Here is a 72089-nt window from a genome sequence, read left to right on the forward strand (position 1 = left end):
ACACCCATTGTATCTAGGAAGCAACTAACTTGCTTTTGATTTTGAAGGCTCATAGGCGGAAGGGACTTGCCTTGTCTCAGATGAAACTCTGGACTGCAGACTTTTGAGTAAATGCTGAACTGAGTAAAGATTTTGGGGGACTGTTAGGAAGGCATGATTGGTTTAAAAATGTGAGAACATGAGATTTAGGAAGGGCCAGGGGTGGAATGATATGGTTTGGCTGTGTCCCCACCCAAATTTCATCTTGAATTTCTATGTGTTGTGGGAGGGACCCAGTGGGAGGTGATTGAATCATGGGCGTGGGTCTTTCCCATGCTGTTCTCACTGATAGTGAATGAGTCTCGTGAAATCTGGTGGTTTCATAAGAGGGAGTTTTCCTGCATAAGCTTTTTTCCTACTGACAACCATGTAAGATGTGACTTACTCCTTCTGCCTTCTGCCATGATTGTGAGACCTCCCCAACCAATGTGAAACTATAAGTCCATTAAACCTCTTTCTTCCGTAGATTTCCCAGTCTCAGGTATGTCTTTATCAGCTGTGTGAAAGCAGACCAGTGCAACCATCTACATGCAAAAATTAATAAATCTAAGTACAGGTCTTTTATCTTTCACAATAATTAACTCAAAATGGATTAATTACCTAAATATAAAGAGCAAAACTGTAAATCTCCTAGAATATAATATAGAAGAAAAACAAAAATCTAGTTGACCTTTGGTATAAAACTTTTTTCCACACAGAAATCACCATATGAGTGTTTATTACAGCTTTATTCATAACTGCCAAAACTTGGAAGTAATCAAGATGTCCCTCAGTAGTTGAATAGATTTCTAAAAACCTGTGGTACATCCAGACAATAGAGGATTATTCAGTATTAAAAATATATGAGCAGCTAGGTGCGGTGGCTCACGCCTGTATTCCAAGCACTTTGGGAGGCCAAGGCTGACAGATCACCTGAGGTCAGGAGTTCAGCCTGGCCAACATGATGAATCCCCATCTCTACTAAAAGTGCAAAATTAGCCTGGCATTGTGGCAGGCACCTGTAATCCCAGCTACTCAGGAGGCTGAGGCAGGAGAATCACTTGAACCCAGTAGTTAGAGGTTGCAGTGAGCTGAGATTGTGCCATTGCACTCCAGCCTGAGGAACAAGAACGAGACTTCATCTCAAAAAAAAAAAAAAAAAAAAAAGATACGAGCATTCAAGCCATGAAAAATGATGGAAATTTGAATAAATATTACTAAGTGAAAGAAGCTGATCTGAAAAGATTACATACTGCATAATTCCAACTATAAGACATTCTAGAAAAGGCAAAACTATAGAGATAATTTAAAAAGCAATGATTTCCAGCAGTTAGAGGGAAGGGGAAGATAAGTGAGTGGAGCACAGGATTTGGGTGCAGTGAAAGTATTCTGTATGATATTGTAGTGATATATACATGTCATTATACATTTGTCAAAACACATAGAATGAAACTTAATATGAACTATGGACTTCAGATGATTAAGATTTGTCAGTGTTGGTTCATCAGTTGTAACAAATGTTCCACTGTGATGTGAGATGTTGGTAGTAAGGGAAGCTTGCATATACAGGTACAGAGGGTATATAGAAAATCTGTACCTTCTAATCAATTATTCTGTGACCATACACCTGCTTTGAAAGTAAAGTATATCTTTAAAAATAAGTTTTAAATTGCCTAACTCTTCACGGTAAAGAGAACAGGAAAGAAAAAAGCAGCAACACCACTCTGAAAACTGAAAAATAGAGAGACAGTGGCTATTGATGTAGCTGACTAGAGAAAGGGGATTTTATTCAAGTAGCAGCAAGAACAGAAATAGAATTTGGCAAACTCACAATACGATTAAAACAATTTACTTTTCACAGAAGGTTTGGAAGATAAATTTGAGAACAACTACTTATGGGCAAAACTAAAACAAAAGAGGTAAGATAAAATACAAAATAATACTAATGAGGTAGGATATTTTAAAAGACAACTTCAAAGAAGAAAGAGAGGAAAAGGAACTGACTCAATTTGTGAATAAAATTTAAAGACTAATATCCTAAACATTTTCTTTTTATATTTTTTATCTTATGGGTACATAATAGCTGTATAGAGTTATGGGATACTATGAGATGTTTTGATACAAGCATGCGATGTGAAATAGGCACATCATGAGAAAGTGATATCCATCCCCCTCAAGCATTTATGTGTTGAGTTTCAAGCAATTCAATTACACTCTTTAAGTTATGTTAACATGTACAGTTGTTATTGACTACACTCACCTTTTTGTGCTATCAAATAGTAGAAGTTATTCATTCATCTGACTATTTTTAACCTATTAATAGTCTCACCTTTCTCCCAGTCCCCATTACTCTTCCCAGCCTCTGATAACCATCCTTCTACTCTCTATATCCATGAGTTCAACTATTTTGATTTTTATATCCCATAAATAATTCACGTGATAGAATTCTGAATTCCTTGTCTGTGTTATCTTGAATTTATTTGTGTTTCTTCAACCAGCTATTTTGAATTATCTGTCTGAAAAGTCACATATCTCTGTTTTTCCAGGGTTAGTCCCTGGTGCCTTATTGAGTTCATTTGGTAAGGTCATGTTTTCCTGGATGGTGTTGATGTTTGTAGATGTTCTTTGGTATCTGTGCATTGAAGAGTTAGGTATCTATTATAGTCTTTCCTGTCTGGGTTTGTTTGTACCTGTCCTTTTTGGAAAGACTTTTCAGATATTTGCAAAGACTTGGTATTGAGATCTAAGCTATTTCTCTTTAAGGGACACCCCAAGCCCAGTAATGCTGCAATTTTTGCAGATTCATAGAGGTATTGCCTTGAGGGTCTTGGACATGATCTGAGAGAATTCTCTAGATTACCAGGCAGAAACTTTTGTTCTCTTCCTTTACTTCTTCAGAATATAGAGAGTCTCTCTCTTTCTCTCTCTCTCTCTCTCTCTCTCTCTCTCTCTCTCTCTCTCTCTCTCTCTCTCTCTCTCTCTGTGTGTGTGTGTGTGTGTGTCTGTGTGTGTGTGTGTCTTTGTTCTAAGCCTCTTAAAGGTTGGGGTGGAGAGACACAAGCACCCCTATAGCCACCACCACCACTATGACGTGCTTGGTCAGACCTAAAGTCAGCACAACACTAAGTTCCCACCAAGGCCTGCCGTAACAACTCCCTGGCTACTACTTATTTTTGCTCAAGGCCCTGGGGCTTTACAATCAACCAGTCTCAAAGCCAGTCAGGTCTGTGTCCTGCTCTTCAAGGTGGTGAGGTCCCCTAGGCCCCAGGTTGGTCCTGAGGTGCCATCCAGGAGTCAAGGATTAGAATCAAAAGCCAAAGAACTCTAACTGGTATTCTATTGTCCTGTAGCTGAGTTGGCATTGAAACCACAAGCTGCAGTCCTTCCCACACTTCCTTCCCCTTTCCAAAGGCAGAGGAGCTACTGGAGTCATTTTGGGTGAAAAAACTAACACATGGTCCATTACGTTACTGCCTATTGAACTGATGAAGACTTCATCCAAATAATCCAGCTACAATGGGTTTTTATTAATGAAGACTCACATCCTATATCTGCTTTTTAATTTTAGATCTCATAGAAATTACTAAACCCATAAAGTAATTTCAAAATTCCAGACAGCCACTGCCCTGAATTTAAACCAGCACTTTACTTGTCAGGTACCATGCAGGTCATTGGAAATGAAAGAATACATCAGGAAAAAAAATACATATATACCTTAAAATATACAGTATTAAAATATACAGTAGTCCACTCTTATATGTAGTGGATATGTTCCAAGACTCCCAGTGGATGTCTGAAACCACAGATAGTACTGAGTCCTATATACGCTATGATTTTGCCTATATATGCTACATTTTTGCCTATATATACACATACATATAAATAATTTTCATTATAAATTAGACATAGTAAGATATTAAAAATAATAACATGATAATTATGACAATATGCTGTTCATAATTTCATATAGACGGTTTGTTCTTACCTTAGATCTTAGAAACCTCAGCATATGTAGTTTTCTTTTCTCTCCTTATTAAGTCAGGAACTTTCATCATTTTACTTAAAGGAAGAACTGTATGACTTCTCTTTGGCATATCCAAATTGCCAGAATCACTACTCTTACACTTAGGACAATTATTAAGTAAAAAAGAGTTACTTGAACGCAGGCACTTCAATCCTAAGACAGTCAATCTCATAACTAAGATGGCTACAGAGTAACTAGCAGGTGGGCAGGATATACAGAATAGCTCCTCCAGAAAAGGGGATAATTCACATCATAGTGAGATGAAGTAGGACAGCTAGAGATTTCATCACACTACTCAAAACAGCACACAATTTAAAAATTATTGTTTATTTCTGGAATTTCCCACTTTAACATTTTTGGTCAGAGAGTAACCGGAACTGCAGAAAACAAAACCACAGATGGACGACTACTGTGGAAACAACTGAACTTATCACTTACAGGAGCAATTTTAAATATTTATCACTAATTTCTACATCCATATATTAATCTTACAAAGTAATTTATTTTTTAACCTAAAAATAATTAAACAACATATTTTAATAAAAATTCCTGGGTTAAATATAAGATCAGTGAAAATAATAAATTTAATACAACATTTTATTGCAGATACAGGCTTTAAATGTTCCAATGACAGAAAACAGGGGTGTCCAACAACTACTTTAGTTTTTAGTTAGATATTTTACAATAATCATGGATGATCTGGACAACCTGAGCAAGAGGGAAAGCAAGATGTTGAAAGGTATGGAAATATTCTCTTTTAAAAAGTTGAAGAAATGGTTTGTGTTTGGCTTTAAGAGGAAGTAAGTCTAGGGGGACTCCTGAGTGATGTATTGAAACGGCTCACAGGTTCCCATGAAAATGAACGAAGAGACAGGATGTACATTATCTGGGAAGCTGAACTTGGTCAAATGGTGACAGAAGCAGAATTTGCAAAGAATTTTACAATTCTGCAAAATTTTTCCACATAGTAGGCAAGAAAAGTCAAAAGCAGTTGTTCTCAGCCAAGGTTGATTTTGTGTCCCATGGAACACCGGTAAGTCTGGAGACATGTTCTCACAATTCTGGATGGGAGAAGACAGCATTACTGGCACCTAGCATGTAGATGCTCCAGATGCTAGTAAATATCCAACAATGTATACAGTCAACAGCCCAAAACAATTATCCAGCCCCAAAAGACCACAGCACGACGATTGAAAAATTTCTTGTAAATTATGGCAATGTACTGAAGGAGACCAGCTGCCCAACAGGTTCTGAGGTTTTTTCAGTCTCATTAATCTAGCAGAAACTCAGCAACTCCTTCAGTATCATTACAGGATTCTTTCCTGTGTCCTTGTATTCAAGAAATGTGCACTCTACTCCCTTAAGTAAGAGATAATTGTATGAAAAAGATAAATAACAGCAGAAAATAAAAAAGAATAGAACTTTAAAATAGATAGGCACCCTAAGACTTCAAAGAAAAAGATGGAATGTAAACATAAGGATTAAGTGTACTCATTCTGGATACTCTGTGAATTCCAACCCCAACTTTAACGGTTTCTAGTTTTGAAGCTAAGGGTCAAATCCTTGCCTTCCAGAAACTTCCACACCCTCATCTGTAAAATGGAAACCTAATTTTTAGGTTAGATATGAGAATTCAGTAAAGTATCACTTTGAAAATGCTTGTAAAAATGCCTGGCACATCAGGTCAGAGGTAAATATTACTATGATGATACCAATATCATATGATATGGATAGCGAGGCATCCAGACATTTTTATGGAGAAGATGAGATTTGATCTGGAATTGCAGAAGAAGATTTTAGATAGGTAAAAAAGAAAAATGGCATTTTATGTAAAGAGAGCATCATGCTAGTGCTGAATGAAATGAACAGCCTTCTCCTCCCCTGTCTCTTTAGTGCCTTCCTGGCAGCTTTTCCTTCTTTAGGTTCTCCCCAGAACTTCCTCAGTAGTCATTTCCTATCTGAGCCAAGATGCTACGTAAGGTGGCTTCATTAAGTAGGATAGGACTAAAACAAGACAAAAACTCTCTTTCTGTACTCTCAATTTTTTTTTTCTGCATTTCACAAATAAATTTACTTATTTAAAAAAACTGTTTTTCATGTTTTTGATCGATTTTTTTTTTTTTTTTTTTTTTTTTTGAGATGGAGTCTCGCTTTGTCGCCCAGGCTGGAGTGTGGTGGCCAGATCTCGGCTCACTGCAAGCTCCGTCTCCCAGGTTCACGCCATTCTCCTACCTCAGCCTCCCGAGTAGCTGGGACTACAGGCGCCGCCACCTCGCCAGGCTAGTTTTTTTTTTGTATTTTTTAGTAGAGACGGGGTTTCACCGTGTTAGCCAGGATGGTCTCGATCTCCTGACCTCGTGATCCGCCCGCCTCGGCCTCCCAAAGTGCTGGGATTACAGGATTGAGCCACCGCGCCCGGCGATCGATTTTTTAAATTAGCTTACATGTCAATTATTCATTTCACAAGCATTAAAGAAGAAGGACTAAGTTATATAAAAGGCATTCTGATTTTCATATGCATTAGAAGTTTGTACCAGAAACAAAAAAATTGGTTCGTTGTTTCCAATGTTATGGCAAGCTGCGTGATGTCCTTGGTATGAGTTTCAGTCTATTTTGGAAGAGTAATAAGTCATATGTTAAACTGAAATACAAAATAAAGCTGTCTGTGTCTCATTCAAACATCACATAAACATCATAATACATTTTCATCTGGAAAAAAGAAAAAATTTCTGTACATATCCTAAATTGAGACAACATCATAAATAACAAAATGAAATGCCAGTGCATTCACCTCTATACAGGCAATTTTTAAAATGATCTAGTTGCAATAACATATATTGTTTTCCTAGAAAATAGATAAGACTGGAGAACATAAGCAATTTCCTCCAAGGTCATTCAGCGTAGTATTTTTAAGGGTAGAATCAGAAATGCAATCTGAGCTTACAACAAGATTTTCAAACTTGTTGGTTCTAGAAAGCATAAAGATTGCTTTTGGGGTCAGAGACTATAGCCCCTGTTGTAAAATGATAACATAGATAAATCAATGCCTGTCACAGGCCATACTCTATTTTATGGAACGAATGCTTCCAAAAATCCACAATCTCTAGAGCATATTGCTTTGTTTCTTCTGTATAGTTTCTGTCTACTTATTATCTACATGAGTGAAAATTGTAAAATCTCTCAAATGCCATTAATACCTGACAACTTTAAACATTCTCAAAAATATATTTGACAAAAAGTTTGTAATCTAAACAACAACATCACTGGATTGAACATAAAGTAAATAAATATGGTACAAATGGAGGGTTTTAGGAGATAAATAACTTGGATTTAAGAAAGCCTAGGAAGGAGAGCATTATACTATGCATGTATGTATGTAGGCATCTTTTATGTTTTAATTTTGTGGGAAACTGCCAACATTTCCTCTTTTAGCTCTACAGAATAGTTGAATCACTAGAGTCTTTCTACTTTAAATGGTCTCAGGTTATTTTGAGAAAACACTTTAAATTCATTTTACTGCTCTGCCAACATAGCTAGAGTTGAGAAATAGAGTAGAAAATGCATATAAATTAGGTTATTTTGCAAATTGGTAACATCTTCAATATTATCTTCCCCTTCTTAATGGATTTAAATTAGAGACACTAATGACTATATTAGCATATTTTGTGCTCAGTGGGAGACGCCAATGGAAGGGTTCTTTGGGTACATTTGGAGAGAGATAAACAGTTGAGTATCATTAACACCAAACTCAAAATAATGTTGCACTAAAAATATAAAGTTTTAAAGAATTATCAAATGCATCTCAGAGCATTCAAAATAAATTTATAGGGTAGTTTTAAACCATACTGAGAGGAAGAACTTACTAAAAAGTACAGTTTTCTTTATTCAAACTTAAAGCTTAAAATAATTCTAATCCTTTGTGAATCATGCTCAGATGAGCTCTGCTGTGTCCTTTGTTATAAAAATATAATCCTAGACATATTTATTCAACAAGACTATGGCACCAGGTCTTTAAAATTTTTATAGTTGAAATAATTTGCTTATATTTATTCCTTTGCTTTATTTTACATAGTCATTTTTTATTTAAATTAAAATATGAACTGGTGGAGTGAAGGCATATTAGACTACTCAAACAGATTTATCCTAAATTGGAAGTTCACGGCATGCACAACTAAGAGAATTTTGCACAACACCAATGCAGCAAACACAGCTTAAGGGCATGGGAGCTGGGAATAGAAAAACTAGAAACCAAAGCTTTTCTTTGTTTCTCAGTGACCATGTCATCTGAATCTCTGTTTCTTTTGAAGGCCTATTGCTCATTCCTTCCTTCCTTCTCTCCTTGTTGCTTCCTTTCTTTCTTTCTCCTGCAGACTAGTTTCCTCTGCCTGAACACTATGAACACTATAGTCCGTAGGTATTCAGGAATATAACCAGAATGACTTGACCAGTTCAGCTCAAAGCGAACTGCTCCAGAGTTCTAGTATACCACAGGTTTCTAATGCCCAGGACAGAAAGTGTTGATCCAGGTCAGCTCTTTGTTTTCCTTGCTGCTGTGCGCCTAAACTTGGCCCACACTGTGATCACAAATAGTGTCATGGAGTGAAATCCTTTGTTCATCCAACAAATATGTACATTTACTAATTGATAAACACTATGCCTAAGGCAGAAATTAAGGGCACAGTCTTTAATCTCATAAAGTACACAATTTCATGGAACAAAGAATGTGTTTCAAATAATCACATTGATTAAGGTATAATTTCCTAACTGAGAAAAACTCAGAAGGAAAGGAAGATATTTTTGTGGAAGATCAGGGAAAGCTTTTCTGAGGAAGTGAGGTTACAGATGTGATTGGAAGGATTAATCAAAGTTCTCCAATTTAAGGAAGGAAGAGAAGTTGAGAACAGCATTTCTGGGAAATAAAAATGCATACAATGACCCTGTGGTAGATTGTACACCCAACATATTATGAGAAGGCCTCAGTAGCTGATGAAAAGACAGCAAGAATATGACTATTTTCAGTAGAATATGACTGAGGAGGCAGGTAGGCAGGAACCAATTCACTTAGTCTTACTAGAAAAGATAAGATTTTGTTCTGTAGCCTTAGAACAACGGGAGTCTTAGAAGAATTTTGAACAAGTGGGTAAGTTGATGTGACTTGTTTGAAAGACACTGCTGATCGCAGTGGGGGAAAAAAAGATTGCATGAAGTCAAGAGTGAATGTAAGACCAGTTACAATGTAATAGTGTAAGTTAGAGATGATAAAAGTTAAGTGCAGACATAGTAGTAGCAGTGAAAAAAATGTTAAGGATTGAGAGATATTTAAGAATAAATTTGATATGACAAGATTGTGTTGCACCTGAGGACTGTGACACCATGCTAGAGGAATGGACATGGACACAGCATATAAACTCAGTGAACATTTGCAGTACCTAAACAGCTAAGATTAATGATGATCATGATATGGGTTGACTTTTGTCTCCCAAAAAAGATACACTGATGTTCTGGCCCTTAGTACTTCAGAATTTGGCTGCATTTTGAAATAAAATCTTTACAGAGATTATCAAATTAAAATGGGGTCACTAGAATGGACCCTAATCCAGTATGACTAGTGCCCTTATAAAAAGGAGGAAGTTGGACACAGAGACAAACATGCACATAGGGACGATAATGTAAAGACACACAGGAAGAAGACAGCTGTGTGACTGGAATGACTCACTTACAAGCCAAAGAATGCTGAAATTTGGCAACCCACCACCAGAACCTAGAAAAGCACAATGAAAAAGTATTACCCTACAGGTTTCAGAAGGAGCACAGTCCTGCAGACACATTGATTTTAGACTTCCATTCTCCAGAACTGTGAGACAAATTTCTGTTGTTCTAAGCTACACAGTGTGTGGCACTTAGTTATGGCAGCTTTAGGACCCTAATGCAGCTCATAACTTGGAGAGGATTTATGCAATTCTCCTGAAGCTTCAGCTTATAACTTCGATGTTACTATTAGTATATTTCAAACATCTGAGGCAATATGACATATTCGATTTTACACTGGAGAAATTACAGATTTTGTACCTTATGCAGGTCTTTGATTTTACACATCTTATTATAGTTTCAGTTAAGATATCATGCATGAAAGGTCTAATTCTCTTACATCTGCCTTCATTTTTAGTAAATGCATTAATTTAAAGTCAACTTGAAGGACATGTAAAAGATTTTTAGGCCAAATAGTACATACTGGACTTCTAGTTAAAGGTGATTGGTTGGTAAAATTCTAAGATGGTTCCTAAAATCTCCACTACATGGTAAGCACACTTGAATAATCCCCTTTCCTTGTTAGGACTCCTGACTATGTTGAGATTTCACTCCTGTGCTGAGGTTACATTATATGGCAAACATAAAGAGATTTTGCATATGTAATTATGGTTCATAATCAGTTAATTTAAGTTCATCAAAAGAGAGATTGTCATCGGTCAGACCTAATCATGTGAGCTCTATAAAAGAGGGTCCAGGCCTTGCCTAAAGGGTGAGATTTGAATCTGGAGTCTCCCGCTGACATTGAAAAAGCAGTCATGCTTTTTCACCATAAGTGAGCTGCTTATGGTGGAAATCAATTTGCAAGGATCTGAGGATGACCTTTAAAAGCTGAAAGCAGTACTCAGCTGACAGCGAACAAGAAATTAGGGACTATGATCCTAAAGCCTCCAAAAAGCTGAATGTGCCAACAATCAAATGGGCTTGGAAAGAGATTTCTTCCTATTAAGCCTCTAGAGAAAAGCATAACCCATCTAACATAATGATGGCAGCCATCTGAAACACTTAATCAAGAACCCAATCAAAAAATACCTAAATTTCTGTCCTGCAGAATCTGTGAGACGATAATCACATGTTTTAAGCCACTAAAACATGGCAATTTAATATGCATCCATAGAAAACTAAAACACTTTTTACATTGTTATATTTTTATTTGTTTTTCTGAATTTTCTAAATAAACTTATTTTGTCATCTTTGTAAAACTGTTCTATTATTTTAATTTCATCTTGAAAATGTTTATCATAAACTTGATTTTTATGGGTGGTTCTTGATAGCACTTGTATTCATCACTAGTTTTGAAATTTTAACATATAGATTTATTTTGATTCTCTCCCTATCTCTCTTTTCATCTCTATCTCTATTTCTCTTCTACCCCCACAACTAGCAAACTATTTTGTTCTTTTCTTCAGCCAAACTACTGGACATCATTCCAAATCCAAGACATATATATGTACTTACAAGCTTTTGGAACAATAACGACAACAACAAGAAGAATAAATTGCCAAATCAAACTTGAGACAGGAGGGAAACATTTCATCTCTGGTGACTGTTCTGTGTACTCTTCCCTTTTTAGATCTGCAGCTTTATAGATTTCAGATCCTCATGTAGTGTTTAGATCAATCCCAACACATGATTTGCAGCAGTGGGATCAGTCCCAGTACTTCACCTTCTGTAGGGCAAATATTCATCCCTGCTTCCCAGCAGTCCATATGCCTGAAGACACATCTCTCTCATTACTTTACATTCCTTCCCTACATGGCAAGCTCACTTCTATGTTTGGAGCAGAGGGGATGAATCGAAGTGTGAATAGTTCATCCTGTTTAAACTGGAGGTCTACAAATAAATTTTAAGCTACTGTTTTTCAGTAAATTCTTCATGCTGCTCTTCAGAAAGAAAACATAAAATACGTAAAGAGGATTGAAGGGGGAAAGGGATAAGGGAATTTAGTGTGAGAGAGATTTACTCAAAATGAACTCCCAAACTAAATTTGCAATTATTTACTAAAAAATTTGTTCTTGAATTTGAGAGAGAGAACTTATTTTTATATTTTCTAACATCTCCCGGGAAGGAGTGGGACACAAATCAATCATTTTTTAGACACTCTCACCATGCTTTATCTCATACTTAACTATTTAGGAAAACAAGAAGTGTTAAATGGTCATAGCATTTTAATGTTCTGTTATCTTGGAAAATTAACTTTAAGAGATAGATGGAGGGATATGTTTGTATGTTATAATATTTTGCTTCTTTCAAGTTGTTTTTATTTCGACAACTCATCCATAAATAATGTTCATGAATCAATATTCTGGATTATGATTATCTCAAACTTTTTAGACGTTATCAGCAATTGCAAACAGCTCAGCTTTTGTTGCATATCAACAAATGGCACTCAATATTTTAACTTCCTACTTACCAGTGGTCCATAAAGATTGTAGTGAGAACAGTATGAACATTTTCAAATAGGGTCATGGCCCAATTCCACTTTCCTTTTAACTACCACTTTATTATTTTGTATGTTATTGCTATCTTTTACCTGCATTTGTGTTATATAAATTGACTTAACCAAAATACCAGGACTTCATTTTATTTTCCTGAAAAAAATGCATAGTATATAAAAAGATGCTTAACATCATATATTATTAAGAATCTGCAAATTAAAATAACAATGAGATACCACTACATGCACACTAGAATGGCCAAAACACTGATACCACCAAATGCTGGCAAAGATGTGAAACAACAGGAACTTTCATTCATTGCTGGTGGAAATATAAAATCATACAGCAACTTTCAAAGGCATTTTAACAATTTTTTATAGTCAAAGAAACAAAATACGTTTTATGACTCAATCTGTAATTTGAAATCATCTCCATGTGAGAATACATTTATTTATAATGTCTCAAGTACCCTTTTTGAACTGTATTAATATTTTCATTAAATATCTTCCTCATTTCCTGAGACATACATCCTGAGGACTGTAGGAATGATTTTTCCAGAGACCACCAAGTATACCCCAAGGAGAGCAAGTAACTATTTGACTTTTGGAACCTATGTCTACCATAATAACCTGTCTGCTTCAAAACGTACTCATTCTCAAAATTCCTGAACCCATATTGAGTTGCATATTTGAAATCATGATATTGTAGGGAATTGTCCTAATCCATCCTTTTTATTTCACAGAATCCTCTGAAATCTATATAAAATAGAAAGAGATGGAGAAATTACTGCAAAGGTTTTATGTCTCAAAGCCCCTCACCACAAGTGGAATAATGAGTTTTTCTTGGCTATTTACTCTTTGGCATAGGCTCAGACATTTTTCTTCCAGCACAGCACAGCCCTTCCCCCATTATCAAGGATCCAACTGAATGAAGACCAATGCAGTGAGGACTATCTCTAGCCCCGTTACCACATACCTGAGTGACAAGAGCCTGGCAATCATTGTTCCTTCTGCATAGAGGTCAGCATGCTAGTTTTAAAACAGATGCCTAAAGCTGGCATGGGCTTAGGGGGAGAAATCAGGGTAGTCACTATGCCAAGCATCTTCTTACTCTAGCTCCTCTTCCTCTGTCTGAGCTGAAGCCTAGTATCAGGCCCCTAATCCTTCCTTTCTCTTATTCACTGATTATGTATATGTATGGATTTGAAAATATTGATCTAAGATGGCAACAGAACATATAGGAAGCCAGAATTATAATGTCACTATTCTAGACTTGTACTCGGTAGTTTTGTTATCGCTACTGTTCTTCTCATATACTCTTACTGTGTTTATACTTGTCCTTATATACCTATTTGATTTAATAGATGGTACTCATCACTCTTATCAGCTTGAAATACCTTAAAAACTTTCATGAATAATGTGTTTTATTGTGTCTCAGTTGTATCCTTAGATTCTGGTAACTTTAACTTGCTTTTGAACAGTGAAATTGGCAAATATCTGGTTGTTCTAACTCCCTAGTCTCCATACCCAACTTTTCTGGTCTTACTCGTCTTTGGTGTCTAATTGTTAAGGGTAACTATAATAGAACTTCTGGAGTCTGCACAGGCTTCAGAGTATAAAGTCAAGTCTTTGGTTAATTATTATTTCTTTGTTTCAAAAAAAAATAGTTTATAAGATAATTATCTCTTACTCTTTATTTCCTTATGAATATAAAGCAAAAATCCAGTTACAGTCTATTTTTCTGCTTTGAATGTGTCCATTGTTTTAATAATGTATGCATTCTTTCTTATAGAGACTACACCATATAATTGTGACAAAGAATGGACAAAATGGAAATGGTTCTTTCTGTATAAAATAAACACTTTGAGCTGGAAGACTATAATTTATCTCTCCCTCATAATCTCTCTGTCATTTCTCTCTCTCTCTCTCTCTCTCTCTCTCTCTCTCTCTCTCTCTCTCTCTCCATGAAACATCTTCATGTATCTATCTTGTGTTACCTTATATAGTGTCTGGATCGTAAGTATGATAATTTTAAAAAAACACAGCATGTCCCAATACGTGTGTTCTTGGAATATCTTTACACTGACACGAAATCGTCAATAAAACTAATAAATGGTAGAAATTAGTATTTTCAATATTTAAGCAAAACATTCATTCAGGATAAAATCCCATATTTCAGTTGTTTATCATTATTCTTTATCTGGATGTAGCCATCTCTATACATTTAAATATTTATCCCCTCTACATTTTTAATGTAAGGTTTAGTATAAAGTTTTCTTATTTTAGATAATGTACATTTTTAAAAATGTTGCAAATAATTTTCATATTATAAATATTAATGATGCAGCAAGCTAATGTATGTTGAAAAATGTAAAAGTCTACCTCTGCTTCCTCTCAGAGAAAATATAATAAATTTGTTTCTATCTTAATTTTCCATATGCTCATAGTACAACTTACTGGGTTTTAATTTCTTATGAAGCTTCATAAAATAAAACTTCCCATGCCACTGAAACACACACAATTTTATGCCAACAACTTAGAAGCTCCTTTAAGTAGAGAAATGATCTGAGTATCAAAACTGATGTGCACAAATAGCGCATCATTTTAAATTAATGACACAGCTAGCTACAAGATAAAATTTTAAAAAAGATATTACAAGTTTGAGACACATTTTAAGTGACGCATGATAGTGGTGCTAAGAAGCAATGCAATTTCATATTTGAATCAAATAACATTTCTATAGCATGTTGATGGAAAGAAAAATTCCCACATAAGTTCACAGAGTAAAATAGTTTCAAACGTTTTTAACATGTGACCTACCTTCTTTGTTATAATTGCAAGAGTTTTATGCCAGAAAATAGAAATCTATCTTTTGTTTCAAACAAATTATTTTCTTCCTGTCAGCCTGTGTTTAAAAATCAAAGTTTTAAATGATCAAAAATTCACTTTCTTATTAATTAAAAAAAAATTGACCAGATTTAGTGGAAAACTTTAATGGGTAATCAGTAAATCATTTATAAAATAAATCTGTTATTGATTCAATCAATTGATTAGTTCTCTATTATTTGCCTTGTCAAATTTGAATGGTATTATTAGTCAGAAAGTTAAGCTGAGGCATTAAAATAGCCCCACGTGTTTTGTCATTCTCTGTTATGTTAGGGTAAACTCTTAGAATAAAAATTCAAAAAAGACAAAACCATAAATGTACTACTTTGATGAATGTGTATAAGATATACATAGCCATGTAAAAATCAGCCAGATCAAGTAGAATGCTTCCAGAAACAAAGTCTCCCTCATTCCTACATTCATTTATTAATGTTCTTTGATAAAGTTAAACAATTTTCTAAGCCTTCATCATAGATTTTTTGCCTACTGCAGAAAACTATATATTCTATTGTGATTGATTTTTTGTACTTTAAAATATGCTTGTAAAATTCATTCATGTTGTTGTATGTTCTGGTAGTTCATTCATTTTCATTTTCATGTAGCACTCCATGTATAAGAGATCCGATTTTATGTATTTATTATACTGTTGATGGGCATTTGGGTTGTTTCTAATTTGGAACTCAAATAATGGTGTTTGTTGGTAACATTATTATTAATGCCATTTGCTGCAAATAAGCTCACGCAAATCAGAAAGAAAAGGAGCTAAGCCAAATTCAAAATGTGAAAAAAAATATTGAGTATTTACAAAGTAGGATTTCCATATGGTCAATAGACATGTAAAAATACGTTCAAAATAATTATTCATTAATAACATGTAAATTAAAACCCAATGAGATACCACAACACACTATACAGAATGGCAGAAAATAGAAAGTAATGCCAAATATTGGTAAGGAGGTTAAAAAACAAGAATTTTCACATATTGCTGCTGATTCTGTAAACTGATATAACAGCTAACTTGTATTGTTTAACAGTATCTAAAAAAGCTAAACAAATGTTTCTTTCTGATGTAAATTTTCCAAAAAAGTTCAACAAGACGTATAGTAATATGTTTATAGTCCACTATTCATAATGGTCACCTTCATTTTCTAGGATATTTCAACTGGCTGTAATATTCTAGGTGGATACATTTTCTCTCAGCCTGTCACAAATACCATTAAATGCCATCTGTTTTCATAATTTACGTTGAAAGATGAATAGTTATTAATATCGTTGTTCCATTTAAGTTAATCTGTTTTCTGTCTCTGTTATTGAATTTGTTCATTTTGTTTTAATAACATTATTAGCTCTACCTATGCAGAGTTTCCAAGGAAATATTTCTTTAAATGCCGTTTCATTATTTTTCCTCTCTTGTACTTCATATACATGCATAGTAGAAACTTACACTGTGTCTCATCTGTTCCTTTCTCTTTCTCTCTTAAATAATACATGCTACGTTATCCTCTGCTCCATAATATATGCACATATATATATATATATTACACTGTCTATATTACATTGTCTGCACAAGTTCATGTGCTTCACACCCCTATAAACCTCAGTTTAAATATATTAACTCTCCTATCTTTAGTTTACTAACCCCTCTTCTGCTGGATCTGATCTAATTTTTAAAACAGATTTATTCAAGTCTTATTTACATAAAAATAAATCTATCAATTGTATTAATTGGCAATACATTTATAGAATTGTACAATCACAACAATCCATCTCTAAAACATTTGCATCACTCCAAACTGTTTCTTTATACCTTTTCACACTTAAACCATGCCTTTCCCAGACATGGCAGCAACTAATCTAGTTTCTGTATCTGTACATCTGCCTTTTCAGGTCATTCCAATAAATGTATATCATATAGTACATGGTATTTTGTAATTGCCTTCTTTCACGTAGCATACTGTTTTTGAGGTTTATCAATGTTGTACTATGTAATTATGCTTTTTTTCCCCTTTTTATTGCTGTATAGTATTTCATTGTGTTGATAAACAATGTTCATAGATCCATTTACCAGCTAATGGACATTTGAATTGTTTCCACTTTTTGGCCGTTATGAAAGTTACTGCTATGAACATTCACATCATGTCTTTGTGTGGAAATATTTTTTGTTGCTTTTATTTTTCTAGGTTGATACCTAGGATTGGAATTTCTGAGTTTTATGATAAATTCATGTTTACCTTTTTTTTTTTTTTTTTTGAGACAGGGTCTTTCTCTGTTGCCCAAACTGGAGTACAGTGGTATGATCACAGCTCACTGAAGCCTCGAACTCCTGTGCTCAAATAAACCTCCTTCCTCAGCCTCCCAAGTAGCTAGGACTGAAGACACACGTCACCATGGCAGCCCATGTTTAACTTTTTAAGGGACAACCAAACTGTTTTCCAAAATGCCTGTACCATTTCACATTCATACCAGCAATGCATGAAAATTTCAATTTTTTCATATTCCTGTCAACGGTTGTTATTGTCCATCTTCTCAATTGTAGCCATTCTAATAGTATATAGTTGGAAATTAATGAATACCAAATACAAATATATATATATGCATGAGTAAATTCCATTAGGTGAATTTTTCCAAGAAAAATTTATAAGAAAGATTACTTTTATCTTGACCCTACTTGTAAAAATTTCAAATATATTGTGAGCAAATAATCAGGCATAAAAAGCATAACATTATAATCAAGGATGATTATACCAGTAATTCAGTAATTCAAAGGTGATCCAATATTTTAAAATGTTCTTTAGCTACTCTGTGTAACATGTGAATAGCATTGTAAAGTGTCCAATACCACCTTGATTAAAAATTTATGATAAACTAGATGAAACTTTATTTTTAACATAGAAATATAACAATTTTTATGTTATTGTATTTTCCAAAATAAAAGTAATGACAGTGATCTGTGTGTTCTTTAATCCTAAATAAATCTCCACCCTTCCTTCAAACTCTTTCATTCCAACTCTGATAAACCTAACTTGCAAACTGAAAGTAAATGTCCTATTCAAAAATTAGTCAATTTTGGTTGTATCCATATCTGGCAAATTTTATACAGCTATTGTTTGGGAAACCAAAGTTATTAGACTATATGCAATAACTTGAAGCACAGCTTTCCCATGACGATATTTTTCACAACTACATTTTAAAATATATACAGGAATACACTATAATTGACATTTTGACAAAACTTTGGAATGTTCATACATAAATGTCTAAGAAGTCCACAAGATAACCTCAGACTCAAACACTCACTAGAAGGGGCCACAAGACAGTCAATAAAAACCTGTTATATAAAAGGTTATGGTTAGCTACCATAAAAGGACACAGACTTAAATCAGCAAACAAAGATGAATGGGGTGAAGTCCAGAAGCCGAGTATGAGATTCCAGGTGTCTTATACTAGCCCAGTGGAGTCACACAGGGACACAACTCTTCCAGCAACATTGTGTGAAAACACATGCAGAGTCTTGCCACCAGGAAGCTCATCTGAACTTTGATGTTCAGAGTTTTTAATGGTAGTCAGTCCTGTAGATGTGCAGGGCCCACATCACAGATCTCAGCTTCTCAGACTCCAGGTCTCTCACCCTAAAGGAAAAACAGACATTCAACATATATCACAAGGCTAGGAAAAACACATCTAGTCAAATTGGTACAACATGTCCCAAGGCCTCAAGGATATAAAAACACTGTTTTCAGGCAGAATATTGTAAGGGATCAGAGGTTATCTGCAAATAGCTGGCTAAGGGCCAATCCTGAAGATAGATCTTTCTTTAGAATGTGCAGGATGTGAGTCAAACAAGCCTGCTGAGTTAACTCTTTCCTGTCCAATAAACTACATACATGTTTGGTTTCATGAATACAAAATATCATTAATTTTAATGTTGCAGCACAATGGATTGCAATCCTTCCCTTTAAATTTCCCAGTTTTCATTAGAATCACCAAATTTTATGTAACACATTCTTGCATATTACATGCTGCTTAGTAAATATTAAATCAAAAAGATTTTGGCAATATCAACACTAAGGGTTTGTCATTTTGTATATTTTTAAATTACAAATAATAATTTTATATATTCATTGGGTAGAATGTATAATATTTTGATACATGTACACCTTGTGAAATGATAAAATCAGGCTGATAACATATCTACCACTTCACATAGCTATCATGTGTTTGTGGTGAAAACATTTAAAATGCCCTCTTTTAGCAATTTTTAAATATGCAATACATTATTATTACTATAGTCACCATGCTTTATAGTAGATCATCAGCAGCTATTCCTCCTAACTAAAATTTTGTACCTTTTAACCAATATCTCTCCTTTTCCAATCCACACCTCCCCTCTACCCTCTGGTAAACATCATTTTATTCTCTACTTCTGAGAGTTAGGCTTTTAAGATTCCACATACAAGTGAGATTATCTAGTATTTTTTCCTTCCATGCCTGGATTATGTCACTTAGCATAATGCTCAACATCATTAATCACATGGAAATGGAAATTAAAATCACAAAAAAATCACTTTGTAGTTATTAGAGTGGCTATTATCAAAAAGATAAAAGATAACAAGTGTTAATGAGAATATAGAAAAACAGGAACCCTTATATATCGTTGGTTGGAATATAAATTAGTACAGCCATTATGGAAAACAGTATGAAGTTTCCTCAAAAAACTAACAGTATTACTACCATATACTATACCATATACTGACTACCATATACTAACATATATGTATATAACTATCACATACATATACCATATACTAACAGTATAACTACCAGTAATCCCACTACTGGAGAGATATATATAGTAATTGAATTAAGTATATCAAAGAGTTATGTGTATTGTCATGTTTATTGCAGCGTTATTTACAATAGCCAAGAAAAAATTGAAGTGCATATAAATGAATGTATAAATAAAAAGAAAATGTGGCAGATATAAACAATAGAATGCTATCCAGCCTTAAAAAATAAAAATGAATAAATCTAAGTGCATGTTATTTTTGATAGAGATTCTAATGAGCTCAAACGCTCTAACAATGACAAATCATGGATAAACAAGCCGTCCTTTTATTGTAAGCTTCTTCAAATTTTAATAACCTTTAAAAAAAACAATAAAAATAATGACAGAAGCTATGAGAACATTCTTAACTATCTACTAGAAGCTAAAAAGCAAGCATCATAAACATTATTCTTATACAGAAATATTCTAAATACAGTCTAGAAAAAAAGACAAGTCTGTTTGCCATCACTACTGAAATTCTGTCTTTTTTACACACTTTAATAATTAGAGTATTTTTAAGGCTCACAGTAAATTTAATTAGAAAACATAGAGAGGTTCTGTATATGCCACTTCCTCATATATGCAAAGCCTCCTCCACTACAACATCTCCCCACAGAGGGTAACATTTACTACAGCTGATGGACTTGCACTGACACGTCATTATCACCCAAAGTCCGTAGCTTACACCAAGGCTCTTTCTTGGTTTGTGCATTCTACAGGTTTTGACAAATGTTTACTATATTATCAATCATTATAGTATCATACAGAATAGCTTCACTGCCCTAAAAAACCTCTCTGCTCTGACTTTTCATCCCTCACTCCCCGCACAAGCCCTAGCAACCAATGATTTTTTCATTGTCTCCACAGTTTTGCCTTTTCCAGAATGTAATATAGATGGAATCATACAGCGTATAACTTTTTCATATTGGTTTATGTCACTTACTGATATATATTTAAGTTTCCTCCATGACTTTCCATGTCCCAATGGCTTTTTATGGCTTGATAGTTCATTATCTAGATGTGCTACAGTTTATTTGCCCATTTGTTACTGAAACGCCAGGGGTTTGGTCTAGGTCCTGTTGCTTGCCACAGAGAAAGCCAAGGAGGGGTAAGGAATTATGATGAATGAGAAATCTGCTGTCTCATTGACTGGTTGCAGTGATCTGGTAAGTTACAATTATTTGGACTATCAGATATTAGTATTATTTAGATGAAAATCATTCCACTATTTAAAAACATATTTCCCCATATCATAACTCCTTCTTAACTGGAAATGACCTAGATAATCTAGTGACTATCCAAAACAATTTTAAGATTTTAAATTAGACAAAAAGTTTACCAACAGCATTTATCCCATCTACGTTTCATTCATTTTTAGCCATTTATCTAGATTACTCATGAGAACTCAGATACTAGACAAAGCTAGTCATTATCTCCTTGCTAGCCATTTTTATACCCTGTGCATATTAGGTATTCAGCTATGTAAGAAACTTAAGTACATAGATATTTTCACCAGTCACTCAGAAGAGTCAGTTGTTTTCATTAAACTAATAGCATTAAATTAGTTTTGTTTATCAAAAAGACCACACAGCAATTACTTTGGATTTGGCTAGGTTTGTAGTTTTATAACCTTCTGTGTCAAATCCTGACACCTCAAAATATCTAGCAAACACAAATATAAAACCTAGATAAAAAATGCATGCTGACCATTCCAAGGACACTTTTATTTTAATCTCACCAATAATTTTAAACACAGCTTGTTTATTAAAGATTTACTTACGTCACATGCCCTTGAAAAGCACTTCCACATATTTACTTAATTTATGAGCATTATTTTATTTATAAACCGATTTGGTAGAAATAACATAATTCATGTCCATATACATAAATACATCTAAACATGTATACCAAAACAAATATCCAATAGCTTTTATCTCAGATCTCTAGCCATACAAACTCACTGGTTTATGAATATGAGAGCAATACAAACTCACTGGTTTATGAATATGCTCACATGGATAAACTTTGTTTGCCCCAATAGGTAATTCAAATGAAGCTGTTAACCAAAATTTTGGGTAAAGCAGTTTCCAAGGCAGTTTGATTTTTAAGACCAAACCTCTCCATGCTCAAAACAACACTGGGGCCAAACACCACAAAAGAACATCACATACTGACCAGACAGGACACTGCTTAGAACAGTGGCATAAAAGCCTGAATGCAGAAACTCCATCCCACTTTGCCAATCAACAGGACACATACAAAAACAATCGCCAGTCATAATCCAACTGCTGCAGCCACTAAGCTCCAAGAGTGTCCAGACTGAAACAAAGTGCTTTCCTCTTTCATTCAGTTGGGCTTGTTCAACTTGCAGATGGGAATTCCTTTAGAATTCCTCAAATCAAGAGGAGCAGAACTTGTTGTCTGGTACCCAAAAAAGACACTCACCCATTCAGATGTGGATGTCAAATTTCAAAGGTTGTTCTTCCTAGGCAATCAGAAATGCAGTTGGGGCCAGAGGGCCACAGAGAGAGAGAGATCAAAATCCATCTCTGGCCAAAAAAAAAAAAAAAAAAAAGTCAGGCAGCTGTTTAGGAGGTCTTCTGAAACTCCTGGCCCTTTGCAGCTGAGCTATAAGTAATACAATCCTGAGCAGGGAATCAAAATTTGTTACTGTCAGGCCTCTGAACCCAAGCTAAGCCATCGCATCCCCTGTGACCTGCATGTATATGTCTAGATGGCCTGAAGCAACTTAAGAATCACAAAAGAAGTGAAAATAGTTCCCGCCTTAACTGATGATATTCCACCATTGTGATTTCTTCCTGCCCCATCCTAACTGATCCCCACCAAGCACCTTGTGACACCGCCCCTGCCCACAAGAAAAAAAAACACCTTTATCTGTAATTTTCCACTACCTACCCAAATCCTATAAAACTGAACCACCCCATCTCCCTTTGCTGACTCCTTTTTCAGACTCAGTCTGCTTGCACCCAGGTGATTAAAAGCTTCATTGCTCACACAAAGCCCGTTTGGTGGTCTCTTAAAACTGACGCACGTAACAGTTACAAAAATGCCAGGGGTTTGGTCTGGGTCCTGCTGTTTGCTCTCACAGAAAGCCAGTCACTTTGATAACAAGTATTGCCAAAGAAGGTTTTATTTGGGTGCTGCAGTCAAGGACAACAGGAGATCAGTCTCAAATCTGTCTCCCCAACTGAATAAAATTATGAATTTATATAGCAGGGAAGAAATATAACTGTATGTGGGAAAACAGAAGTTAGAAAAAGGTAAGGAAGAGGAGTTGGTAAACAGAAATTATGATGTATGGGGGCTCTGGCACCTCATTGTTTGGATGTGGTAATCTGGTGAGTTTCATTTCTTGATACTATCTGCATAGCCTGAGGTCAGTTTTCAGGGGATGGAACTCAGATAAGACAAATGAATGTTCCAAGTTTTATGACTAGGAGGATCAATTTCTACATTTATCCCAAAAATGGTAAACGTCAGTTCTATGGGACAGTTAAGCTGGTTTCACATTCACCTATGAAGGCCATCTTGGTTGCTTCTAAGTTTTGGCAATAATAAATAAAGCTCATATAAACATCCATGGGTAAGTTTCAATGTAGACAAATTTTTAACTTCTTTGGGTAAGTAACAAGGAGTGTGATTGCTGGAAGGTATTATAAGAATGTGGTTACTTTGGTAAAAAATGTCAAAACTGTCTTCCAAAGTAGCTACACCATTTTGTATTCCCACCAGCAATAAATGAGAGTTCTTGTTAGCCCACATTCTCATCAACATTTGGTGTGGCTGGCATTGTGAATTTTGGCAATTCTAATAAATGTGTGGTGGTATCTTTTTTTTGTTTTAATTAGCATATTCCTAATAATATATGGTGTGGAGAATCTTTTAATAGCCTTATTTACTGAGACAGTCAAGTATAAAGGGCTCCCCAGAGAATGTCCAACCGACCTGTGCACTGGGAGAATGGGGCAGAGTCTTGGGAAGTTCATGCTGTTTGCAAGAGGGAGGAGGAGCCTGGCCTCTCCATATCCTGTATGATAATGTGGGATTCAATCTGTGAGATGGGGGCCTGTTAATAGGATCCCCTCTCACTTTGCTGAGAGTATTTTTCCTTTTCACTCAATAAATTCAATTGTCCTCATCCTTCTATGTGTCTACAAACCTAATCTTTCCTGGTCGTGTGATAAGAACCCGGGTTTTTACTGAACTGAAGAGAAAGTCCAACATTTTGATGCCCAATGTGGGGCTTGAGAAGGGTAAGTGAGATGATGTAAATCAAAAAATATTTTTCTCTTTTGCTTCTAAGCCTTTTTTCCCTCAAACTTTATCTGAGAGTAGAGGAAACTGTTCCCCGACTCCTCATTGCTCCTGGGGGTTGGGAATGTCAGCCTCAGACCAACCCAGCCTTTCCATGGCCGTTTCCTTCCTTTTTTCAGGACAGATGGGCAAGCGGAGCTCCCTGCCATCCTCTCCTCCCTGCCAGAGCTTGGACACATGGCCCAAGGGCCCCATGAGGCTGACTGGCATTCCCTCCCACACACCCATGGAATCCCCCCTCCCACAGTCAGGGAGTCCAGCTCCATCACATAGCAATTAAGTTTCTCTCCTGGTGCAGGAATCGTTTGCATAAGAATAAGAGGTTCTTCTTCCAGGCATCCTTTTCTCTTCTCTACCCTGTCAGTAGTTGACTTATAAATGAGGATTTTTTTTTTCCCTTTTGAAGACATTTTGCTGGACTGAGAATAATAGGGATCACTGTTTATATTTTCTGTAGAGTTTTAATTGTGAGAAAGAATTTGTGAGGTAAGTCTTAAGTTGTTGCCAATTTGGTGTGCTTTGCGTGTCTTTCTGTATGATCCAGAGCAAACTTTACTGCAGGCCTTCATCCTGTTTACATCCTTGGGGCTGTGGCCTGTAATTCCATAGCAAGTCTTTGTTTAGCCTCTACGCAGCCCATATTCAACCCTGGCTTAGGGAATGAGTCCTTTCTGGTATGATATCTGCATGACCTTTTGCTATTTGTTGATTTTCTTCCCCTCCATGAACCACTTTGGATTGTCCTTTCTCTGAGCCTTTAATAAAGTTTTAAAGCCAGAAATACTGGATGCCTGGCATGGGTAAAGTCAGATAATAAGGGAGTTAAAAGAATTTTCTTAAGGAACACTCAACTTAATTAAAAGTGGATATCCAAGTTATGGTTATATTTAAAGGCCTTTATGTTCTCCTTTTCTTGGCTCTTCTTTTGTGGGAAAAACATTTTTTTTTCTCAGTCAACTGAATTATTTTTATTTATTTTTCCTTGCCAATTTGAATGCATGCATGAGAGGGGAGAGACCTCTGTTTTCCTCATTGAACCCCAGAAGTCAAAAGCACCAGGCAGCCAACAATACAAATAGGAGATTGGCAAATTAAATATCCTATGGGGACTGAGTTTTCTTCTGTCTGTCTGTGTAGTTATATACATGTTGTGTGTGATGTCTATAAAATAACTTTAATTAATTGGCCTAAAGGAAGATATTACTTGGATCAAGTATTTTTTAAAGGGAAGATAAAAGCTGTGGTACCTTTCAGTTCCCATGACTTTAACGTTTGAGAAATAAAAACAGCCTTAAAGATTATTGGCAAAATGCAATGTTGTCAAAATATAAATAGATGGACTAAATTGTGTGGGTTAGGCACTAGGTTCACTAAATATTTTGTTTAAACTGCCTTAATGGTTTTGAGAACTTTTTGATTTGCTGACTTCACAATTGGTAAGGCCTGGGGATATATGGAACTAACCATCCCCTTAATTATGCCGGAATAAGTCAAACCTTGGCTGCACCTACCACATAATCAAAACAACTTACCAAGCTTCACATTAAAGTTAAAAGTTGCTAAAAATTACCATTAAAACATGTAAATGAAACTACTGGAAATTGATTTACATGTAAGGTGTGTAAGAACAGTAAAATATGTTTTTAATAAAAGGTTATAAGAAGGCATAAAAATGTAAATTATTGCCTAGGGTTAAAGAATTGTTTTAAATTAGATAAGATAAAGCTAAAAATTTAAATAAGTGGCGGAATGATTGTAAAAATCTTGCAAAAATTCCATGTATGAACATATTGACTAAATTTAAAAAGGTATTATATATTTTTTCTGTAAATTGAGCATTAAAATAAAAGCACAACAAGGTACACTTAAAGCGCTAATCTGCTCTTTAGCAACAATTTGTAAAGGGTTATGAAAGGTTTTTGATTTTTAAATTTCTGAGTCATTGTTTTGGCAAAATAAATAACTTACGGTAATCTGGAATTCTATTTCATAACATCAAATGTTTTAATCCTCTAACATATTTAATATGCTTCCCAAAAATCAAACTTCAGTTTCAAAATTGTCTTTCCTGACACCTGGCTTTCAGATGCTTCAGAAGGGCTCCTGGAGTATCTGGAAAAAAAGATAAATGGGATTATTTGACATGTTTAGTTACATGGGATTGCCAAAATGGTGTTCAATCTTCTTTAGGTTATATTTTGGTGAATAATACTAATAAATGTTCCAGAATTGTGTGGGATTTCTAAAATTCTAATGTCTAAGTAATACAATCATAATTAAATTTGTTAAGTTATTGTAAATCAAGGAGATAACCAAACTTTGTCAATTGCGTTTCTAACTGTAACTACCCTGGACATTTTGTTATTCATAGATAATTATTGTCTTGTTTAAATCCTTTTCAAAGGATGGTTTATAATAAGCTATAGAACTTTCACAGGTGCTTTCAAATACAGGCTTTGATAACTTTGGAGACTGTGACATTGGAATAAAGGAAAATGTACAGGACTCATGAAGAGCTGAAATGTTCATGGATATCAAGCAACACAAGAGCTAATTGAATGAACTCAGGAATGGAAGCAATCTTTTCTTTTTTACTTTTGCTTGGAATATTGCTGATCCTTGCTTTGATTTTCAGAGTCAAGGAAACTTATTTTTAACTACTTACAGCATTTGATTTTTGAGTAAGGTATACTCTTGTGAAGAAAATCTGGAGCATGTTTGTTTCTCTCTGCCTGGTTTCCCTAGAAATTGGAAACTATCTGTGAGTGTTCTTAACTTACTGCAACATAGTTGCTTGCATCAGTGCAATAGGAATCTTTTTTTTTTTTTTTTTTTTTTTTTTTGTTCTTTGCAATAAGATGCAATTGGAGAAACTGGTTGTTTTACCAAGGCTTTGACTGGAAGGGTATGCTTTAAAGAATCAAGCTCATCTTGCAGAGGTGATACAAGCCCCTTGGGGAAAAAACAGGCTTCATACACTTGTCCACACAGTTCCTGTACAGGATTCCTGACCTATGCTCAGTAAGTAATGTCACTTTCTAACAGACCCAGGAATTCCAAGTTTATCATGGGACCTTAAGAAGAGAGGATCTTCCAACTGACAGGTATTTGAGGATGCAAAACCATGGCTGTGCTTGGCATAAAAATGTCTTATTTGAGATTCTTTGTGAAACAGAGTGCCATCAAAGTCAATCTAAAAGACCCACGTAGAAATAGTTATTCTTTCTGAAATTTATGCAAAAAATAAGGCCAAGTATATGTGTAAAATCTATTTTGCAAACAACTCAGTCCTATCATGACTTTTTTTTTTTTTTTAAACAAAAATGAGGACTGGAGATAGATACGTTATTTTTCAAAACTTATCATACCTTGTCATTAAATTCTAAGCTCATTAGTTGTTTTTAAGTTTTTGCCTACATTTTTAGACTAATTCTTCTTGTTCCTGTGAACCATCCAGCAATCTTGATGTGGCTCGGAAAGAACAAAAAGGATGGGTAATGTAGAAATCTGGATCAGTATTCTAGTTCTCAGCAATTATCCTGCAAATCCTGCCAGGTAAGGGGAGTAAATAGGGTGCCTATCACCCAGGGGTTTCCTCTGGGGAAAGTAAGACCAAGAGAGTTAACAAAAGCCAAGCACCATGCACCACAATCTTAACAAGCATAACTATAGCCACATATTTTTGGGGCATGTCACAAGACATCCTTTCCTCTCCCTTGTTGGAGGAAGACTCAATTCCACAGTTGCACCTTAGCATTAGGCTTAGGATAAGGAGTCCATGCAATGCCCGCCCCCCGCAACCTGACATATTTTTGTCCCAAACTGAATTCTAAGCTTTGGGTCAAAACTCCAGGAAAGAAAACTCAATCTGAGGTATCCAGAGGCAGACAATAACAGAAGTTAAGAGACACAGTGCCGGTGAGCATGACTGATTCCTGCTCATTAAGCCAAGCTTCTCATTTCATGGATAAAGGTCATGCTAATACTCATGGCACAAATGAGGTCTAGGGAATTCAAAGATACTGACCATATCTCAGGGGAGATAGGGTATATGTAGATAAGAATGGATACTCCCACCCCAGGCCCTTCTATTAACACAGGTGAAAGCCACTTTAACACCCATGGGTGGTGCCCTGTTGTGCTCACTGGGACTCAGGGATACAAGGACAGAGGAAAGAAAGAGGAATGCCTTACATTTTCTCCCTCACGTGCCTCAGGTATTTGCTAGGAAGAGAAAGGAACCAGTGACACCTGCCTCCCTCCTTCTAGATAAGTATTTATTTATCTTCTCTCTGTACTCCTTTTAAATGCATCATGAACCCCTGGGACTCCTTTGAAAAAATGCCCTATTTTTTTCTTTTTCCTCCTCTGTCCTCTCTTCACAAATAGGTAATTGTGTCTCCATACTATGGGACACTCCCCTCAGCTGCATCCTCCAAACTGGGAAGACTTCGTTTCCCAAACCTCAAACTGGTTGACATAGGATTGGGCTCAGGGCAAGGGAATCCAGAAGTCTGACATGCCAGCAAAAGGTAAACTGTTTTTTACCAGTTGGGCTTTTGACCTATCTCTCCCTGTGCAAACTGGTAAAAGGCCTCAGGACTTCTGAGCTGTCCTTAACAATCCCTTGTTTAATTTTGATACACTTTTTCTAATAACTCAGTCTGTCTCTTCTTGCCTTCAGGACAAAAAACTCCAAATGGTCATGCAACTGGAGCTTCAGACAATGGGCCCTTTTGCTGGGGTCCCTTACATAGGCCTCTGACGGAGCTCTGACTGCTGTTTTTTCAAAACAGTGTGTCTGTCACAGGAGGCAGTTAAGATTGGTCTTCATCCTTATCCTTATATTTACTCTAACAGCAGTTAGATGTACTTCTTTAGAGAGGGGAATGAGATAGCCAAGTAAAAAGGGTTCTCTGTAGATTTCCAACCAGCCTGCACACTGAAAGGAGGGGGTGGGGCCTCAGGAATTTCATGCTCTGTCCAGGGGAGAGGAGCCTGGCCTCTCCAGTTCCTGAATGGTGACCTGGGATTCAGTCTGTGAGATGGGGGCCTGTTAACAGGAACCCCTTCAGTCTGCTGGGAGTCTTTTTCCTTTTCATCCAATGAATTCCATTTTTCTCATCCATCTATGTGTCTACAAACCTAATCTTTTTCTGGTTATGTGACAAGATGCCAGTTTTTAGCTGACCTGAGGAGAAAGTTCTACAACATTACCACCTATGTGTCTACTTTGGTGAGGTGTCTGTCAGGTCTTTTCCTCATTTTTTAATCAGGTTGTTCATTTTCTTAGTGTCGATTTTTAAGAGTTTTTTATTTTTATTTTTTTTTTATTTTGGATAGCAAAGTATTTCATTAGATATGCCTCTTGCAAATTCTCCCAATCTGTGAGAGTCTCCATGTTTTCAAGAAACATTAAATATCTAATTTGTTTTGTAAGTACTTTCCAAAGAAATAAAACAGAATAAATAATAGGACTTTCAAATATTGGAAAGGAAGAAAGGAATCATTGTAATTTGTACTTATACAACAGTCTACAGAGAAACAAGACTTTAGTTGAAAAATCATGATCTCTTAAGTGACATTTCAACATATAAACTCAAGTTTTCTTATTCATCTATATTAATAGAATAATGTAAATAAAAAAGAACAAGAAGGTTTACAAATGCAATACAAGCCTGTAAATCATCTAGTAATAACCCTTATTTGAAATGTCCAAGCCTAGCGTAAAGAAAAATTTGTAGTGAGGAACATATAAGAAAGCTGAATAATGGGAAAATGTGAGATTAATATATTAAAATAGTCGATGTTAGAAATTTTTTTTCACACATTTTTTAAAAAAATAGAATATTTCCACTGGGCGTGGTGGCTCACTCCAGCAATTCCAGCACTTTGGGAGGCCGAGGCTGGCGGATTAAGAGGTCAGGAGATCGAGACAATCCTGGCTAACACAGTGAAACCCTGTCTCTACTAAAAATACAAAAAATTAGCTGGCATGGTGGCGGGCACCTGTAGTCCCAGCTACTCAGGAGGCTGAGGCAGGAGAATGGTATGAACCTGGCAGGTGGAGCTTGCAGTGAGCCATGATCCAGCCACTGCATTCCAGCCTGGGCGACAGAGCGAGACTATGTCTCAAAAAAAAAAATAAAAAATAAAAAAAAATCCAGGTGTGGTGGCGGGTGCCTGTAGTCCCAGCTACTCGGGAGGCTGAGACAGGAGAACGGGAGGCTGAGGCAGGAGAACGGTGTGAACCTGGGATGTGGAGCTTGCAGTGAGCAGAGATCACGCCACTGCACTCCAGCCTAGGCAGATGACTCTGTCTCAAAAAAAAAAAAAAGAATATTTCAAAAATGCCATTTGAGGTAAATTTCTCAAACTGGAAAAGTTACTTTTCATTTGGAAGAGGAAACACTTTTAGAAGAACAGTGAAATTCTTAATTTACAAAGTTTTCAAGACTAGCATAAGGGACAAGTCTTCAAAAGTAAAGAGCTTAGAAGGTACTAAACCAAATTAATTTAAAAAATCTTAATTATCAGGTATCAAAATATGCTGGGTAAAACAATTTGATGTTGGTGTTGGAAAAAAATGCAGAAAAAAATGAAATAAAGTAACCATATTAAAACAAAGTTTATATATGTATACATAAACATGTGCACACATACACATGTAAAAAATCTAAAGGTATTAAAAGTCATAAAAGAAAGTAGAAGATAAAATATATTAATCTGCAGTTAGATAAAATGTTCTAAAAATCACTAAGGATAGATGACTTCAAGTATATTCAAAAATCTGTGTGACAAAGTACATCATCATAACATTAAAAGATAAATATTGAATAAGAAAAATAGAAAATTATTCTAAAATTGGTAAAGTTAAATATGAAATATTTTGGCAAAGGAAATGAGTAGATAATTAGAAGAAAGAACATAAATGGCTAAATGAACACCATGAACATATTTTGCCTTACTAGTAACAAGAAAATGCAAATTGAAATCACAAAAATATAACATGTTACTCCCATTACGTTGGTAATAATTATAAAATTCTGTAATATCCCCTATTGGCAAGTGTTGAAATTGTCATTCTTTACACATGAATATTGAGAGAGTAAATTAATACAATTATTTGGATGGAGAAGTTAGTAGTTTTTCTCAAAATACGCATATAATAGGAGCAAAGAGGGAAAACTACGCCCTTCCTCCTCTGAAGGTTCACTCAATGTGAACCGACAAAGGCAGATTAAGTGGAGAAAAAGGCATACACAGTTATTTTAACAGGCATAGTATGCAGGAATTGCAGGAGAATGATTACCCAATAAACCCACAGGGTAAGATGCTGATATGCCCTTTTTCATAGGGGAAGTGGAGATGGGGTATATAAAAATAAATGATTTATAGGGGAAATGAGTAGACCCAATTGTCAGATAATGTTAAGGAGGTAATGCTCTTTGGGAACTGAATGTGACCGGAGAACAAACAATTGGTTTGGGACGAAGTTTGTCTGAACTCTAGATGTAAGGTTTACTTTTCAGTCTCTTTCTCTGTGACATGGGTTTTAATCTTCTCTGGTTAAGGAAGGTAATTGTGTTTCTCTTTGAGAATCTGGTTTCTACACAGGTAATGGAACTTCAGAGAATATCCTGTGCTTTGAGAAAGACAGTATGAACTGAGAGATGGGGTAATGGGAGGATGGTCAGAGGCCTTGAGGCTGCTTTGTTTGTTTGTTTGTTTTTAGAAGGAATCTTGCTCTGTCGCCCAGGCTGGAGTGCAGTGGTGCAATCTCCGCTCACTTCAAGCTTCCACCTCCTGGGTTCATGCCATTCTCCTGCCTCAGCCACCAGAGTAGCTGGGACTACAGGTGCCCACCACCACACTCGGCTAATTTGTTGTGTTTTAGTAGAGGTGGGTGATTTGTTTTTCTAAGACCACCAGAGTGGGCACAAAAGAACCAGCGAGCAGCAAGGGTAGGAGCAAAACTGCAAATTTATTTTGGTCACCTAGCTTCAGGGAAGAAGGTAGGTAGGGAGAGGTCTGTCGGCCTCCAGCAAAGGAGGCCAAGAGAGTCGCCCAGTGAGCTCTCGGACGGAGTTCCTGCAGTCCCGACAAGAGTGGGGGGCTGGGAAGTCTGCGCGGCACACTGGCCGGGAGCGGCTTTTCTAGGAGTCGGAGGGCAATAGGCGGGGTACGGGCGTGTTGGGGGCGTTCTGCAGGTGCGACCAGGTAAATCTTGGTCTCTTCGGATTGACGTCACCTGGCGCATGCCTGGTTGGTCTTCCCCCTCCTGGGCGCCGGTGCATTTTCGTGCGCCCGGGAAAAGTTGGTGATGAAGAACCCGGAAGTGCGCCATCTTGCCTCTATTTGTCCAAACAGTCCAACCTTTTATTGATAATAGTGATAAGGGGTGCCATGGTCTGTCTGGCTACTTCCTGCTGTTAAGGGGTGTCGTTAAGGTCGGGGCTTATGGTTGGTATTTGGACGTATGGATGAAGAATAAAATAAGGCACAGTATTAGTATAGGAATGAGGAATGGAAGCATTTGTTGGAATACGGGCAAAACCCAGAAGGAAGGTCCCGGCAAGGTTGGGGAGTATGAGATAGTTAAGAAACTTTAGTAAGTTTGAGGCGAGTGGGGGAAAGTTGAACTGATTTCTCAGCCTAGTAAGGGGGTAGGGCATGAGGGTATAATGAGGAACGAGTGCACAAAGTAGTTGTTGGCCAGGCAGCAATTAAGGAGTGGAGTCTTTCGTGGAGTGGATGGCTTTCCGCTTACTCCTAGTACAGAGATATTGGATGGAAGGCTAGGTCCAGAGAAGGACGGCAAAACAGAATAGGTAGCCTTGCTGTTGATTAAAAAATTAATTGTCTTACCCACTACCAGGAGAGTTACCCGTGGCTCGGCGAGGGTGATTGGGGTCCCCGAGTCTCAGCACCTTCAGTTATTGTCGTCCAGATGTAGGAGCTGGAAGGAGCTCCCAGATCCTGGGAAAGGGGGTCACGTGGAGACGCGGCACCTGTTCTCAGGGTGGGGCAATCAGACTTCCAGTGTCCTCCCTGCTGGCAAGCAGGGCAGGGGGTTGCTGGTGGACAAGGGTTAGGACATTCACTGGCCCAATGTCCTGATGCCTTGCACTTATAGCAAGGCTGCGTTGGGGCTCGGGGACCCTGCGGACACCTGTTGGCATAGTGTCCTGCCTTGCCGCACTTATAGCAGGCTCCTTTTGTAGCCTTGGAGTCTGCGGGGTGTGTGCTCTCTGGCCTGGGGTTACGACTGGGCTGTAAAGCCGCTGCTAGGAGCTGTAACTTCTGTTTGAGGCGAGCCTGCCGTCTCCTCTCTGGAGTTATAGACCTTAAAGGCTAATTTAACTAGGTCTTGTATTGGTGCCTGAGGACCATCCTCTACCTTTTGAAGTTTTTTACGAATGTCAGGAGCTCCTGTCCGCGTCTCCACGTGACCCCCTTTCCCAGGATCTGGGAGCTCCTTCCAGCTCCTACATCTGGATGACAATAACTGAAGGTGCTGAGACTCGGGGACCCCAATCACCCTCGCCGAGCCACGGGTAACTCTCCTGGTAGTGGGTAAGACAATTAATAAGACGCCAAAATGGTGGCCCCCGTGGGGGACGCCGGATCCAACCGGGTATATTGGGTTAGAACCTCAGTCAGCCTTTGCGAGAGGTAGCTGGGGCGGAGGGGGGTAGTCAGAGTACAGGTACTCTGTACTTAAATAGGTAGTCAGCCTATTTAAGAATGCGGCTGGATTTTCTTCTGGATTTTGAACAATTTCTTTTAATTTGTTAAAATTTACAGTTTTGTTTGAGGCTGCCTGCATACCAGCCAACAAACACTGGACCATTATGTCTTGCCTACGGCGCCCAGGCTGGCCTGCTTGGTAGTTCCAGTCTGGGTCTGCCGAGGGGACTGTTTGCTCCCCTAGTGGGATGGCGGCGTCAGTTAAATGTAGTTGGTTGGCCTGCTGCCTGGCGGCCGCTAGGATGCACTCTTGCTCCTCAGGGTTTAGGGTGGAGGTTAGGATAACCTGGAGGCCATGCAAAGTTAAGTCATAGGCCTGACAAAGGTATCTAAATTCCTTTATGTATATGGTAGGATTAGCTGAGAAATCACCTAAATGCTTCTCAATTTTGGAAAGATTGGCCAGTGAAAAAGGGACATGTACTCTGACTACCCCCCTCCGCCCCAGCTACCTCTCGCAAAGGCACTAACACTGTAGGAGGGTGTGGGCACAGATAGGGGACTCAAGACAGCCAGTTGGGGGCCCCGAAGGAGGCACGGGACCGAGTGGATTACTAGTAGATAAGGAGGAGGAAGGAGGAGTCTGGATGGGGGAGGAGGAGGAGTCTGAGCAGGAATGGAGGGGGTGGAGAGAGCGGGGAGAGAAGGAGGAGTATAGGGCAGATCGGGACAAGAGCGTAAGGCCCAAAAGCCTTGTATGTAATTAATTTCGGACCACTTGCCTCGCCGCTGGCAGAAATTGCTGAGGTTGATCACGCCACAGTGGAAAGGAAAATTAACCGCTTCCTCCTAAGGTCTTGTTCGAGCTGTAAGGTTTTTAAATTGGCTAGGAGGCACCCTAAGCAGGTGCTCTTTGGAAATTTGGACTGGGGGTTTCCCATTTTTTCCCTCTTTACTTACACAATGGACACAATGGAAATGGAAGTGGATCTCTGCCTGACTTCAAAGCGTCCTTTGGAACCAGCAGAGACAGACTGGAGGCTCATGGAGCCAAAGTGGAGATTACCTTCAGGCGGACGTCTCTGTCCTGAATGGGTCTACATGGTGGCTCAAAACTGGGCCTCGGACCTATGCAGGATTTTTGGCCGAGGGAGGTAAAGAGGAGACAAGGGCACTTACCCCAGAGAGGCCGTGAGAGTGAGGGAAGCGGGTCTCAGGTACTGGTCCGTCTGCAGCATGGAAGCAGGAGGAGGTTCCTCAACCCTTAGAGGCCTGAGGAGGGGTCTCCTCCCGGGTTTGGCACCAACTGATTTGTTTTTCTAAGACCACCAGAGCGGGCACAAAAGAACCAGCGAGCAGGCAAGGGTAGGAGCAAAACTGCAAATTTATTTTGGTCACCTAGCTTCAGGGAAGTAGGTGGGTAGGGAGAAGTCTGTCAGCCTCCGGCAAAGGAGACCAAGAGAGTCACCCAGTGAGCTCTCGGATGGAGTTCCTGCAGTCCCGACAAGAGTGGGGGGCTGGAAGTCTGTGCGGCGCGCTGGCTGGGAGCAGCTTTTCTAGGAGTGGGAGGGCAATAGGTGGGGTACGGGCGTGTCGGGGACGTTCCACAGGTGCGACCAGGTAAATCTTGGTCTCTTTGGATTGATGTCACCTGGCACATGCCCAGTTGGTCTGCACCTTCCCGGGCGCCGGCTGCATTTTCGCGCGTGTGGGAAAAGTTGGTGATGAAGAACCCGGAAGTGCACCATCTTGCCTCCGTTCGTCCAAACAGTGGGTTTTCACCATGTGAGCCAGGATGGTCTCGATCTCCTGACCTCCTGATCTGCCCGCCTCAGCTTCCCTAAGTGCTGGGATTATAGGCATGAGCTAATGCGCGTGGCCAAGGATTTTTTTTTAGTTTTATATTTTGGGGTATCCTTTTCTGAGCCCTAACAATAGCCAATTTTAGTTCAAGATGACAGGGAGCTCTCGTGCTTTCTTTTCTTTCCTGCTAAAAGTATCATTTATATCAAAAGGAGAAGGTGTCTAAAAAAGGAATGAATGTATAAAGGTACTGAAAACAATAAAAGATACCTCAGCAAATCAGGTATTATGAACTTTGGGTAGAACAAAGAATTAGTGCAATAAAATTGATTAACTCAAAGCTTAGGTGCATGGAGCACTGGGCATGTAAAGATAAAGCTGAAATTCAATAGAGCCTCCATGGAGCACCAGGGGACCGGCAGCCAAAGTAAAGGGCTGGCGAAGTGGTTGTAGAATCAATTTGGGATTTCTCTCTCACTGGCCCCCTACACACACATCTACTATGCACAGTCATGTCCTTCCACTATTAGCATTTACTTCCAGTTGAAGACAGAAAACTAATTTCTATATAATGAAGCCAACTGTTGGCAATGGGCAAGTGGAGGCTGGAACTTCCAGAGCGAGGGTTGATGTTACATCCAAGCTTGGCATTTGGAGCTGAAAGTCCATTCTCTTGAATTTCTTGACATTTGGTCCTGTTTAGTATAACCTGTCAAGACACACACACACACACACACACACACACACACACACACACATACACACAAACACATCTCCTCATTCAAAAATTAATCTGGAAAGAAGCCAATCTGAAAAGGCTAAATACTATATGATTCCAACTCTATGACATTCTATAAAAGCCAAAACAAAACAGGCAATGAAAAGATCAGTGGTTGCCAGTGGTTGGGGGTTGGGTGATAAATGGGTGGAGCACAGAGATTTTTAGGGCACTCTATATAATACTATAATGTGGATCTATGTCACTACACATTTGTCCAAACTCAGAATGTACAGCACCAGGGGTGAACCCTAATGTAAACAATGGACTTTGGGTGATTATGATGTGTCTATGTAGGTTCATCAATTGTGATAAATGTACTGTTGTGGTGGGGGATGTTGAAATGGAGGGAGGCTATGCATGAATGGGACAATTAAGGGGAGTATACAGAAAATCCCTATGCCTTTTTCCCAATTTTATTGTCAATCTAAAACTACTCTAAATAATTATTAAAAATTAATCTGTTAATTGTGTAGGAAACTGATTCCTAATGCTTTAATTAATTGAGCAAATCTTTTTTCATAAATATGATCAGGTATCATCAGGCAAATGAGGAAAACCAACAGCAAAAATATAAATAATCAACATAAATGATAGAAATTTGTCTAAGAAGCAAGGCACAGTGGCTCACACCTATAATTCCAACAGTTTGGGAGGCCGAGGTGGGCAGATCACCTGAGGTCAGGAGCTCAAGACCAGCCTGGCCAATACAGTGAAACCCCATCTCTACTGAAAACACAAAAATTAGTCATGCATGGTGGCCTGTGCCTGTAATCCCAGCTACTCAGGAGGCTGAGTCAGGAGACTCCCTTGAACCCTGGAGGAGGAGTTTTCAGTGAGCTGAAATCACACTACTACACTCCAGTCTGGGTGACAGAGTGCAACTCTGTTTGGAAAGCAAGAGAGAGAGAGAGAGAGAGAGAGAGAGAGAGAGAGAGAGAGAGAGAGAAAGTAAGAAAGAGGAAGGAAGAAAGGAAGGAAGGAAGGAAGGAAGGAAGGAAGGAAGGAAGGAAGGAAAGAAGGAAGGAGGGAGGGAGGGAGGGAGGGAGGGAGGGAGGGGTAGGGGAGGGGAGGGGAGGCAGGAAGGGAGGGAACAAAAGGAAGGAAAGAAAAATTGTTGAAGAAACACACTTAAACAATTTACTGAAAAGAAGGAAATGGCAAGAACAACAAAAAATCTAAGTAACTCTCAGAAAGATTTAAAAATCATGCAATCAATCAGAGAAGTAAGAATAATATAAAAACAAAACAAAGAAAAAAATAAGATAAAAACATATGATAGCCATGTTCTAGGCTCAAAATATTTGCTGTATAGTATAAGATGAAAATATTTGCTTTACTGGGTACTGTCTGGCCTGCTTCCACCTCACTAATATTAAGCTTGGCCTAAGAAGATGCCTTAAGAGTTACTGCATGGATCCACCATTGTTCCTCTCACACTGCCGTGAAAACAGAAGGTCTCATATAACTGGCTGTATCTTCATCCTGGGTCCAGAAGGAAACAAGACACATAGAACCAGAGCCAGCATGTAGCACTTAACCAAAAGTAAGCCACTGTTTGTAAGCCACTAAGATTTTAGAGCTATTTGTTACCTCGATGTAATACAGAGAAAATTTGGCAACATAAACATTTAAATAAACATTAAGAGAAAATGTCATGCAAATTATCCAACAATTAGGACCAAAAGATGAAGAGATAAAATATATGTGAAAAAAAGCTAGAAGTCATGGAAGATCAATTCAGAAAGTCACTATCACATAATAGGGTACCAGAGAGATGCATCAAAGAAATTTAAAAAGTGGAGGGAAGTTGTCACATGAAAAATATTTGCTAAGTCTAGAGAAAGGCACAAGCCTTCCAATAATAAAAACCACAAAATAGCAAATAGGATTTCTTTTAAGTACTTACATTCATAAAACTTCAAGGAAAAAATGAAGAGCGTAAAATGTTACAGAGAATAAAAAGCAAAATAATTACAAATAGCAGATATAAGACCAAAACAGCTTTTTAAGTATTAGATGCTAGAAGATAATCAGCTAAGTTTTCAAGTTTTTAAGGGAAAAATATTTTTAACATAACATTTCTATGCCCAAGCAAACAACAATAAAACATGGGGTTGGGAGGAAGAGGGGCGAGCAGAACATGGGATTGGAGATACAATGGACCTATAATAATTCTGAAAGAATAACAAAATGAACTTGGAGCATGACAAATGATAATTGTGAAGTAAGACTAGAAATAATTTAGTACATGCAAGGCCATTTAACAAGTATGGTGACCTGGAGACTATTAATAATATGGAGAAGTGTGTTTCTTTCATTTGCCCTTCTTTCAATAAGAAAATGAAAGATAATTCAAAATTCAAGAGAAAAATCATCAGGCAAGAAAAGCATGGCACAAATATAAACCTTAAAATTATATGGCTTGAAAAAATTTTTGGAATATGAGAAAAATCATCTCTTTAACTTTCATATTTAAAACATAGCACTGACTATATGTCTATAGTGTTGGTTTTATAGTGTACTTTGACTTAGATTCTGGGTGGGTGTAGTAGTAGAGACCCGTATGATTTCCTCAGCTGTAATCAGTGACACTGGTGTCTGTGAGATCCTCAGTGGCTTAGACTGTAGTTGTTAACAAAGATTATAGTGAGGCTTTGCTGTGGACAGAGACACCAAGTGGGCCAGTCCTCAGGCATGAGTGTGGCAGCTGTAGGTGGGCTGAGTCTGTCCTCAGTCTCCCGGATGGCATGTGCAGGCACCAGCAATAGTTGACAGAAAGGGATGATGTGGAGACCCCTGAATGATACACATAGGCAGTAGCAGTGGTGGCAGGTGAGGCAGACCTGTCCTCAGGTTCCCTGATACTGCACACAGGTGCCAGCTGTGATGGGTGGGCATACCCACAGATGGATCAGACACTGGCAGCAATACCAGTGGGTGGGGCAGTCTTATCCATAGTCCCTGGATGACGCATGCCAGCAGTGGCACTGTTGGGCAGGGAGGGCATGTCATCAAGTCCATGGATAGTGTACATGGGCACTTTCAGCAGCACGTGGGGTGGCTTGATGCCTGGGCCTCTGGCCGTGTGTGGACACCAGCAGCAGGCAAGGGAGGGCAGCCCTCAAACCTGGGGATTGACCCACTGGATGATGCACATGGGTGCTGGCAGTGGCACACAGGGTGGGTGATATAGTTTGGCTGTGTCCCCACCCAATCTCATCTTGAACTGTAGCTCCCATAATTCCCATGTGTGTGAGAAAGGCCCAATGGAAGGTAACTGAATTATGAGAACAGGTCTTTCCCATGCTATTCTGGTGATAGTGAATACATCTCATGAGACCTGATGGTACCCACATGTACCATGGTTTTATAAAGGGGAGTTGCCCTGCACAAGCTAACTTTTCTTTTGTCTGCCTCCATGTGAGATGTGACTTTCACCTTCCATCGTGATTGTGAGGCCTCCCTAGACAAGTGGAACTGTGAGTCCATTAAATCTCTTTCTTTTGCAAATTCCCCAGTCTCGGGTATGTCTTTGTCAGCAGCGTGAAAATGGACTAATACAGTGGGTCAATCCTCAGCCCCACAATGACTTGCACAAGCACTGGCAGCTGCAGTGGAGTACAGGGTGGGACTCTCCTCAGACCCCTGGATAGTACATGTAGGTGCCAGCTGTAGCTAGTGTGATGGGTCAACCTGCAGGGCCTTGGACAACATTCATGGGTGCTGGCAGTTGTGGACAGGTCAAAGGCATTATTTTCAAGTATATTTTATGTATCGACTCTTTTAATCTTCCCCACAATCATCCATGAAGTAGCTATTATTTTTACCATAAGGATATAAAAATTGACACACAGAGAAGCTATGTAACTATGTCTGAGGTCTCATAGCTGGTCAACTGTAGAACAGAAATTTAGAACCAGATAACATGAGCTAGAGCCCTCTCTCTTAATCACTAAGCTGTAATGCCCATAATGAGCACAAATGACTGCAACCATAACATTGCCTTTATAGATTATCAAGAGTGTCATCTACTCTTTATGATGGTGCTCTTTGTTTTTCTTCCCTGAGGATTCTCCAGAGACCGATTATCTCTGCCTTCAGAACTTCCTTGAACAATAGCCAGCTAGAGATTTACCCACACAGCGGGAGAATGCTATTTTGCAAGATTTCCTGAACAGCTTAAGTAGAAGAGGCAGTGTGTCATTTGTATTTCTAAATGGGAGTTTGCGGAAATTTTAGGAGAGTCAGCTTATAAAAACAACAAGTATTAGGTTGGTACAAAAAGTAATTGCAGTTTTTACCATTACCCTCAAAGGCAAAAACCACAATTACTGTTGCATCATCCAAAGACTTATTCTTACCATTAAAGAGGAGTCATGCTCTGGTTCCTTTCCTCTTCTCATCTGCCCTCTGCACCTTCAAAGAAAACATGATCTAAAAAGCTGACCTACTTTTTTAATGCAAGTCTTGGCTAAATACTCCAATCTGTTCTGTGTCAACATTCCCTTCTTAGAATTTTTGGGAAGAATTTCACTTTAATCCTTCAAATTATCTTCTGAAATTATTATGTTGGTGTCAGCTGATGGCAACATCCCCAAACAGCCAGAGACAGAAGATCTATGAATCAGTCAACATTCATATTGTTTAAACATTATGATTTTAGAATTTATATTCTACTCTGTCCATTAAAACTTTCAAGGAGAAAGTTTCATGTGGAAAGTAGAGAAACTGAATACATACTTGTATGGTGATCTTAGATTTTTTTTTTTTTTTTTTTTTTTTTAGCCCTCACTAATATAGGTCAACGTTATGTTTATACCTTATCACAAAATAATTTTATTTTATAGCAGTGGGAACGCTGAGTAAAAAATGTTTTCTTTGATGACAAAGTTCATTAAGCCCATTGTTCTAAAGCCACAAAACGGTACTATAAGCATTAGAAAATGGATGTAAATGTCCACTCACACTTATTTCTTCTTTGTTTATACAATTAGCATTTTTTTCTCAACCTGAGCTGTCAAACAGAAAATATTTTCATTAAAACAGGGTGAGTCTTGTAAGCATTTCTCTCCTAATAGGATCTGCTACCTTTTAACTTGGATTTTAATTTTCTTAATGAACCCATCTTTCCTTTCCTAACCAAGAATCTTAGACAAATCAGTTGATTTAAACTCAGGATATGAAACAGGGGATCATTGATTTTCTCCATTGGGAATTACTTTGCATTCCACGCTAGGTATCTTATTACTTCACAGAATGCACATGGATTCAGAGATTTGTTGATGTTGTTTGCAAGCAATCTCTGTTTAGTGTGGATAGGGATGCAATATGGTTGTATAAAGTCCCACTACTATTTAGCTTTAATTTAAAGAATGATAGAACAAAGGAAATATTCTGTTGAGTTATTTAATAATACTGCTTGTGGGATAACTAGGAGAGGTCCTTGGGGCTCACCTTTGAAGTTGCCTCCTGAAACAATTTCAGTTTAGCTGACAGAATAAGCCCTGCAATGTTCAATATTCTGGGGAAGCTGCTTCAACTACTTTACATTGCTTGCATATCATTTAAACCAACATGTCATTCACTTATTTGGGAAACAAATAATAATCCTTCTGTTTGTATACCCGATCCCATTCACCAATTTGTAAGATAGCAGCAATCCAGCAATTTTCTAGGTGTAATCAGAAGGCTACAGCAGAAGTGTTAAATGGGGTTTCTCACCTTTCTAATGGTATAAAAACACTCACACCTCAGGTTTTTTAATAATCATCTATATTAAGCAAAAGTAAGTGAAGAACGGAGAAGTACTTTAAACAGGTGAGAAGTTATAGTAACATAATGCATCTAAAAAAATTAGGGTAGAGAAGATGGCTCAGATATCACCTCGTCACACCAAAAACAAAACTGAAACAAACAAACTAGTTATTTTCTCGATGAATCTCTGTTTGACTCTTCTAAAACTGACATTATCACAAACACATTGCCAAAGAGATAACTGCAAAGGAATGATTTCCATTGACTAGTCGTAAAAACCTCTTTCCTGCATTCTAACATAAACTTTCAAATGTTGAGTAGGCACGTACATTTCTGAATTCTGTCTTCTATTTTATTCAATATCTCCATCTCTCCTGCCCCTAAACAGCTTATGTTCCAGACTCTTCCATATTAATTAAAGATACTATTCACCTAAATTCTACTTTCTTTTTCTTATCTCCTCGATTACAATTCAGCGGCATGTCTTTTTGAGCTGCAGTTCCTAATATGGATTAAGTGTACTCCTCTTTCTGTTTCTGGCTTGCTTGGCTTCAATTACAAAAGAAAAAAGGCCTAAAATACAAATTGTATTTATTTAAGATAATTCTGAATGATAATGGAACTAGAGTTAGCAAGCAAAAATGGCTTTTGCAGTGGCATAAACAAAATATAATAAGTCATTAGCATGAGAAATCTAAAAGAAAATAAGACAATTTGGAGGTAGAAGTAACATGTTTGGGTAGCTGAATTTGGGGACTTAGAAGAGGAATAACTTATTAATGACATCTAGACAGTATAAGCTATCACTGCTTAATCAGGCCAAAACAATATTGCACTGTGTATGCATATCATATTTACTTTAAATAAGTATTGGAATAGCTGGGAAAGTCTCCAAAATTTAAACCGCAATTAAAACTACTGTTTCTGAGTATCAGGACTTGTATATCCTCCAAGTTATTCAAAATTTCTCACCAAAACACTCATGTGATATTCTATGTTTGGAACAGTGTAAAGGCATTTCTCATTGACATCCTTGTAAGTCACATTCTGAACTTTATCCTAAAGCCCTCTTAGTTTGCTTTATAAGGTAAATATCATCATTTGAAAGGCCCTTTATGAAATTAAGTACTGAAGCTTGACATCTTAAAAGTGACTTGCCAATATTAATTATAGCACTAGATCCATATTTACATTTGAAAGATAATTCTATAATTTGACAACACCTAAATAATTGTTTTGTAATACATCTTCATACGTATACTTTACTCTTTGATCCTTTCATAGGGTGCTTTTTATTTCTTCTGAATCTTTTGTTATCTTTCTTAACTCTCTGACCCAGAAGCCAAGGTTCTTTAAGAGTTCTATGTAGGAATAAAAACTAAAGGGTTTAAAATAACGCTCTGAGGTATGTAAAATAAGGGGTGAAATTGTAAGGCTATTAAACATTACAGCTAGGAAATCCAGGATTTTCTGAATCTTGTCCCTCAGACTACAATTATCACCCCGCATATGGTCTTCAAACATACTATTTTTCAGAAGCCACCAGATGATCTCAGGCTTGAGAATTATTAACTCAACCTATAGAACACTACTGTGCCTGACTTTACTATGTAATTTCGTCCTATAATACTTCAGGCTTAAATAGTTTCAAGCTCAAACAGATCATAAAGATATCTCTGTCTTTTAAAACTGAACACTCACCCAGCATTGAAGAGATAGAACCAGAGATAGATATAGAGTAAGAGATGAAAAGTTGAAATGTGGCACCAACATCACCACTACTGACTAATTCCAAGTAGATCATGTGGAGGTTGAGGGTTGTGAGACATCTCAACATTTTTCCATGGAAGAGCAGTCTCTGGCCCTTATTATTCCATCCTGTAGAAGGGAGAAAAGGAAGAGAAAGTCACACCCATGAACCTTGTCCTTGTACTAAACAGTGATTCCACCCATTGAAAATGTGGGCCAAACTTTGCTCTGTAATACAACCAGAGCAGTGCCCTCCTCCTCAGTGAGAAAACAGGATGCCTGTGGTCAGGGTGGTTAAAGCAAGTGAACAAAGAAACCTCAAAAGCTGAGCATCTGACCCTACATCCCTCCAAAGTCAGGTTCTACATCTCATTTGACTACCTGTTGTTCACACCACCATTATTGCTACGTTCATTAAGTGAGTTTTGGGAATGAAAAAGAGGTCTACAGAAAGACAGTGTTCATGGACTTGAATGTATTGATGATACTAATGTTGAACCACATAGAAGGCTGATATTAAACCCTGAGCCATAAAATATTTTTTTTTTAAATTTTGTCCCCCCCTCCTTGTTTTTACATTGGTTGTATCAGAGTCCTACTTTAGGGAGAAATAACACAAACCAAACACTTTACATTTCTCTGTAGATAAATTTTTCTAGCTCATTGATAGAAATCTAGATTTCCCTTCTGACATATAAAATAGAAAGAACTTAAAGCCTTTGAAACACATGTCAGCTCCTGAATGTTTCAGAACTGTGACATAGTTGGTGGTGCTAAATTGTGATTATTAAAAAGAATATCCTTTAGACTCCCTATAAAAATATCCTTGTCTGTCCCTTTTTTACATTTATTGCAGGCTATGGGTTGTTCTGATGATGAAGTGGGGTAAATATGAGAGAAGTTAGAGAGAATACTTTAATATTTGGGGCCGCTAAGGTATTTGTGAAAGTTTTCTTCTTTATACCTGTTAAAATAAGATAAATCTCACATCAATGTTTTTTTTTTTTTTCACTTCTCATGATGCCAATAAAATTTTCTAATATATTTAATGAAATGATAGTGACAAAGTGGTCTTTAAAAAAACCTGGTGGATAGAAAGATAAAATTTTTCTTCCAAATAGCTTTTAATAGCAACAACGGCAGCAAAGAAAAGCAGTGAAATACTTGTTTTGTGAGAAGAGCATCTGCTAACTTCACTAACGCTGTAAAATAAAATCATATGTTTAACAATGTCTGACTTCATACATCTAGAACAAGCCTAGTTTTTAGGGGCATTATTTTGTTATTATGGATAATTAATATTACTAAAGGGGATACTAGCATATACAAATAAATGAAGATAAACATATTTTCTTCTTCCTAAAATATTTCTTATGTCTCTGTTTCTATTTATTCTACTTTTCATCTGTAAAAATGAGATCTCCTGGAAAATATTTTTACATATTTTAAAGAATATTTAGAACATTAAGTGCTTTATTGAAGTACATGCTATTTATGCCATAAATCATATCAAAATAAAACTACTGCTTTACTCTTTTTGAGTTCAACACAATTATGTGATGCAAAAGGCCCAAATCTGAAGAGGTTGAAAACAGATTATAATTAGTTTTATCGATTGTTGACCAATGTTCTCACCTCAAGAGCTTCATAATCTCAATTTCATCCTGAAAAACACAAGATAGAGAGATGTCTATCATGTAAGTTAATATGTTCCTGCTTTATAAAATCTAGTAATTTTATTTCCATGTTATTTAAAATCCTTGAAGTTAATTACCTTTGTTGATCCCACATGATTTCCAATACTTCATTTTTTAAGGTATTATAAAATATTATGGAGGATGTGTTGCTTATTTTTGAGTAATAATTCCTCACAATAAAAAACTAAATCTATTAGTTCTTAAGCCTTACTTCCTTAAAGCATGTCTCTGAAAAAAAAAAAAAAAGAGAATATACTCTTCTGTCAAATGATGATGTCTAATAAAGCTATTGATTGATCTATTTTGACAGAACTATTTGGAAAAAAACAGGTTTGTTGCAAACTGATAAACATAAAGCATTGTGAGTCATCTTACTGCAGGCACTGTGATCTCAGCATTCTAGGTTTGTGTTACCTAGGTTATTATTTATTTCTGTGTTTATATTATAGCCTTTTAAATTATGGTCTCTAAAAACATTCTCAGCCAGAAAAAACAAAGTTTAAGTTAATAGCCCTTAATTTAAATTTAAAATATATACCAGTGTATGTACTTGACAGAAAAAGAATCTTCCAAGTAAAACCCTAGAAAGACAAAACACGAAAGCATGATTCTTGGTGAAAAGTTATCCACTGAGAGAAGACAGGAGACTGCTCTTTTTCCACATTTCTACCAAACACACTCTTTTCTCTTTTGGTTGGGACAGCTAAAGCTTTGGAGTACATTCTTCTAATGAGTATGACAAGTTATATTTTCCAACATCTGTTCCTATTTTGGTGTTCATTCCTATACTGCAGATGCTGGAAAGCTAACACTTTATTTTCACAAATGAGGTGCACTTATTCAAAACTTGTATTGAGAGTGATTTCAGTAGGAAAAGAGAACATTGCATAGAAGCCATTCATTTTGTTGATATAGAACTGGAATAAATATTCATAGCAGATTTCTGATCCTAAGATCAAGGCTAAAGTGGTGCAATGAGGTAAGCAGCAATTGGAGAGCAGCTGTCTGATTCCCCAGCGTCTTAAATATGCTGGTAGTAGCAGCTTCCTCAGCAGACCAGTTCTGTGGTGTTTCCTGTGAAGCAATGCTGGAGATTCAGATAAGAGCCCCTTCTCCAACCCTTCAGAAGGTTCATAAGTGCAATCACTGTATTAAATATTGTTGCACTTAAAATATAGCAAATATTGTCTGATGCATGAACTAAAGTTTGAGTTGAAATAGAGCTAACATGGATCAGAATGAACAAGGAGCTGGAGTGCATCGAATCTGCTGCCTGTAGCAGAATGGCATTTAACAGTCTACCTTGGAGAATAATTTGAAAGTATCCTAAGTCTAGAACTCATTGTTCCTTACAGTAGTAAGTTTTATATAACAAATTATATCTATATATACATATATAGATATTCACCATATTATTAGAACAAAGGAGAAAAATTCCGTGATCATTTGTTAAAAAATAAAAAGAAAAAACTCAACACCCAATCATGAGACAAACCATCAGCTAACAAAAAATAGGAGGTGACATTCTGATAAGGGTTCTTCAGAAAAATCTACAAATCTTTATGTAAGTTCTGATGATACTACATGATAAAAGATTAGATATTTTCCACATAAATTGAGGAAGAAGACAAGAATGTCCCATTTCATCATGCCCTTTCAAGACTGTTCAGAAAGTCTGAAGTGTAGTAAAGGAATTAAAAGGTATAAACATCATGAAAATTTTTTAAAAAGTAAAACTTTTTTATTTGCAGATGACAAAATTTGAATAGAAAATCTAGGTAATATACAACCAAAAGACTAAGTCTAAAGGTGAATTTATCAAAGACATAGTGTAAAATATCAATATACAAAGTCATGTATAGCTCTATTTTCTAGTGCCAAACAATTGGAGAATGATTTTGAAAAAATAATGTAGCATAATAATAAAAATAAAATATTAAATATAAGTTTAACAAAAAATGTGGAAAACTCTAAACATAAAACTATAAAACATTCATGAGAGAAAATAAAATCTAAATAAATAAAGAGATATATAATGCTAATAGATTGAAAGACAATGTTATGAAGATATCAATTCTCCCCAAACTGATCTGTATGTTTAATGCAATCTCATTCAAAATTTCAACTTTTAAAAATGGACGTGTCTATTCTAAAAGTTATATAAAATGCTAAAAAGACATAGTCATTGAAACAATCTTTACTAAAGAAGAAAGTAATGGAAGTTGACTTGCCATAAAGCTACAGTAATCAAAACAATGTAGTATGAAAATATGATGAAACAAATAGTTCAGTGGAGCAGAAGAGAGTTCATTAATAGACTCATGCATAAAAAGTCAATTGATTTTCAACAAAGTCCTGTGACAATTTAATTTTAAAAAGAATGCCATTTCAACAAACGGTGCTGCAACATGAATAAAAAATAATGTACCTCAGTCCCCCAATGCTCAACATACAAAAGTTATGCATTTTTTTATGAAAAAATATTAAGGTAAAATCTTCGCCCACCTTAGGGTGGGCAAAGATTTTTTAGAGAGGACACACACAAAAAGTAATCATAAAATAAAAAACTAATAAATTGAACATTAAAACTTAAAACATCTACTCACCGTTAAGAAAAGAAATTATTCACAATACATATGGACATAATAAAGGAACTGCTTCCAGAATATCTTTTAAAAACTGCAATGAAACAGTAGTAAAAAAGAGAAACAAGAGACACATTTTTAAAAGAAGACAAGATTTGATGACACTTCACAAAAAATACATTAGCAATAAGTACATGAAAACATGTTCAACATCATTAGACATCTGATGCTGTAGGTCATTTTCCCTGAGAATTAGACTTTGAGGTGGAAGTTAAAATGTTGCATGTTTAAAGGAGGGATCTTTGGCAAAACACCTGTGGAAAAAGGAAAATAATCAGATTTCTCATGGGAGGCATTAGGCAGCCATGCTTAGACAGCAAAAATCTCATGTGAATTCCCCATGAGTGGATCTGAAGCTGGAATGGTCCATCAGAGTTATCCCAAGTTGGAGCAAGAGGCTAGACCTTTGTACTCCTCCAATGAACAGGCTTCATTGGAGGAGGCCTGTTCCCAGGAACGACAAAAGACACATGGACTCACAGGAAGTAGCTCTCTTAAGTAGAAGACAATTCTCAGAGAGTGCAGTTCTGGGAAGTTGAGGACTGGCAGCAAATAGCATTCACAACCGGGGACATAAGTGCTTCATTTCTGAAGAGGAGAAATAGGGTAACATGTGGTATCATCCACTATTTACTCATTGTGCCTTTTAGTTCTACTTTTCAACATAAGCTCTGGGAGTAGTTCTACCTGGATTCCAATGGGCCTCTTTCCCTGGGGGGAACTTAGAAAAGGAAAGTAAATGAGGCAATCCCCCATCACAGCAGCTGTTCTCAAGGCTGTAACTAAATATTGTCATCTCCCTCTACTGTACATTCTCTATTCTCCTCACCCTTAGCTAGTAATTCTGTTGGTCTAAGTGGCCTTCCTATATACCTGAGGGGCTTGAGCTTCCACTCACCTTGTTCTTCTATGGCTGTTTCTATTGCACTTGTCTTTTTATTGTTACCTATATGGGTCACTAGATCGCATGGGGAACACATATATTCTCTTCCCTCAACATTAACAGCAGCCTTAATTCTTCCTGATGATCACAGTCAATTATCCCTGACATAATGCTGGCTTTCTTAACTTGCTTGCCAGCCCCTTGGCCCAAAAAGCTTAATTAAGTTCCTGGTTGGTGGCCATGACAGAAAATTTACCAGTTCTCTTGTGTCTCCTGGTGTAAGTTTTCCCTTTTGGGGGAGTAAGAATGTTTATACCTACGTAACTCGATGTTGTGAAGTTGGGAAAAGCAATTTCCTCAAATAAGACACTAGAGGCAACAGTCATCAGAGCTGCTCACACTTCTGTCCCCCAGTTCCCAGACCCTGTATTTTATTATTTGAGGACTCTCCACTTTAGAATGGTAATTGATAGTGTACTCTTCATTCTGGAGGATAACCGTCCATGCTTGCAGTGTATCATCTCTAATCTGAGTCTCAGCTTTGCATTCAATAGGCCATCTCATCACTCTCATAGGCTGTCAGGATTCTCAAGATCCTGTGCCCATTTCTGCATCTCCTTAGCTGTTCATTGGATTTCTTGTCCTGATCAATGTAATTCAATGTTAGACTCCTAAGTTAGTGGAACAAGCACACTGAGCACTTGCATAGGAGATGGTAACTGGGAACCTCTGGATAGAAAAGGGAAACCCATATTCAGAATTGTGCCAGTTCCAGTCAAAATAAATTGTTTCACCTTTCATGGCAAAAGGGGCCCCAGGGAGTAAACTTGCCAGCAAAAGGCTGGTAAATCTCTTCCAGTGGGGTGCTGAATCAGTGATTGTGTGTTGGGCTTATTGGCTGGGAAGTAAATATTTAACAGTGTCAGTATAGTTATCAGCTATGGTGAATAAGCCTGGCCTGTTGGGCCCATGCCTAGGCCCCATCTCTTCCACCATACCTACCATATTCAGACACCCATTATGTCAGCACAGGGGTAGCTGATGCAGAAGCTAGGCTAGGGCCACTAGCAGAATCATGCTGTTTACTGTGTTATTGAATCCCTCTTCTGAGATGAATACTACCTGGTAGACAATGAGATGTTGTACACTTCATTCCTTACCAGCAGATCAGTCCACATGCCTATACTCCATACCTCCTTGTCTCTGGTTTTCCAATCTTTTCTTTTCATGTTGCCAGACCAAACAACCAGAGCAATTGCTTTCACTCATGAGTGTACTCTCAGCTGTCTACCCTTCTGCCCAAAACTGACAATCAAATTCACCATCCGTAATGCCTTTGAGGAGGATTTCCTCTTACTTCTGTCTTTTAGAACTACCCCTGAGTGGAAATAAAGTGCAACTTCAGTTTTTAGCTTGCACACACATAATGAACTGAACCATCTGTGAACCAAACTCTTTAAAATTTCCTTCTGTATTAGTCAGTGTTATCTAGAGGGACAGGATAAATAGGATAGATATATATAAAAGAGAGTTTATTAAGGAGCATTGACTCACACAATCACAAGGTGAAGTCCCACAATAGGCCGTCTCCAAACTAAGATCGAGGAAGCCAGTCCAAGCTCCAAAACCTCAAAACTAGGGAAGCTGATGGTGCAGCCTTCAGTTTGTGGCTGAAGGCCCAAGAGCCCCTGGCAAACAACTGGTATAGGTCCAAGAGTCCAAAAGCTGAAGAACTTGGAGTCTGATGTTCGAGGGCAGGAAGCATCCAGCACAGGAGAAAGACGGAGGCCAGAAGACACAGCCTGTCTAGTCCTTCCACGTTCCACTGCCTGTTTTTATACTAACCACACTGGCAGGTGAGTAGATGGTGCCCACTCAGATCACGGGTGGGGCTGCCTCTCCTAATCCACTAACTCAAATGTTAATCTCCTTTGGCAACACCCTCACAGACACACCCAGGAACAATACCTTGAATCCTTCAATCCAATCAAGTTGGCACTCAATATTAACCATCACATCTTCCCTATCAGCTGGTCTTAAGGGATCTGTATCCCATGTGGTCATAGGCATAAATTGAAGGGTGGATGTCTGGGTCACATGGGGATCAACTGTTTTATTTCTTCCAGCCATGGTTATGTCTGAACCAAGATTAACAACTTCCATGTTATAATGGGTTGCTGCTGGGCCTCTCAATCTAGTGACTTGTTGAAGTTGACTGAATGCAGATAGAAATGGGCAATTATGGCCTCATGGTCATATCATGAACCATGGTCAGGCATTCCAATTCTCCACTGAGACTCAGCAGCATATCAGGTGCTTTTTTACAAAAGGCATATAATTTTTCACTAAAAATTATGCAGCCTTGCTTCAGAATCTGAGGAGTCTACATAGGACTTGCTATAAAACTACTCCTGCATGTTTCTTCAGATACTGTTAATATTATAGGGTATTCTTCATGATAATGTTTATATGAATCAAGTGGTACTGTTACATAAGCCACAGCCTGAGACTGATTCAAAGCCTTTCTTGCTCTGGAAACCACTGAAGCTGGTGAATTGAAAGGCATTTCATTTCACTTATTGTATGAGCCGGAACTGTATTTCTGGTATGGATTAAGTTGTCTTAATGACCTAGCAGCATGTCAGGCATTGCATTTTCTTTACCATGTGGTAGAGGAATATGCAAAAATCTGTCCTGTACTTTAGAAGAGACGTCATGGCATACCAGAACTACTGGATCCTTAAATACTTAACCAAGTCTTCATGGTTCAGCTCTCATTCTATGGAGAATATATTTCTTACCACAGCCTTCAACCAACCTGACAATTTCTGCTCATCTGGTTTTATTTTCTTGAGGTCATGAATATACTGGACTGGGACGATGATACCACTGACATCCACCATGATTTTTCTGGTCTTTGTAGGGACAAGATTGGTGAACTAAATGGGGATATTATTGGGACCACACTCCTGCATTTTTAGGTATTTAAGGTTGGCACTAAACCCTGTAATTCCTCACAAGGATTGAATATGCTTTTGTTTGCTATCTTAGAGGGATAACTATTGAGTAAATGAGTTATTCTATTGATATCATTATAATTTTTGATGTCACTCGGGCTCAAAATTTGATACTACTCTTCCCCACATCTAATGAGTCACCAGATCTTCTAAATTAACTCTGAAAAATTCAAAACCCCTCCCCTTTGCTCAATCATTATTAAAAAAAAAAAAAAAAAAAAAAAAAAAAACTCTGCAATTATTAGTTTATTAGTATCATCCGGGACTCAGATGTTCAGTATTCCTCCTGAAATTACACAAACAAATGCAAATGGAAAGAGTCCAAGTCAAAAGTATATAACAAAACAGCACTCCATCACAAAAGCATGTAAAATTACAAGAATGCTATTTTAAAATACTGGCACTTTAAGAAAATGATAATCTCGAAAACCACAAAATTGCCAAATTGTTCCCTAAACTGCTAAGCAGATAATGACTAATAAATGAGTTTGTTTTGTAAAGAAAAATCATTCAAGGCCGGGCGCGGTGGCTCAAGCTTGTAATCCCAGCACTTTGGGAGGCCGAGACGGGCAGATCACGAGGTCAGGAGATCGAGACCTCTACTACAAAACACAAAAAACTAGCCGGGCGAGGTGGCGGGCGCCTGTAGTCCCAGCTACTCGGGAGGCTGAGGCAGGACAATGGCGTAAATCCGGGAGACAGAGCTTGCAGTGAGCCGAGATCCAGCCACTGCACTCCAGCCTGGGCGACAGAGCGAGACTCCGTCTCAAAAAAAAAGAAAAATCATTCAAATAAATTGAATAATTCATACTGAGATGCAAAGTTTAAGTGCCTTATTTCCTCCTATCTACTTGGATTTATAAAGGGGCAAACCACAATATACGAAAATACACCCTATTTTGAATGTGGCATCTTCATTTTAAAAGCTGGCCCAATTAATTAAAAATACTTGTAATGGAAAGTCTTGTTTCCTGAGCAGTCCATATTGAGATAAATGGGAAAAGACATCTGCAGCCAGCATTTTCATAGTCTTCACTGAGATTAATGTCAACAAAAAATTTAATATGGCAGTCTTGTATTTTAAGCTCATGCTTTTGGGGATACATTTTCAAGTCTTCTTTAATGTGGGAACTGCAAACTTTAACTGCCATTGCATGGTAATGGCAGTTAAAGAATAGAGTCCTCATGTTAAGGTTAGGACATATTTTTCTATTAGTCCTTCAAGGACAGACTTTCAAAATGTTTGATTCTAATAGTCCCATGCTTTGAGTAGATTGATTACTCTTCAGTTTGTAAATGTAAGTGGGCTATGTGAAATTTCTTAACTGATCAAGATTTTGGATGTTCAGTTATGGATGAAAACTATCTCAACTTAACTTTACCCCCATTACTGGTATGCAGGGTGTGTAGACAAAAGCTTATTACTAGCTAACTATATGAAAGGATAAACACTGTAATAATTCATGTGATTCAAAATGGGCAAAAGCAAAAGACTAGCTTCTCCTCAAGAAGAAAAATTTCAGACCTATGAAAAGGACAACAATACCAATTTAAAAAAATGTATTTACCTAGAAGCATTCAGAATGTTAACAAAACAGCCGCAACTTTTTTTTCTTTTTTTGCAATTACAGAGTGGTATTCAGTTAACAGAACAACAATTATTTCATATAAGCTGCATCAGAGACAACTGAAAATGAAAAAAACTACCATCCCCATTTATAACTAATTTGTGCTTTGCACCAACAAGAACCTGCTTTAAATTTTCACGCCAATTTACAACCCCCATACTATATCAGGCAAGGTTAGTGGCTAATGAAAATACCACCAGGACAGGGCTATCTAAAGACACATTCGGTAGTGTGTTCAGTATACAAAAAAAAGATACTGTGCAGTTTAAAAACAAATCTTACACAGCCTTACATTTCAATTTTTTTCTTTAAAAGGAGTGAGTTGTGTACAGGGGTTCAATGGTTTGTAGACAAGAAAAAAAACTGTGCTAGAACCAACTTATTCATCATCATCCTCTTCTTTTTTTTTTAATTTTTTTTTCTTTTTATACTTTAAGTTCTAGGGTACATGTGCATAACGTGCAGGTTTGTTACATATGTATACTTATGCCATGTTGGTGTGCTGCACCCATCAACTCATCAGCACCCATCAATTCATCATTTATATCATGTATAACTCCCCAATGCAATCCCTCCCTCCTCCCCCCTCCCCCCTCCCCATGATAGGCCCCAGTGCGTGATGTTCCCCTTCCCGAGTCCAAGTGATCTCATTGTTCAGTTCCCACCTATGAGTGAGGACATGCGGTGCTTGGTTTTCTGTTGTTGTGATAGTTTGCTAAAAATGATGGTTTCCAGCTGCATCCATGTCCCTACAAAGGACGCAAACTCATCCTTTTTTATGGCTGCATAGTATTCTATGGTGTATATGTGCCACATGTTCTTAATCCAGTCTGTCACAGATGGACATTTGGGTTGATTCCAAGTCTTTGCTATTGTGAATAGTGCCGCAATAAACATACGTGTACATGTGTCTTTGTAGTAGAATAATTTATAATCCTTTGGGTATATACCCAGTAGTGGGATGGCTGGGTCATATGGTACATCTAGTTCTAGATCCTTGACGAATTGCCATACTGTTTTCCATAATGGTTGAACTAGTTTACAATCCCACCAACAGTGTAAAAGTGTTCCTATTTCTCCACATCCTCTCCAACACCTGTTGTTTCCTGACTTCTTAATGATTGCCATTCTAACTGGTGTGAGATGGTATCTCATTGGGGTTTTGATATGCATTTCTCTGATGGCGAGTGATGATGAGCATTTTTTCATGTGTCTGTTGGCTGTATGAATATCTACTTTTGAGAAATGTCTGTTCATATCCTTTGCCCACTTTTTGATGGGGTTGTTTGTTTTCTTCTCGTATATTTGTTTGAGTTCTTTGTAGATTCTGGATATTAGCCCTTTGTCAGATGAGTAGGTTGCAAAAATTTTCTCCCATTCTGTAGGATGCCTGTTCACTCTGATGGTAGTTTCTTTTGCTGTGCAAAGCTCTTTAGTTTAATTAGATCCCATTTGTCAATTTTGGCTTTTGCTGCCATTGCTTTTGGTGTTTTAGACATGAAGTCCTTGCCCATGCCTATGTCCTGAATGGTACTACCTAGATTTTCTTCTAGGGTTTTTATGGTATTAGGTCTAACATTTAAGTCTCTAATCCATCTTGAATTAATCTTCGTATAAGGAGTAAGGAAAGGATCCAGTTTCAGCTTTCTACTTATGGCTAGCCAATTTCCCCAGCACCATTTATTAAATAGGGAATCCTTTCCCCATTTCTTGTTTCTCTCAGGTTTGTCAAAGATCAGATGGCTGTAGATGTGCGGTATTATTTCTGAGGACTCTGTTCTGTTCCATTGGTCTAGATCTCTGTTTTGGTACCAGTACCATGCTGTTTTGGTTACTGTAGCCTTGTAGTATAGTTTGAAGTCAGGTAGCGTGACGCCTCCAGCTTTGTCCTTTTGACTTAGGATTGTCTTGGCAATGCGGGCTCTTTTTTGGTTCCATATGAACTTTAAAGCAGTTTTTTCCAATTCTGTGAGGAAACTCATTGGTAGCTTGATGGGGATGGCATTGAATCTATAAATAACCTTGGGGAGTATGGCCATTTTCACGATATTGATTCTTCCTATCCATGAGCATGGTATGTTCTTCCATTTGTTTGTGTCCTCTTTGATTTCACTGAGCAGTGGTTTGTAGTTCTCCTTGAAGAGGTCCTTTACAGCCCTTGTAAGCTGGATTCCTAGGTATTTTATTCTCTTTGAAGCAATTGTGAATGGAAGTTCATTCCTGATTTGGCTCTCTGCTTGTCTGTTGCTGGTGTATAAGAATGCTTGTGATTTTTGCACATTAATTTTGTATCCTGAGACTTTGCTGAAGTTGCTTATCAGCTTAAGGAGATTTTGGGCTGAGACGATGGGGTTTTCTAAATATACAATCATGTCATCTGCAAACAGGGACAATTTGACTTCTTCTTTTCCTAACTGGATACCCTTGATTTCTTTCTCTTGCCTGATTGCCCCTAGCCAGAACTTCCAACACTATGTTGAATAGGAGTGGTGAGAGAGGGCATCCCTGTCTTGTGCCAGTTTTCAAAGGGAATTTTTCCAGTTTTTGCCCATTCAGTATGATATTAGCTGTGGGTTTGTCATAAATAGCTCTTATGATTTTGAGGTACGTTCCATCAATACCGAATTTATTGAGCGTTTTTAGCATGAAGGGCTGTTGAATTTTGTCAAAAGCCTTTTCTGCATCTATTGAGACAATCATGTGGTTCTTGTCTTTGGTTCTGTTTATATGCTGGATTACGTTTATTGATTTGCGAATGTTGAACCAGCCTTGCATCCCAGGGATGAAGCCCACTTGATCATGGTGGATAAGCTTTTTGATGTGCTGCTGAATCCAGTTTGCCAGTATTTTATTGAGGATTTTTGCATCAATGTTCATCAGGGATATTGGTCTAAAATTCTCTTTTTTTGTTGTGTCTCTGCCAGGCTTTGGTATCAGGATGATGTTGGCCTCATAAAATGAGTTAGGGAGGATTCCCTCTTTTTCTATTGATTGGAATAGTTTCAGAAGGAATGGTACCAGCTCCTCCTTGTACCTCTGGTAGAATTCAGCTGTGAATCCATCTGGTCCTGGACTTTTTTTGGTGGGTAGGCTATTAATTGTTGCCTCAATTTCAGAGCCTGCTATTGGTCTATTCAGGGATTCAACTTCTTCCTGGTTTAGCCTTGGGAGAGTGTAAGTGTCCAGGAAATTATCCATTTCTTCTAGATTTTCTAGTTGATTTGCGTAGAGGCGTTTATAGTGTTCTCTGATGGTAGTTTGTATTTCTGTGAGGTCAGTGGTGATATCCCCTTTATCATTTTTTATTGCATCTATTTGATTCCTCTCTCTTTTCTTCTTTATTAGCCTTGCTAGTGGTCTGTCAATTTTGTTGATCTTTTCAAAAAACCAACTCCTGGATTCATTGATTTTTTGGAGGGTTTTTTTGTGTCTCTATCTCCTTCAGTTCGGCTCTGATCTTAGTTATTTCTTGCCTTCTGCTCTTCATCTTCTTCATCTTCCTCTTCCTCCTCATCCTCTTCATCTTCTTCATCTTCCTCCTCTTCCTTCTTTTTCTTGCTGTTTTTAGCCTTGACAACTCCCTTTTTTGCTGCATCAGGCTTTCCTTTAGCTCGACATGCAGCAATATCCTTTTTGTATTTTTCCTTCAGCTTCGCAGCCTTCTTTTCATAAGGCTGCTTGTCATCTGCAACAGTGTTATTCCACATCTCTCCCAATTTCTTCGCAACATCACCAATGGACAGGCCAGGATGTTCTCCTTTGATTTTTGGGCAATACTTAGAGCAGAACAGGAAGAAGGCCGAAGGAGGCCTCTTGGGTGCATTAGGATCCTTGAACTTCTTTTTTGTCTCCCCTTTGGGAAGGATATAGGTTTTCATTTCTCTTTCATAACGGGCCTTGTCTGCCTTTGCCATATCTTCAAATTTTCCTTTCTCTTTAGCAGGACATGGTCTTCCACCTCTCTGAGCACTTCTTAGAAAACTCTGAGAAGTTGACTGAAGCATCTGGGTGCTGCTTCTTGTGCTCCTCCCGACAAGTTTGCACAAAAAATGCATATGATGACATTTTGCCTCTCAGCTTCTTAGGATCTCCTTTGCCCATGTTTAGTTATTTTTCCTCAGCAAGGCACAGCGTCGTCCAGTGCCCATCTGGCTCTCACTGCCCCTGCGCTATCACTATGGAGCTCAATGTACTGCAATGGCTGTCGCTCAATCATTATTATTATTGTACTAGTTCAGGTATTTATGTATTTTCTCTAGGTTATTATGTAAAACTTTTGTTTATATTCAAGCTCTTTCCAATCCAATTTATTATCTTAATGCAATATTCTTTTTTCAAAACCTTCCCCATACTCAAAAGATATTGGCTATTTGTAGTCTATAAAAACCTAGAGACTGTAAATCCCTCCACAGTTCATATCTGTCATTAAGCCTGGATCTGCTCACTGAAATGCTTCAATCCTGGGATTATGGCTAGATATGCTAGTGGTGCCACATATCTGAGTTACCAGTGGTGAATCCTTACAGGTCTATAGCAACCTCAATTCTTGCCTCCTCTGAAGAAAGAATTTGATGGAGGAGCATAAGACTTGCTGAATAAGAGACCAAGGCAAGTTTTAGAGAAGGGGTGAAAGTTTATTAACAAGCGTTAGAGCAAGAATGAAAAGAAAGTAAAGGACACTTGGAAGAGGGCCAAGTGGATATCTTGGAGGACAAGCGTGGGGTTTGACCTTTTGACTTGGGGATTTTAGATGTCAGCATACTTCCAGGATCATGTGTCCCTTCTCCCCTGATTCTTCCCGTGGGGTGGGTTGGCCACATGTGCAATGGCCTTGTGGAGGGAATGCACATGTGGAGGGGAGCATGCACAGTGTGTTTAGTGGAGTTGTATTCGTGTTCACTTGAGGCATTCTTCCGTTACCCGTGGAATGCCCCTGGAAGGTCATGTACCTGTTAAACTCCACCATTTTGCCTTTTAATGCACATGCTTGACACACCCACTCAACTCCTGGCATATTATCCAGAAGCTGCTTGTCACTAGTTTCAGGCCTTTTCTTTTTTTTTCTTTTTTCCTTTTTTTTTTTTTTTTTTTTTTTTTTTTTGAGATGGAGTCTCACTCAGCTGCCCAGGATAGAGGGCAGTGGTTTGATCTCGGCTCACTGCAACCACTGTCTCCAGGGTTCAAGTGATTCTCCCATCTCAGCCTCCCTAGTAGCTTGGATTACAGGCAGCCGCCATCATGCCCGGCTAATTTTTGTATTTTAGTAGGGACAGGGTTTCACCACATTGGCCAGACTGCTCTTGAACTCCTAACCTCAGGTGATCCGCCTGTCTCGGCCTCCCAAAATGCTAAGATTACAGAAGTGAGCCACCACGCCTGTCCTGTTTCAAGTATTTTCTACCTGTGGGGAAAATGCCTTTTCTTGGTGCTGGCTGCAACCAGTTATTATTTGAGAGAGACAGTTAGCAACCACCTGACTATCACCTGATGGGCACCTGACATTCCTAGTTGGTGGGGGGGGGGGGGGGGGCGTCCCTTGCCTGACTACCTACTGTAACAGAGATCGTGTACCGTTCTATGGTGAAAAATGACAGCTGAAAGTGAAATTTACATTTAGATCAATTTCAGCTCAATTCTAAAAAGATATTTTAGGGAAGTCAAAATACTTTATTCCAGAAGATATTATTTAGTTACACAGAAGAACTTAAGGACACAGAGTGATACTATATATGGAATAATGGGAAGGGTTATTCTGCTTTCTGACAGAAGTTGAATTAGATTAACTGGAATATCTTTTTGAATTAAACGTCTGTGAAACTTTTGATAAAATCTTAAAAATTCAAATTTTCCATTTTACACTTTAAGGAAATAATTAACTGTGCTCTTCTTAATGCTTCCAAAATGAAGTATTTTCATTCTCAACACCCTATGCTGGAGTCATTTAATTCAAACAGAAAGAAAAGAAAAGAAAGCCTCAGAATTCATAAGAATGCTGTGATGAGTGTGATAACATGTTATCTACAGCCTTTGAGCCCTTTGAAGATAAGCTGTTGAATAATGTCACTACATTATTGTTACAGTTAGAATATAAACACAGGTTTAGCATCTTGTCAAGATAATACAACTATCAAAAGACTACAAAGTGAGAAATTCACTTGTTCAATTTTAAAGGAATGAGGCAAGATTCAAAAGATAAAATCAAATAAAAGATACTGCATTTTATTATCTTTATATATCCTTTTCATAAAAATAAGTCATAAGAATATACATAGATTAATTAATTTTAAATTTAAGTTTTGTTGCCTATTACTTTATGTGGGAGAGTATTTTGAGCAGTCCAAATGACCTTAATTGAAATAAAATTGTCCTCTGATGGCCAGTGATGATGAGCATTTTTTCATGTGTCTAGACGTTGGCTGTATGAATGTCTTCTTTTGAGAAATGTCTGTTCATATACTTTGCCCACTTTTTGATGGGGTTGTTTGTTTTTTTCTTGTAAATTTGTTTGAGTTCTTTGTAGGTTCTGGATATTAGCCCTTTGTCAGATGAGTTGATTGCAAAAATTTTCTCCCATTCTGTAGGTTGCCTGTTCACTCTGATGGTAGTTTCTTTTGCTGAGCAGAAGCTCTTTAGTTTAATTAGATCCCATTTGTCAATTTTGGCTTTTGCTGCCATTGCTTTTGGTGTTTTAGACATGAAGTCCTTGCCCATGCCTATGTCCTGAATGGTGCTACCTAGGTTTTCTTCTAGGGTTTTTATGGTATTAGGTCTAACATTTAAGTCTCTAATAATAGGAACACTTTTACACTGTTGGTGGGATTGTAAACTAGTTCAACCATTATGGAACACAGTATGGCGATTCCTCAAGGATATAGAACTAGATGTACTATATGACCCAGCCATCCCATTACTGGGGATATACCCAAAGGATTATAAATCATGCTGCTATAAAGACACATGCACACGTATGTTTATTGCGGCACTATTCACAATAGCAAAGACTTGGAATCAACCCAAATGTCCATCAGTGACAGACTGGATTAAGAAAACTGTGGCACATATACACCATGGAATACTATGCAGCCATTAAAAAGGATGAGTTTGTGTCCTTTGTAGGGACATGGATGCAGCTGGAAACCATCATTCTTAGCAAACTATCACAAGAACAGAAAACCAAACACCACATGTTCTCACTCATAGGTGGGAACTGAACAATGAGATCACTTGGACTCAGGAAGGGGAACATCGCACACCGGGGCCTATCATGGGGAGGGGGAGGGAGGAGGGACTGCATTGGGAGTTATACCCTGATGGAAATGACGAGTTGATGGGTGCAGCACACCAACATGGCACAAGTATACATATGTAACAAACCTGCACGTTATGCACATGTACCCTAGAACTTAAAGTATAATAATAATAAAAAATAAAAAAGAAATAAAATTGTTCAACTGATTTATTTACATTTAGATGAATATCTAAATTAAATTTAGATGAATATCTAACATTTGTGTTAAAACTAAAAATTAGTCATGTCTCTATGTTTTAGTTAATTAAATATTATGATTACCATAAAAAAGAAGTGATTTTAGTATTTTAGTATTATTGCCTTTAAAGCAATTTTTTCACAGTGTATAGTCCTTTGATGGAAGTCATTTGGGTTATTCATCAAAACTAGACAATTGCTTAATTACCCCAAGGCACAGAATCCACACTACAATTTTAAAACATCAAAATAGGAAAAGTAATTAGTCTCTTGAGTATAATTAATCTGTCTACTAAGAATTGGGCTGAATTGTAGTTTGGTGTTCTCCAGAATTCAGAAGCCAATTTTAATTACACTGAAACGCTGAACTTGAAGCTTGCGGACTTTGGCTCTTAAAGTAAGTTAAATCTTTATATTTACTGTGGGTCTGAGAAAACACAGGACACATGGAAAGGAAGGTTTTACTTCCAAAGTGAGACATCTACAGCAAAACTTCAGGATTGTTTATTCTTCTTTTATAAGCTAGATATTGTTTAAGGACCATAGAGTGTTTGATAGGCATTTCATAAAGCAGATGCAGTTTCTTTCTACCACACTTTCATTGACAAATATCAAGCACAGTGTTACTGGATATTAACACAGAGAAAAAGACATAAAAAACTAATAATTTTTATGGTAAACTTTAGAGAAAGGAGAATGTTGTTAGTAGCAGAAATGGTGCACTTCACAAAATATCTATGCATCAAATGATTATTTCAGCCAATGAACACTTCAGCAAATGATCAACTCAACAAAACATTTGTTCACCGTATTTACTTAATTTAGTAATGCAATGTTTTTAAGAATGCATGAATTTCTTATTAATTCACACTGTTTTAATATCTTTCAAAGGTTTCCTACAGAGTTTTCAACTTGTAGTAGCAGTTTAAGAAATGTATTTGACAAAAGCTAAAGGCTATAGGAAAGTTTAAATTTCCTTTCAATATATTTGGTATTCATAAAAGCCTATTTGTTTTCACTCGTGGCCTAAATTTAAGCATCACTTTACAGTGTTCAGTCTGTGCTAATATATTGTTAATCGTTTGCAATATAATACCTATGTAATAAGCCATGTATCATTACCAAGATGCCTTCTACAATTTTTCAAGTAAGAAATTGTTTCTCATATCTATATCACTCAGAAGTGAAAATATACTGAGCTTCATTTATTTCTTATATATTACCTGTATTTCAAATTTTTAAAGAATTTCTAAGCAAAGCCTTCCTTTGCTCTTTTGCATGCATGGCTAATGTACATAGAATTAGAGATACAAATAATGCTACAAATTTAATTAATATAGTAATCCTTTCTAGGAAAATCCCTAACAATAAACATAATAAAGATGGCAGGGGATATATCAAAAACAAACAAATATTTACTGAGGCATGTAGAGAAAATATAAACAAATGAAAGCCACATTCCTTTCCTGACTAGGAAGATGAAATGCAAACTTTACTTCCCTCTGTGATAACTGAAACAGTTTATGTGAAAAATAACGTAAAACAAAGTCAAACTGGCATTGTGGATGAGAGTATTTATTCACTCGTGTGTATGGAGGTTCAGAAGAAAAATGAAATTCAAGATTGGCTTAATTTATTGACTTAATTATGTCTAAAATCTATTTATTTTTAAATATTTTCTTACTGGCATGTTTTTAGCTTTATTCTAAAGCTAAAATTGACTTTTTTCCTGATTGCAAGTCAATTGCCAAAACCTCCATGAGCAAGAATATTCCTCACCCACATGGTGGGGAATTTGGGGCAGGGCATGGAGAGAAAAGCAGAGAGAAAGACAGCTGTATCTCTCTTACAAACTTCAAACAAAAATCCTGAAGTCCATTCTAATTGGCCAACCTTAAATTATGTGGCCAATTCTTAACTAGTCACTACAATGAAGAAAGTGCCAGATGCTGATTAATTTAAGCCAATAAAGAGCTACCTTCGGAATGGAAACCAAATTTCTTGGCAAGTATTCAAGAATAATAATAGAAGTGAGGTTGGAAATAAAAATAAAATGCTCTACACACTTTCCAAATTAGTTGTTATTTACCATATAGGCATTTAAATTAAGTGGTGTTGGGAGAACTTGAGAAATTTGTTCTAATTTCATCTAGAAAAGTATCTCTAAATTCAAATGTTTATAAGGTCAAAGAAGTTAAACTAACAAAATCAAGTCAAACGAAAGGGCATCTATAATATGCAATGACAGGGTAAACCTGTATTTTATTTCCTAACTTGGACATTATAAGAGTAATTATTAGTCTGGGTAACAGTTACAACCCAGACCATCCCATGCAAATCTGAATATATATATATATATATATATACACATATATATATATACACACACACACACGTATATGTGATATTATATGATATTATTATCCTATCTCTCAAGAGCATGCTCTCAGCACGTGCCAATTATTGCCATATAAGAAATAGTCTCAGCATCGCTGGATTTTCTGATCTTTCAGTAGGAAAAAAAATCCGATTTTTATATGAATTATTCTAATTTTAAAATATTGCTTTAATTAAAAAATAGCTAGAAAATATTTGTTGTTTTTCAACCTCTGTTCTAGAAAGTAAATGAATAAAAATCGCTTTTGTTATTTGAAGAAAAAAGGCACAAAAAACTAAGCATATTGCCAGATATTAAAACACATAAATACCACAGTAACTAAAGCAGTGTGGTATTGATGTAAGAATAGGGAGATAAATTAATGAAAAATAAAACACAAGTCAGAAACAGAGTCAACAATATGTAAGCATTCAGTATGGTCATCATACAAAAGTCATTTGTCCAGTACATTTTTTGTCTCCATTTCCACAGTCACTACCCTGATCTCAGCCACCGTCACTTCTCACCTGGATTCCTAATAAAGTCTCTGAGCTGCACTTTTTATCTACTCATATTACTCTTCAATCTATTCTACATATTATGGCTAGAGTTTTGAAAATCACAAACCTGAACTTACTATTTCTTTCTTAAAGTACATCAATAACTTTTCATTGTTTTAGTACAAAGAAAAAATTTCTTCATGCCTGTTATGAAATTCACCGAGTGGCCCTTACCTGCTCTTATGCTTCAACTTGTCCAGCTCTCTCATATGTAGGCTCTATTTTCAAGCCTGGTAAGTTTGAGATGCTTAATATACATATAAATCGAAGGTACTGAATTAAAAAAATGTTATATGCAAGTCGTGAGTTCAAGAAAGACTGTTAACCTAGATGCATAACCCTGAGAAGCATTAGTGTTTTTATGTGCTTAAAGCAGTGAAACTGAGTTTACTTAAAGAATATACATAGATACAGAAGATTAGAACTCAAATATCTAAAGAAAACATGCTCTAGAGCACAATGCAATAATACTATGCAGCCTTTTTAAAGAAGTAAATTCTGTCACTTGTGACAATATGGATAGAATTGAAGAACATTATGCTAAGTGGAATAAGCCAGGCACAGAAAGGTGAATACCACATGTTCTCACTTCTATGCAGAATCTAAAACAATTGAACTCATGGAAGCAGAGAGTAGGATGGTGGTTACAGTAGCTGCAGATTGAGAGAAATGGGGAAATGATGGCCAAATGGTAAAAAATACCAGAAACGAGGAATATATTTTTTAGTTCTATTACACAGCATGGTAAAAATGGTTAATAATAGAGTACTATACATTTCAAAATTGCTGAGAGTAAATTTCTAATGCTCCCACTGCAAAAAGAAGTTAAGTATTTGAGATGATGGATATGCTAACCAACTTGACATAATAACTCACATTGTATTTATGAAACATAGCATCACTTTGTACCCCATAAATGCATATCATCCATCCTGGCTAACACGGTGAAACCCCGTCTCTACTAAAAACACATAAAAAAAAAAAAAAAACTAGCCAGGAGAGGTGGCGGGCGCCTGTAGTCCCAGCTACTCGGGAGGCTGAGGCAGGAGAATGGCATAAAAAAAACCCGGGAGGAGGAGCTTGCAGTGAGCTGAGATCCGGCCACTGCACTCCAGCCCAGGCGACAGAGCAAGACTCCGTCTCAAAAAAAAAAAAAAAAAAAAAAAAAAAAAAAAAAAAAAAAGCATATCATTATAAATTATCAATTAAGAATTAAAAAAATTAAATTATAAAATTGTAAAAGCAAATATATATATATAAAAAAAAAGAAGTCAAAGTCCTGATTGCTGTAGCATCCAACATTCAGAGGTTAGAAAAATATAAAAAGAAAAAGCAGAGTAAAGTGAGAAGAATTTCCCAGTAAAGCAGGAAAGAAACCAGTGTCATTTTTGGGAAAGAGATGAGGAATAAAAGAAGGTACAGTCACTATCATATGTCAAGAAAAAGACATACATTTATGAAGATTGAAAATGACAAAAAAAGCTGTTGTATTCACAAAGTATGTTATTATCTATAGAGAAAATCCAATGGAATCTAAAATTTTTATAAATAATGCAGAAATCTAGCAACTTAAATATGCAATCGATATACAAAAATCAATGTTTTTCTGTCTGTAACAAAAGTGAAAAAAACATAGTTTTTCAAGGATTCTATTTGACATAATAACTCCTTTTTTTTCCCAATCTCAACTCAACTGACTCTTTCAACTCAATCTCTTTTTCTTACCATGCTTTCTGTATGTGTATGGGTGTGTATCACAGGCACATCTCTGATAAAATGTGAGTATGATCTTTATAGAGCAAATTACAAAATTGTGTTGAGATATATTACATAGAAATGTGTATCTATATACCACATTGATGTATGGGAAATGTTAATATCTTCAAAACTATCAATTATCTTCAATTACTCTATACATTCACAATATTCTAAACAAAATCTCAGTAGTTGTGAAGTATTTGGAGGAACTTGACAAGCATAACTTAAAACATATGTAGAAATGAAAAAAGCTAAGAATAGCCAAAAATTTACAACACTGGCTTCAGTAAAAGTACTAAACAAATATAGTGTTGGAATAAAAATAGCAGATTTGTGTTTATGGAATGACAGAATTTTATAGATGACAGAATTGGCATTTCAGTTCAGAAAAAGATGGAGTAGTATTTAATAATTTGTAATATAATACTTATCAATGGTGGGATTGGGAATACATCTCTATGTTGATATCAAAATGAATTCCTCATGCATTAAGCACTTAAATGTAAAAAGAAACATTTTAGAACTCTCAAAAGAAACCATACAAGAATATATTATTTTCTCACAATAGTTTAAAATACATTAAATAAGACCAAAAAACACAGTACATAAAATATTGCTAATTCATATACATTAATATTCAGAGTACTGTTCTTTAAATCATAAGAAAAAATTATCACAAACTAGGAAGGACATATAGATGAAATAGAAGCACAAAGTGTTAATACACCAAATATATAAAGAAAAACAACAGAAACTCCATGGGATAATATGACAAAGATATCAACTGGCCATAAATAAATAAGGACAGCCTGTGACCAACAAATATATGAAAATATGAAGAATCTCACTAGTAAGAGCTCAATAAGAACTCTAAATTTTACTTTCATTAGTTTGGCAGAAAGTAAAAAGTGTATCAATATCAGGCATTTATAGACATGAAGCAAAAAGAAACACCACCTGACTTTGCTAGGAAATTAATTATATAAAACCAAACAGAATAATTTGACCCTATCGTACAGAAAAATGCATATTTACTGTAAGACGCAATCATTTTACTCTTAATTATAAACTCTAGGGAAACTCTTGCACACAAACACAAAGAAACATACATAAGAATGTTCTTAGAATTTCTGATTGTAAAACAAAAGAAAATGGAGGGCCGGGTTCTGTGGCTCACACCTGTAATCCCAGCACCTTGGAGATGGAGGCAGAAGGATTGCTTGAGCCCAGGAGCTCGAGACCAGCCTGGGCAACAAAGTGAAACTTCATCTCTAAAAAAAAAAAAAAAAAAAAAAAAAAAAAAAAAAAAAAAAAAAAAAAAAAAAATTCAATTAGCCAAGTGTGGTGGCATGTGCCTGTGCTCCCAGTGACTCAGGAGGCTGAAGCAGGAGGACTGCTTGAAACCAGGAGAGTGAGGTTGCTGCGAGCTTGTGTTCAAATAAAAGATGCTGGCAAGGTTGTGGAGAAAAGGGAACACTTATACACTGTTGATAGGTGTGTAAATTAGTTCAGCCACTCTGGAAAGCAGTACAGTGATTCCTCAAAGAGCTAAAAGCAGAGCTACCACTCAACTCAGCAATCTCATCACTGGGTATACCCAGAGGATACATAAATCATTCTACCATAAAGACTCGTGCATGTAAATGCTCACTGCAGCACTATTCACAAGAGCAGACATGGAATCAAACTAAATGCTCATCAATGACAGATGAGATATTTTAAAATGTGGTACATACACACCATGGACTATGATACAGTCATATAAAAGCAAAAAATCGGACGGGCATGGTAGCTCACGGCTATAATCCTAGCACTTTGGGAGGCCGAGGTAGGCAGATTGCTTGTGCTCCAGAGTTCGAGATCAGCCTGGGTAACATGGTGAAACCCCATCTGTACTAAAATACAAAAAATTAGTCAGGCGTGGAAGCGTGAACCTGCAGTCCCAGCTACTCAGGAGGCTAAGGCAGGAGAATTGCTTGAAACCAGGAGGCAGAGGTTGCTGCGAGCCGAGATCGCCCCACTGCACTCCATCCAGCCTGGGCAACAGAGCAAGACCCCATCTCAAAAAAAAAAAAAAAAAAAGAGAAAGAAAAGAAAAAGATCATGCCTTTTGGAGGAACAGGATTAAGCTGGAGGCCATTTTTCTTAGCAAACTAACACAGGAACAGAAAACCAAATAGCACATGTTCTCACTTAAAAGTGGGAACTAAATGATGAGAACAAATGGACACATAGAGGGGAACAATAGACATTGAAGCCTACTTGAGGGTGAAGGGTGGGAGGAGGGAGAACTGCAGAAAACGTTACTATTGGGTACTAGGTTAAGTACTTGCATGATGAAATAATCTGTACAACAAACCCTGTGACAGGAGTTTACCTATATAATAAACCTGCACATGTACCCCCAAAACTAAAATAAATGTTTTTTAAAAAGGAAGTAGTCTAAATGTCTGTGATCACACACACAAAAAGATTTTACTATATTCATGCAATGGAATCCTATATACCAGATAAAGGAAATGAACTAAAGCTACATTTATCACACTATCAAGGTAATAAACATACCCATCACCTCCAAAAGTTTCCTTGTTGTGTCTCTTTGTATTTGTATGGTGTTTTAATGTAATACAACAACCCAACAATTGTACTCCTGGATATTTATTTCAACAAAATGAAAATTTATGTCCATACAAAAACCTGTACATGAATGTTCATAATGGCTTTATTTGTAATAGCCAAAAGTTGAGAACAATCCTAACGTCCTTCAATGGGTGAATGAATAAAAGTAAATAAATATCTATAATACAGACAGCTAGTCAGCAATTAAAAGGAAGGAGTTAGTGATATACTCTTCTACTTGCATGTGTTTCAAGCGCATTATGCTGAGTGAAGAAAGTCAACCGTGAAAAGTTATACACTGTATATTTCCATTTATTTAATATTATAAAAATGACAAAATTATAGTGATGAAGCTAGGATCATGAATTTTCTTTGTGTTGATAGAATGGTTCTGTGTCCTGATTGTGGTGGTGGTTTTATGGATCTATATCTATCTATCTGACAAAAAAAAAAATCATGCTATAAACAAAAACAAAGTGAAACAAGTGTACATAAAACTGGTGAAATCTGAAGAAGGTCTGTAGTTTACTTAACAGTATAGTATCAGTGTGAGTGTCCTGCTTTGGATAATGTTCTATGCTTATGTAAGATGTTATTATTGGAGAGAGTTGAGTAGAAGGTACAAGGATAAGCTCTGTAATATGATTGCAGCTGGCTGTGAGTCTTAAACTGTTTCAAGATAAAAAGTTAAGCAAAACGTGTATACTCTTCTCCTTATTTATCTTATCATGCAAAAAAGGGCTTAACCAAGTATACAGAAATCACTTTTTTCCTTCTAAGGAAGCCTGAGCACCTTTCACAAAAACACATTTAAATACTAGCTACTTCAATACATAGTTCTTCGTGTAGTCATGCAGCAGTCTTTAGCAACATAAGACTTTTTCCAAATTGCCACTAACAGATAATTATTATTAGTGTGACTTTGCCTCCTGAAGGAACCTGAACTCACACACACACTCACAGCAGGAACAGACTTAAGCCTGCTGGGTTTTCAAACACTGTGATGTAGTGAAGTGAGAGAAAGGCAGCATGAAGGAAACAGGGAAGATGTAGAAGGAGCCTCACTCTAATACATCACTGGTTTAATTCTCTTCTCCCATTATGCATATTTAGCCTGTTATAAATGTTAGTGATTTTTGATAATGGTAAATCTATGCAGAGTAAGCTCCATCTGCATTTTAAATCCCCAATTAAATATATAAACTCCCTGTATATATTTATTTATATCCATTTAAAATGCTGAAACTCCCACTTCCATTCATTAGCTGTTTTGTTGTCTTCACAAAAATCATGGAGAGAAAACATTTAATTAGTATTTCACCTTAAATGAATAGAATGGATAAAAAACCAATTAGTCTTTAGATAATAAAAAGTCTAATTAGCCACCAAGTATTCAACAGAAAATCTTCATTACTTTCCTTTCCATAACTTAGGCAGCATGCACGGATCAGATCAGAGTCCCAGGAGTGCCTAATCTAATCTTTCTCTTCCCTCTAATGTATTGCTAAAAGCATAAACAAATCACTTTATTGAGAGATTAAAACATTTAGCAAATATACCTGAAGGTAGCAGTGCTTCGAATGTGTGGGATGTGATTGGGAACTCTGGAAAACAAGCTTACTCTTAACATAGTCTAATACCAGTCACTTTAATGTGAAGAACAAATGACAAGAAACAAACACTAACAGTATCCCACGGAACCTGAAGGTGTGTGTGTTTGTTTGTGAGCACGTGCACACGTGAGTGTAGTGAGATTTCAACTAGGGAAGACTCAACTTTAAGGACAGAAACAGAGGACACCACTATTAACTAAGATTTGGGCATTCTAAAATTGACAGTTAAAGCATGTAGGAGGGGGATATATATTTAAATATGTAGAACCTAAGTGTTTAGCTCCATTCACCACCCCTCTTTGCCTTGTTCTAGATGAATTTGGCAATTTGTCCATTTTGTTACACTGATGAGAGATCCCCACTGCTCTGGTGAGCTTCCACATGGCAGTGGAAGAAAAAGGAGAGTCCTCGGCCCCATCGGCAGGTGAATCTACAAGTGAAAATATTAGGAAGAATAAAGCAATTCTCATTCTCCACAACGGAATACAGTACAGACAGACCTCAACTTACAATGGTTGAATATAGGATTTTTCAGCTTTACAATGGTGTGAAAGCAATACACATACAATGGAAACCATACTTCGAGTATCCATACAACAATTCTGTTTTTCACTTTCAGTACAGTATTCAATAAATTACATGTGTTAGTCAACACCTTATTATAAAAATAGGCTTTGTGTTATACTATATTACTCAACTCTTGTTCCTGTTGTTCTGAGCACATTTAAGGTAGGCTAGGCTCAGCTATGATGTTTGGTAGTGTAGGTATACTAAATGCAGTTCTGAAATATTTTCAGCTTACTGAGATGTGTGTGACCCCATCGTAAGTTGTGAGACATCTGTACTCTCCTGAGAATGGAGAGCAGCTTCCTGAAGTCTCCTACTTAAGGTATATCTACAATGGAGGGTGACAGGAAACACTCTCCCCCATGCATTAAATGTAAAGAAATAAAATACAAGCAGCTTTGAGACCATTAACATTCTTCAGGCATCACATCTGCAATGGTGAGCTGCTTACCAGATTTTTCATATTTCAGAATTGAGAGTTTTCATAATAGCTTCCATGAGCACTGTTTGCATTTAGAAAGCAATAAGATTATAATCTTTAAATCCCATCTCAAGTAGCTTAACCTCTTTGAGAATCAATTTTTTATTAGCAAAATAGGAATAATAATAGCACCCTGTATTGTTATGTGTCTACATTTTATGAGGAATAGTATCCCATCATTAGCAGCCAGGTCCTTAAATGGGGCTAAAGTCACCCAGCTCACAGAAAAATAGAAATTGCGTGAATCCTGTGGTGCTCAAGACATCTAAAGAATATTAAATATCCAAGTCTAGCCTAAACTGGGAGTGTTCACAAGCACTTGATATGAGTCCCCAGCTTATATTCCAGTATTTTCTAGTAGCTTTGCAATTCTGTCCCTCCGCCCCTGCTATCATAATAATTTTTGTATCTTCTAAACTGAACTAAAGAGGAATGAAGGAAAGTGTTGAGTGTTTTTCTTCAGAAGACAGGCATATGCCAGTCTATAACACGCACTAAACACTGACTACAGACTTCCTGTGGTCCTATGCCCTACGTAAATATGAGATGTGAGAAGTATGTTCTTCCCCTTCCTTCTATGCAGCTTTTAGGTAACAATCACAAATTTCAGAGATAAATGCCATCTGACTCTCCAACCATCAGTTGAAT

At 37.1% G+C, this 72089-nt stretch overlaps 1 long non-coding RNA gene and 1 pseudogene across 1 annotated transcript; both read right to left on the reverse strand.

Moving 5' to 3' along the window:
* Positions 1–18578: 18578 nt before the first annotated feature.
* Positions 18579–41557, reverse strand: LOC115897004. Its single transcript, XR_004056970.1, has 4 exons — positions 40969–41557; positions 26302–26445; positions 22444–22547; positions 18579–18802 (listed from the first exon to the last, which is right to left on the reverse strand). It is a non-coding gene; the product is annotated as an uncharacterized LOC115897004 (long non-coding RNA).
* A 15902-nt stretch (positions 41558–57459) lies between these two features.
* LOC104680787 lies at positions 57460–58081 on the reverse strand (annotated as a pseudogene).
* Positions 58082–72089: the final 14008 nt, after the last annotated feature.

This window comes from Rhinopithecus roxellana, chromosome 4, assembly GCF_007565055.1.
Source record: "Rhinopithecus roxellana isolate Shanxi Qingling chromosome 4, ASM756505v1, whole genome shotgun sequence".
In the NCBI taxonomy this organism is placed as follows: Eukaryota; Metazoa; Chordata; class Mammalia; order Primates; family Cercopithecidae; genus Rhinopithecus; species Rhinopithecus roxellana.